General features: G+C 35.9%; 1 protein-coding gene and 1 long non-coding RNA gene across 2 annotated transcripts; one reads left to right on the top strand and one right to left on the bottom strand.

The window, feature by feature from the left end:
* Positions 1-37,391: 37,391 nt before the first annotated feature.
* On the bottom strand, positions 37,392-48,000 carry trib2 (tribbles pseudokinase 2). Its single transcript, XM_088625616.1, has 3 exons — positions 46,734-48,000; positions 44,759-45,051; positions 37,392-40,170 (listed from the first exon to the last, which is right to left on the bottom strand). Exons 1-3 carry the CDS (start codon positions 47,001-47,003, stop codon positions 39,696-39,698), a joined length of 1,038 nt encoding a protein of 345 aa, XP_088481742.1. The 5' UTR covers positions 47,004-48,000; the 3' UTR covers positions 37,392-39,695.
* A 79-nt stretch (positions 48,001-48,079) lies between these two features.
* Positions 48,080-58,467, top strand: LOC148674887 (uncharacterized). The gene is made up of 4 exons (XR_015935411.1): positions 48,080-48,214; positions 48,712-48,804; positions 49,888-50,041; positions 57,168-58,467. It is a non-coding gene; the product is annotated as an uncharacterized LOC148674887 (long non-coding RNA).
* The last annotated feature ends 13,622 nt before the right edge of the window (positions 58,468-72,089 follow it).

Genomic DNA, 72,089 nt, shown 5'->3' with positions numbered 1-72,089 from the left:
TTCCTCACCGTGTATTTTAAGCATTAACAAAGCATTCAATTCTTGTTGTCCCTAGTGAAATGGGATTAAAAAATTGTGTCATTGACAAAGTTCAAAAAGTGTAAGTTTTATGGATACTGTCAAGTAAACTATAACAGGTGTGTATTAGATTGCTCACTTAAAAAAAGCACTTTCTCTCTAAAAGATTTTAGAGAGATTTTAAATTTTAATTAACCCATTTTCTCAATGTTTCTAATGTATCTGCAGAAATGTGCTTCTAATTAATTCTAAAAAGGTTACATTAGTTGCTTAGCAACTCCCAAGGATATGTAAAAGATCAGAATTATAGATGTACTACTAGAGCTATTCACAAAATTATCCTCAACACTGAACAAATGTTTCCAATTTAAGGAGCGGAGAAAGGAAATCATAAGAACAACAATAATGCTTTTAAACTTTTGAAAAACAAATCTTTCAACATTTTTCCCATTTCTTTTCAAAATATTTGGTTACTTGAAATTTTATTGAAGAAGTATTTATTTAACCTAATAGACTAATGTTTCTCTTTCATTTGGAAGCCCAGCCATCAGCCAGTGGGACATTACTGTATTTAGCCAAGAGGATTGAGCATTTACATTAATACCGCTGATGTGCCAGTTTCACCACTGGAGTGTGACATCACATCTCCACCTTTCACCAGAGGGTTGGTATGACTCAAGGTAATGGGCCAGCATCCTTCAAGGCAAAATCTTTGCCCTGTTTGTGCACCCCAGGGATGTCTCTCTCTGTTTACATTTATCTCAGTGTCCTGGCCCTGTTCTTGCTTTTCCTCTTGCAGATGCTCAAATTAAGTCATTTTCTGTGGTTTCTCCCCACTTCTCAAATTATTTGTCATGGCACTGTCCTTGTTTATGCTCCTGCTCTATCTTTGTCACCATCACTCTCTTCAACTGGAAAACAGGTACTGCGCCAGTTGCCTTGCTTCTTGTAAGAGCTCTGCTTTACTTTGTATTCTTTCCAGTGGAGTGCTTCAAAGCTAATCCATGTTGAAGAACAGTGTAGCGGCGAGGCTTATTAATAAGAAAGAATTAAGTGTTCTGAGCCTTCCCAAATGAGGCCCCATCTCACCCTCCATCTCTGTGGTGCAGCCACAGATAAACTATTCATGCAGGCTGATTTAAGGTTTCCTTTGATAAGGGACAGCTCCCAAAGGGGGATGCACTTAGCTAAGCCTGGCTATCATGATCAATGGTCATCCATTGGCGCCTATCTGTCTAGGGAGTGCCAGATGGACATCTGGACTGCATTCCTAGGTGTCAGGAGTAAATGACTCATATCTCACCTTGATCAACCAATCAGGGACTGGTAGGGCCGAGTAACCCACGTGGGACTCTGATGCCCATGGAACTTTCAGCCAATCAACGAGCTGAAGTTCCTCCAGGTAAAAACAGGCAACACAGAGATTCAGAGGAAGATTCAGTGGAACTTTGTGGAGAATTCTGTGGACTTTTCTAAGGGAATTCAAAGGAGAATTCCAGGGCAGGACGGCCCAGGAGCAGAAGGCTCCCAGGGGCAGGACATTCTCGGAGCGCGCCTCCTGACCATCCTGAGACTCAGCCCGGACAACAACGGAACGGCCAGTGTGTCCGAGTGCCAGAACTTTCCTTGTTCTAAGAGTCTAGAGCGGAGGTTGCCAGAGAGTAACCAGAGGATCCACCCGAGGTTAGCATCAGCAGCAGGCCTCGTGAACAGGTCAGAACTGTGGACAGCTGAATCACTATTCAGAACTAGCTCTTCATCAAGAACGAACCGGTCCTCTTCCTGACTTGCTGGGACTCGCAGTCATCTTTTCTCCTGTGCACAAACTTTGCTAGTTAAAGCCAACACTAACTAGCCGGTCAGTGAGCATCAGCAGCGCACCGTCGCAAGCCGCACAGCACAGCCTGGCACGCAGCCAGAGAGCACGGATTGGACAGCAACAGCCCGTTACTGATTCTTTGAGCACGCAGGAGATCTGAATCCCCAGAGATTGGATGAGTATTCAACTTCAATGCATTACAGCTCGAGAATTCAATTTTTATCCCAACCAGTTGATATCAATTTAATTCCTAAGAGTTATGTACTTGTTTTGAGTATCTAATGTAGAAGTTATAACCAAGTGCATTTACGAAACGGTCTTAATGAATGATATACTGAACGTATGTCCTCTTGATATATGTAACACTTTGTAACTGATTGAATATATATCTTTTGTATTCTGATAACCCTCTCGATAAGATCTGTTAGGTTTATATGCATATTCTATGTATTAATAAATGTGTCCTCGTGTATTAGTACCTGTGTGTGTGCGTTGTTTGAGTTATATCGCATGGTTGGATTCTAAAGCCATCAAAAGAATCAATTTTGTGATTTACTGCTACAATTAATAATTGTCCCAGTAAATGCCCAAACCCTACAGAACTGGTGCCTTCAGAGAGCACACTACAACAGTAACTCTCTGTTTTCCCACTTATGGAGCCAGCTATTGAGATCTTGATGCTGACATTTTCTGTTCTTTGTTAGTCCTTTGTCAGTGGAGCTGAGAATTCTGTGAGACATTTAATTTGGGTTAACATATTTTGCTAAGGAGCATTTTGTATTTTCTGTTCTTATGATTCTCACAGTGCAGTCCCTTTGTGAGTAGCGAATCATCCAAATGAAATGTCCAAATGGCAGTATAAAAGAAAATACTTGCACTGGGCTAAAGTTTTTGTCCGTGAAGGAAAAAAAAGGCTGATGACCAAGCATATGTAAAATCCTTGGTTTTAAGGTTGGTCTCAGGGATTCATATGAAGGAAAACAGAGCTTTCACTGGCCAGTTATCAAACTTTATTGGGGACAAAAAGAAAAAGACAAGAAATAAAATACCAGATGCAGTGCATGAATGCACTCTTCCCTCAACCGACCACATTTAACATTGGGTCAGAGATCTACTAAAACTTCTCTCATGCTAAACAAACCACCACAGCAAAAAAAAAAAACTGAATATGAACATGAAATTCAAAATAGTGCTTATCAAAATATGTTAACTCAAAATAAATGTCTCACAAATTCTATAAGAGGCTGTCTTCCTATAATCTGAGTGTACAGCTCATGCCAGACATGATTTTCAGGCTGGTTAAGGTTTCCACCTAGACTACTGGCAGGAGCTTCATAGCCATTACAGCATGAATGTGCCAGCTTTTGCATGAGAAAATACCCCTTTTCAGATACCTATACCACTGCTTCCACTGGGATTGGCCTTGAGACATTCTTTGCCATTTGAAAAAATGTGAATGATTTAGTTGGTTGATGCTTTTATTGAAAGCAACTGAAATTTGCACCCATAGCTTGGTATATTATTGAAAACCTCAGGTGGAGTACCTTGCTCAGGGGTACAGCATCAGTCTGTCACCTAGGATTTGCACCAACAATCTTCCAGTTACAAATCCAGAACCCTGAATTGTGCTTTACACTTCTGCTCAATTGTAGGTGAACAAAGAAACTTCTCAGCAACCAAGGACGTTAATCCTGCCAGACAGGTACAATTAGTTGCGTTCAATTGTCCTACACAGGAGAATCTCAATCCCATTACTGGGGCTACAGCGATAACGGCAATAACTAATTTAGTTTCAGCTCCAGCCCCTGATGGCTTATGGCATCATCTTGGTTGTGTCCATGGCACTGAAGTTTGCCTGGATAAAGCCATTGTGGAATTTTCTCTCTGTGACCTCTCACTCAGAGGCTGAGATTCCTTGAACATTCTGACAGTCTGTTTAGCACCTGGGTATGTCCAGTCTAGCTCTGCAGTGTAACTCATCCTGGATATACAAGAACTTCTTGCCAAGCACGCTGAGAGATTTATCTTTCATATATGTCAGGGAGCTTCTACTCAAAATACTTCCTGGTGCCCAAAATGAATGGAAGACTCTCCTATATCTTAGATCTAAGGAATCTTACCAAATTTCTCAAAATGGTACAGTACATTCAGTAATGCTCATGTAGAAGCATATTCTCTAGTTTGTTTACCAGGGCCATAAGGTCATATGGTGGACTTCACATAACTGTTTGCACAAGCTATAAGAAATATTTTCAGTTTGACTTCACGGACAAGGCCTACAGATTCTCTCCTCCATTTATCTTTATCGGGTGAGAGGAGAATAGTGACAGTGATGTTGCTTCTGAACATCTTACACTTTATAGTAACTATTGTTTCAAACCTTTCGCAAGGCCTGCACCTCCTTCTGCCACTGCATACATACAGTAGGTAAACACCTTTATGTTTCATCTTGTAATAAAAGATGCTGTTGACTGGGGACTTTTGCTAAGAAACCCACAACTGGTACTGAGACATCACTAATTTCCCCTGCTGTGTTCCCTCTGCTCAGAAATTTTACAGTGAAGTCATCATGGATGTCTCCAACATAAGCTGGGATGAGGTCTTCAATGACAAAAGTGTGCATGACCTTTGGAGAGGCCAGCAGGCAGTCTATGCACAGCAGTCAGGTGTTCAGAGTAGTGTTTCTAGCCCTTCAGTACTTTCTTTCCACACATGCTGTTACAGAACGACAGCACATTGGTGGTGTCCTAAAGATATAACAATCTAGAATGCGGTCAGTAGGTAAAGCATGATTGGCACTACAGTTTCACAGAGTGCATCATATCATTATTTTTTTTTTATCAGAATAATCTGATATATGACTGCACTTAGTTCGCTAGAGTGAAAATCAACACATCAGTACTTACTGTACTGGTAAGTAAAACATTATGTCACTGCTAATGCATGTCCAAGGTCTTGATAATCATTCACATATTAAGAGAAGAAAAGAACTAAAAAGAACTAATGACACCAGAGGGCACTTTAATTTCTTGTGAACAGAGTATTTCTTGTCTACTTAAGAAATTCCAAAGCCAAATTCTATCTTAGAAACCTGGAAAATAATTTTGTTCTTTATTTTATCCAAAACTCAAGATAATGCAGTAATACAGCATCAAAGTTCTGGTGTTTTCCATTAGTAGCTTAAAAATGCTTATTAACATCTCATTAGCATTCATATGTTTTAATTTAACACCCTCTTTAATTTAAAATATTTTATTTTATGCATATTCCAGAGGTGATCAAAGTAGACTTGGTTCCACAAGTCTTTTAGTTACAGCCCAAAAAATAGCACTTTGACAAAACAAAATATATTTTTTTAATTGCTGACTTAAATTGGCATTCGTGTGGAAAGTTTAGACCAAGAATCTATTTAAAATTTACAAGAATTTAATTTGATGCATTGATTACAATATAAAATATTAATCATCACAATGTTTCAACTTAAGTGAGACATACTGTACTTCTCTGTTAATAAAGTGAAAAGGACATTTCAGGTGAAAAATTGGATTCTCAAGATCATGCTATTTAATGACCTTCTGTCTTGAATACAATCTTGATCTTTCATATAGTCAAAACTTACTGTCTGTGGTAATGTAAAATGAAGCATGTCTGTTTTAGTTATGAATTTATGAAAAAAGTTATTGCATATTATGCAGGTGAACTGAAGATAAGCTTCAGCGATGAAAGCAAAGTAAAATCAAGCACATGAAAAGGAGATCCCCTAATGGTATTCCCCCGAGATTACAGAGTGGTTTTGTGTGGGCTTGGGGGTTGTCCCTTACAAGGAAAACATTTATCATTGCATCTCTACACTAATGTTGATAACCTGTGGTGCTGTTAAGAATGTTTGTGTTAATTAAAAAATGTAAAAATGTTTTTAAAGTTTTTTAAAGGCTATGAGGGTCTGCTTGTTTTAACTACATAAATTAATTATTTAGATGCAGTATAAGTCTGAATTTACACTTCATATTGTTGGCTAATTGAAAGATGGGGGAGTTATGGAAAAAGTACAAGGATTTTAACTGAGGATGTTAAAATATTATTTAAAAAAAGTCAATGAAAAGACTTCTGCCCAAAATGGGATTAAGCATAACAAGTATGATTGTTTTTTTTTTCTTTATGGATGATGACTCAAAAGTACCAATATTAAAAATAAGTATATCTCAGAAATATGTCTTACCTGTCAGTATTTATTAATTAAATCTTTCTTTTGTTATTGAATGGCACCCAGGGATAACTCTGTTGATTTTTAAAGTTTTTCCCAGTTAAAAAAAGACATTTATTTATTAAATGTACTACCCTTAATAAAATACTCCCTGGTCACATTTTCTACTTTAATGTTTGGTTCACATTGCTCATTTTATACCGGTTAGTTAAAATGTAATATTAATTCATTTTTAATGTATCAGCTGGTTAAAAGCTTTCATTAATTATTGTGTTTAAGGGACATATACATTTGTTTTGTTATGGTATGTTAAAATATACCAGCTGCTTTAGAACTCATGAGAATGAGTGTGTTATATTGCTGGAATTTGTTTGGAACCTACTGTATGTAAATACAGATGCAGCCATTCAAAGTGCGTGGTACACACACGTACCGGAGGTAATTGGCTACGGCGTCATGCATTGTGACGCACGATGACGCGCGGTACCGCGGTACGTGATAGGTTGACCGACAGGGGCACTCGTGGTCCGTTGGTCTGTCGTAGAAAGATTTACAGTAAACGTCTTTACTGTGCCCGTTGTAGTATTGAATATTTATATGGAATTTTACCACTGAAGGGAAATCTTAGTGCCTAAGCATAAAAATAATAGGAGCATACAGCAACGCGTGTGAAGGCGATAAACGATAAACGATATTAATTTTGGAACTTAAACATACAGTATATGGCTGGTCTCGGTACTTTAAAGAAAACATACACACCAGTATTCCATTTCTCCCTAAACATTTTAAGCATCGAAGTCTTTAACTAACGTGATACCGGAGTCAACAAGCATACTTTTAGAATTTGATTAAAAGGGAATATAATATGGAATCGCGTATCTCAAGAAATTAATAACGATATAATTATATTCATGTTGCAAAAAAACTGCAACGGACATAAAAACTCCCTTGCTTTTAACAGAGCGTTCCATAATTTCTAACTACGAAAATTATTTAAACTGCGACACTTATCATTCAACCAGAGCTCGAAATATCACAAGGATCCTCTAGAGCACAGCAAAGACTGTATTAAAAGAATCGCGTATCTCAAGAAATTAATAAGATATAATTATATTCGTGTACTGCGACATAGAAAATACCTGTGAAACCGGTTTAATTCGTCACAGCCAGCACTCCCGCAGAGAGGGGGGTTGTACTCGTTAATGTCTTAGCACAAAGCAGAAACTTCTTGTATTTTCCGATGACATACAAGCGGAAAGATTACAGATTTTAATCGTCTTTTTTCTGAACCAGGGAAAATCTGATCATGTTTCTCTATAACAATAATAAAAAACTTTATTTTACATATCACCTTTAAAAGTGGCATCTCAAAACAATACAGTAGATGTAAACCACAGATTACAAAGTAAATACCCAGACAAACGCAAACGCGTTTTTAATAAGATGCTTTTATTCGTTCATAATCCGACGATCTCAGGAAGACTAATGGGGGTCTGGCTTTTTTTCTGGAAAACCATAACTCTGGTCTTGTCCAGATTGACTGTCAGCGCTCAGGTCTGACAGTGCTGCTCCAGCAGCGCCAGGTTCTGCGGCAACCTCTGTTCTGTGGGCGACAGCAGGACCAGGTCGTCTGCAAAGAGCAGGAACTCGATTTCTGTAATTAATGCAGATCAGTAAATCAAGGGACAAAACAATTATTGCGCCCGGGTCCTCAATGGGCTTTGACGTGCTAATGCGTTGGTTTAACACTCCGGGTGTGGCAAGCCTCTAATGTCTCCCGACTTCGGCAAAAGGCACCTGTGTGGAGACTTTTTGGCAGCAGCGGGAGCAGTACGACGCATTACTGGGGAGGATTGGGAGGCTAGAGACACTCCTGAAAATGCAGACTTTTGTCGATGGAAAAAACGGTGTGTGTGTCTCTCTCTGCTGGATGTCCCTCTCACTCTCTGCTGAATGAATAAAAGCATTTTATTAAAAACGCTTTTGCGTTTGTCTGGTATTTACTTTGGTCCCTTTTAACTGTTTTTCCATCTTCTTTATTGCTTTGAGATGCCACTTTTAAAGGTGATATGTAAAATAATGTCTTTTATTATTGTTATAGAGAAACATGATCAGATTTTCCCCGGTTCAGAAAAAAAGATTTAAAGTGCTACACCTAACTTTCTTAATTCGATGTATTTAAAGCAGTGAACTACTGTAGGTGTAACATAACATTCAGAAATACAATCGAGAATAGTTTTGTGGTGTTTGTATAGATGAAACGTTCCTAAAACGTATAACGTAACAAAATTAAAGACGATTAAAATCTGTAATCTTTCCACTTGTACTGTATGTCATCGGAAAATACAAGAAGTTTCTGCTTTGTGAAAGGATGGTATCAAAAAGTAATCTAAGTGGTGAGAAAGCTGTGCTCAATGTATTTAAGGGACTTAAAAGTAAAAGGGGATGCTTCATATTGCTTGACTAATTTTAAAAACTAAGTTATAAATGCAGACGCTCCCTCGGTGCCGTGCCGGGTGTAAATATCTAAATATACATTCGTCCCGGGCAGAGGCCGAAGAGCGCCCGGCTGGGGTGCGCGGGGAAGAGCAGGACAGGAGTGAAAGTGGTCAGGGCGGGGTTTAGGAAGGCATACAGTCTGGGCAGGTATAGATTACACTTTTCTAAAACGTATTTGAAAAATAAAAACGATTACAATCTAATCCTTCCACGTTTGATCCCAAAATCCCAAGAAAAATAAATCTAAACGGGTAGAAAGCTATGCTGAAAGTTTATTAAGATACTTAGAAGACAAAGATACTGTATCAATTTATTTTGCATTTGTCTGATTATGATTAAAAAAACACATATAATTAAACACGCGTTTGCGATTTAAATCAAAACACGATTTAAATCAATACAAATGTTTATATTGTAACACATACTGTCCAGCCTCCATTTCTCTATAAAAATTTACTCTATTACAAATTTACAATTTGTTGATAATAGAAATGTTAGGTTCTCTGTGATAGTTGACCCACCCAGGCAGCAAAAGATCAGCTGCACTTGTAAGATGCGACACTGAAGATATGATTAATAACCTTTTAAATCTGAAGGGAGATCTGAAGGAATCCCCCCCACACACACACACAATAGAAGCAGGAAGCGGACGCAGGGACCGTTGTCAGAAGGGAAGAAGGCGACTATTCATTGCTATAAAAAATGACTTAGAATCGATCATGTTGTGATATTTTGAAATATAAAAGTCAATTGATTGTCCATAATATTGCTATTCTATTTTTTTGAAGAAATGTTTGTTAAAAGAAAAGTCCAGCACCAGCTGGATTTGAACACACAACCCATGAGTTGGTAATTGGGCACGTAGACCAGTGGGCTACAAAGGAAGTCGCATGAAGAGAGAGGCGAAACAGCCCTACACAGCCCTGTCGCAGTACACAAATATAATCATATCGTTATTAATTTCTTGAGATACGCGATTCCATATTATATTCCCTTTTAATCAAATTCTAAAAGTATGCTTGTTGACTCCGGTATCACGTTATTTAAAGACTTCGATGCTTAAAATGTTTAGGGAGAAATGGAATACTGGTGTGTATGTTTTCTTTAAAGTACCGAGACCAGCCATATACTGTATGTTTAAGTTCCAAAATTAATATCGTTTATGGCCTTCACATGCGTTGCAGTATGCTCCTATTCTTTTTATGCTCAGGCACTAACAATTTCCCTTCAGTGGTAAAATTCCATATAAATATTCAATACTTAAACGGGCACAGTTAAGACATTAAATATACATATACATACTGTATACAGTACAGTTTGCATACGGTAATATGTTTATGTTCCTAAATCAATCTCTTTTATGAGCATGTGAAAGGCATGGTGAATCAATTCTCAAAAATTACTGTACTTTGCATGATTGGAAACAAATGCGTGATTGCGAAATGCTGTGGTGTTACTTTTACAAAGACGGTCAATGAAAAAAAGAATGTGGACCAGGGCAATACTTTGAGTTTACACTTACAGCTTGTCCAAGGTCATTCATTATTAATACTATTAGTAATATCTTCGTTAAAGACTTTGATGGAGACAGCTCAAACATGAGAGGTTGAGCTTTATTAGCTCCACCTTGCGGAAATTCCGGATACTATTATTTTGCTTGCTGTATTATAGGAGAATTTACGGTAACTAGCGGCATTTACCGGTAACTCGCGGTAGACTGTGTACAGCGCATCGGAAAATAATGCGGTATCGCCCGCGCATTTTGAATTGCTGCATCTGTATGAATTTAATGCATGAAAAGAAAATGATAAGATTGTTGAATCATAATTGATCATTTTTGCCTCCTGATATAAAACAGTAAACATTCATCCATCTATTCTTAATCACTTCAACCAGTTCAGGGTTGCAGGAGAGCCAGTCCTATCCCAGCAAGCAACAGGCACAAGTTGGCTGTTTGGAAGATTGGAATCCTGTGCTCGATGGGATGCCAGTCCAGCACAGTGTACATACAGACACAAACACAGACACGCACACACTCACACCAGGGCCAGTTCTCCCAAAATCCAACTAACCTAGGGTATACATTTTTGGACCGTCTGAGGAAACCCACATAAACACAGGGAGATCATACAAACTCTACACAAATAACAGCCCAGGTCCAGAAGTGAACTCAGGGTCCCGGGTCTCCAAAACAGCTGATACGTGCTGCTTAATAGATAGAAACCGTACCCTGTTTACAGTTGATCAGAGAACCAACAGTGCATGCTTCCTGTTGAGTGTAAGTTGTTCCTAGTATCTCCCCAGGGAGTAAATAGCTTAGTATAGTTTCACATATCATGGATAACCTTAATCTTTATTTTTTATTGTTAAAAATCATAAAAATTGAAATGTAGTAGTGTATTTTATGGAAAATCTGTTTGTTTTTTAGGTTTAAAAAATGCCATGGTCTTACAATAGGCAGCATGCATTATGAAAAATGCCGGAGCTATTGCAGAAATGTGAGCAGATTTAATTTTAAACATGTATTACTATTTTACTACATAGGTTATTGTTATGAATTGGGTCTATTTTCATTGGATTAGTCATGATGAGTTGCCAAATGTACTATAATAACCATAAATTAATCAAATGCATAAAGTCATATGGTAAAATAAAAAATGAGGCCCTGACACCATCTTGCCTTGGAAGCAACTTTATAACATTTAAATAATAAAACACCTAATGGGTCAGGAAATGTTGAGCACAGTCATGTGGTTTATTTATTCATTGCACAGTATAATTTTAAAGTAAAAGTAAAGAATTTACAAAGTTGCCCAAACTATTGTACAAAATGCTAATGATTACATTTACAATTTGGGACTGCAGGTCCAGCATTTTTTTATATTATTAAATAAAATTAATATTAAATATTATTATAGAATCAATATTTAGCCATCCATGTCATTCTGTAAAAAACAGATCTCAAAAGTGTGAAAGCGTGATATTTAGCAAAATGAAAGCTAAAGCTGTTCTTGTAAGGCCTAACTTAGGACAAAACATTTTGCAATAAATTACAGGTGACATCTGACCTAGTACCAAATAAATGCATAAATATATCCCACAGTTATTTTTTGCCTGGTGGATAGCTCCAAAAATTATTTTTCCACAAGTGTAAGAATGCAGGCTCTTTTTAAGATGCTAGAAGTCTGGTCTGTAAAAGAAGGCATCCACTTACACAGTGATAATATTTTAATTGCCAGAGGTGTAGAAAGTAGGCCTTCATGACCAAAACACTGATAAATTGAAACTTTTTCTGAACTGCCAATTTACCTCTTAGCTTTGTTTTTTATTACTATATAAGAACACGTTATACATAGGTCTCTGCCTATTTGTACTGTACCTATACTACAATAAGGGCTTAGGTTAGTGTGTGCAGTCTTCTGTACCATCACTTCACAGTTCTCCCTTTTCTGTATTGAACTAAGTGGTAATCAGAATGCTCCGTGGCTGTACAATAGAGAAAATAGATATTCCTAATGTGACCGTCATGGTTCCACGTGGTCTTGTGCTCTCCGCCGCTCCACCCTGCCCGTTTCATCCCGCAGCACCTGGGGCTCAAACCTGGGTCTCCAATGTAACGCAACAGGGAGCCAGCTGCATGAGCTGAAGGAGACCTCTCCCAGCCTAGGCAGCTCTGAGGTCCCTGCTACACACAGGGAGGGCAATGATGTCACCGTGTCTGAACTAGCTCCGCTACATTAACATCCCTGTGCTGCTTAACAATATATGCTCCTTCAAAAACTATAAGTTCAAAAACTGCTCCATATTCTGTATATATCTGTATTTCACTACGAATTACAAAACCCAAAATCAAAGCGTAATGAACTTTATTATGGAGCGGATATTTGGCTGAGGGCTGACCTCCTGACCATAGGATGAGGAGGCCAGGACCCCCATGCAGGGTAATCAAGGGGTCGCTGCAGAGGTGGAGTTGGAGTGGAGGTGGGATGCAAAAATCACACGCGAAGGAGAGAGATATTGCGTTGGTATTTATAGCATTTGGTGGAGGAAGGATGAAGGGAGTGATTGCTAATTACTGACGGCTGGGAACGATTGAGCGTGGTTGTTGTCCTCCCTCCCGAACTTTCGTTATATAAACTCCATATAATTGACACGAGAATGAGTTATAAAATGCAAAAAAGCATTCTTTGCAAGTCCACATTACACATGTGGCTACAATACAACGTTGAAAACTAAATAGATAATCAAGTGCCTAGCATATGGCACTATCTACCTGGTATATACTGTAGATACATACACAGATATACTGTATACACACAAAATATACATTTTTGTGCTTGTTTATGTGAAAGAGTGTAAACAGAGGTTGATCTCTGGATATTAGTGAGAACTGTCTGAAATTCCATAATTCCATAATTCCATGGAAGTCTCCCTGAAATCACCTAATCTAAAATGTATGAGTGAACAGTGATGCACCATCAACCTTTGACTTTTCTTTATTATCTTCAGTCTGGCTTTCATTTTATTCCCCTAACTAAATATACTCTCCTCTGTTTTCTATTGTCTTCCTTCATCTTGTGCTACCCCCACTTTTACCCCCCGTTTTGTATCTTAATCCTTCTCCGTGTTTCTATGATACTGTGAGCCATGTTATTCTCTATTAACACCTACTCACCACTGAATTTGTGGCACTGCTCTTGCATGGTTCTCCTCCAAGCACACATACCAGGTTGCCCCACAAGGCTCACTCACCAATCTTTTCTCTCCCCTCCTGTGTCTCCCAAAGTGCCATCCTGTGCCCTCCACTGTTCTCTTTCCACATCTGATCCCTGGGGTCTTAAATTTCTTCCCTTATATTTAATAACAGTTTCTATGCTTTTCCATTTCTCAATTGTTTTGATGCACATTGTATGTTATATTTTTATGAAACAGATCACTGGAAAAATCACAGAAAATGTCACTCTGTATTTTTAAAATATAGCATTCTTAAAATATAAGAAGTATGGGAAAACAGCAAGCAAATAAATAATGGCTCCTGTAGGTATTATATAAAAGCAACTGACCTACATTTTTAAATGTTTACCAAACAAGCTATACTCTAAATAAACCAATGTCACAACTTATATGGTTAATACTCAGCCTTCTGTTTGCTCATTCTTTTTGCATCAGTCACATTTTTACCTTGCTTGCTATTTTGGCTTTCCTACATCTGATATTTGTCAGTCTGAAGAAGTCTTGCTCAGAAGAAAATATCAGACCCGATAGTCAAAACTGTGACTGAATCAGTGAGTTACAGGGGGTTATTCCTTTACTAATCGGAATTTAGCCATAATACAAGCTGATGACAAATTGCCCATTAATTAAATAAAGCAAAAGTTTCAATTCATCCAGAAAACTAAATTCCAAAATAGGTTTTTACACTAACAAAATTATAATATAAATCTGTACACTTTAAATTTGATTGTAATGGAAAACCATACCGTGCTAAGTCAGTCCTAAAACACTGTCACTTCCGATAGAGAATGTTCTATGTTCAGTCCCTTATCTCTCCCATTTTAACCCATTTCTACTCCTTTTTCACCAGCAATTGTGTATCCACGCTCTCTCCCACTTCCATGGTTGTCATTTTCTACCTTTGCTTTTTAGCTGTGAAGTCAAATACCCCGATACCTATAGAAATGAGTACTGCACAGTTCCTGATGGCCTTTCAGAACTTCAAGATTGATTTGTTTAAACAGTATTTGTGATCTATCAGGTTTCAATAAACTTCTTTGGTCACTCTTAGACCATATTGGACTTCTTCTCTTAGCTTTCAGATAGCAGTGTACTGTGATTTGCTTTTGGACATATTCATGGTAAAAAGAATGCATACTGTACCAACTGACACCAGTTTTCATCAGTATGCTGTATCCACATTATCTGCAGACTGTTTTAATCTTACTATTTCAATTGAACTAATGCAGCATTGACATTGCACTTCCAGCTTGTGGAAAGGTTTATTATTTATATAATTTCAAATCGTGAAGTTGAGAGAGGTGAAGAGAGGTGTGAAGTCTCTCAACTTCACACCACCTGAGTGCCCACTCTGCCTCTCTCCTGCTCCTACCTCCTCTCCACTCCCGGCTTTTGTTTTCCCATGCTTTATTAGCTGCTGTCTTTCCTCTCTTTCTGACACCTGAAGAAGGCTCCACAGCTGAAACGTTGCTTCTTTTCTTCTTTTTTCAGCATGAAATAAACCTTATTTGTTCTCTTGCAGCCTATACAAGCTGATGCAGCTACAGTACCTACTTGAAATGTTACTATAACCCTATACAGCAGTGTACAATCTCTAATCTTCTGGAATCAGAATTTTCAGGCAAAGAGATAAAGTTTAAACTTTATTTTTATCCACCTTGAACAAAGGAGGTAACATCCTCCTATTATTTTTAGTTTTAGGTTGATTGTTACATTTATAAAAATATTTAAACTTTTACAGGGGCAATGCTAGATAAAAAAAATGATGTATGTTGGTTAGCACCTTACAGCCAAACTTCTCTGAGTTAATAGATTCTGACTTATGAAACCTTAAAGAGTGGGACTCAACCTTGATTTTAATAGATTTTAATTGTATAACCCTGTCTCAGCATTAAAGAGAAATGTTAGGTGTTTTACTCCCTTTCCCCCTCCTCCACACTCAGACATAGAAACATATCTCATCTTGCCTACTCCTACATGGCTAGCACACCCACACAATCTGGGTTAGTCAGGAAGCCATATAATTCTAGTTATTCTCTTTCTCTGTCACTCTATAATGCTGCAGTCAAAAAGTTTTGTTCAATGATTAACAACTTCAATAACTAAGATTGTTCTATCTCAATTATTTTTCACATACATAAGGTCAGGCCGGTTATACTCATTATTCTCCTGATTTTCTTAATTTCCCAAAACTTAAATTATGTTTGCAGCATTCCCTTACAGAGCTATAAAACATCCATCACAATATAATTAAAAATGTCATTTTCTTACTGTATGAGAAAGCAAAATGACATCTTTTACACGCCAGCAGCCATATCACCCTGCAACTCACAACTGGCAACCCACTGAAGCTAAGCAGGTGTGAGCCTGGTCAGTACCTGGATGGGAGACCTCCTGGGAAAAACTAAGGTTGCTGCTGGAAGAGGTGTTAGTGGGGCCAACAGGGGGCGCTCACCCTGTGGTCCACGTGGGTCCTAATGCCCCAGTATAGTGATGGGGACACTATACTGTCAACAGGTGCCGTCCTTCGGATGAGACGTAAAACCGAGGTTCTGACTCTCTGTGACACTATACTGTCAACAGGTGCCGTCCTTCGGATGAGACGTAAAACCGAGGTTCTGACTCTCTGTGGTCATTAAAAATCCTAGGGCGTTTCTCAAAAACGGGGTGTAACCCCGGCGTCCTGGCCAAATTTCCCATTGGCCCTTACCAATCATGGTCATAATAATCCCCATCTATGAATTGGCTTCATTACTCTCTACTCTCCTCCCCTGTGTGGTGAGCGTTCTGGCGCACTATGGCTGCCGTCCAGGTGGATGCTGCACATTGGTGGTGGTGGAGGGGAGACCCCATTACCTCTAAAGCACTTTGAGTGGAATGACCACAGAGAGTGGAGTGTCCAGAAAAGCGCTATATAAGTGTAAGCAATAATTATTATTATTATTATTATTATTATTATATTAGATGAGGATTCTGTAGTATTTACTTCCCTTAAATTAATTTCCTCACCAGAGAGTTACAGCTAACATCAAAGCAAATGAGCTTAAATCCTGCAATTGGCCTTTCCTCACATGGAACCTCTCTAAGTGAACTAGTTTTTTCACATTGATCCCGCAGAGCCACCAGTGCACCAACAGATATGCTCAAGGCAGTGTTACTTGTAACCACAAGTTACTGTAGGTATTGCTGTATACACACACAAAAACAAACAAACAAATTAACAGCCTAGTCCTGAAGAACCAGAAGAAGAAGAAAAAAATCCTAAGGAGCACAGTCCCTTAGTTCACAGTCCCTCTCTCGCAATTCAAACAATGACAAACAAAATGGCTTCCAATAGCACCACATTCCTGAATCAGTTCAGACCTGTAAGGGTAAGACAAAGAGAGGTCCCTGAGTCCTCCAACCTCCACTGTACAAAGCTTATATACAGTATGTTCATTCAGCATAGAACTCCAGGACCTGAAGCTGGGATGGGGGGGTGTCCATGTGAAGTCTGGTCTCAGGCTTTCTGCACCTCCATGCATCTAATGTACAGTACCACCCCTGACTGTGTGATAATCGACAGGTGTTTAGGCCATCTGTGATTATTGTTGGATGCTGTACTAAGCAGTAAGGTCAGCAGGAAGACCTTAAAAGGAGGGAGTAGCAGACAAAAAGGAGAGAAAAAGCACACCATAGCACCACAAACACTGGACATTATATTAAGAATCAAAATTATCATAGCCCCCCAGCCGCTGCCCCACTCCCATTTCTGTCACTCCATGACATTTGACATTTACTCTGTATACAGTACTGTATCTGTAAGTCCACATTCAGTATGCATGTTGCACTTGGCCCTCATGGGATTTACAGAAAAAAACAGTGGTTGGCTCTACAATAACTGAACAGAATAGACTACTAAAGTGCAAAAAAAATGTAGAATGCATTTTTTGCAATTTAAGAATATGGTTCTGAAGAAAATTATTTTTTAAGGAATTTTTTTTTAAAGAAATACAGTATTAGGTTTACATTATTGTTAGTATTTGTTACAATACAGTCATTTTAAGACACTTTTTACCTTGCAGCACAGGACTAAGATAATATTCCTTTACGTTCATTGTATGGAAAACAGAAATACACAGTCGATGATGGAAGCTATCATCATCACGAAAGTAACAAATTTTGTGAAACCTGTATAGGACGACAAATTCCAGTTTGATGAGTAACAGTTCCAGTGATGCTCCTCGTTACTGTTCATGTGTAAAAATTCTAATTGCATATAATGCTGACAGTTATTTCACAAATATCTTTACTTTTCTGAATGATATCAGCTTCTGACTCAGGTTTCATTTGATTCAACTTCACTTCCTGATTTTTTCTAAGCTCATCTATGTTTGATCCTGGTTTCTCTCAGAATTAGAGCCCTTTAACTCACATTTTAACTACAAGGCTTCTTTCTACTCCATTAATGACAATTCTTTGTAAGTCCTCATATTTTGGGGAGGTCATTTCCAAATGCTATTGTTAATTTACTGACAGAGAAGTGTCTGCCTCATTTCTGCCTATTCTGTGCTCTTCGGTATGGCATGTTGAAGTGTACTGATACATGTTGAATTTTTTTTACCTTTGCTGTTATCACTTGTTAGAAGTACAGTATGTTTTGTGGCATATAATCTAAGAGTAACCCCCCCCCCCCCCAAGCACACACACAAATGAAAAAAAATATGAGAAACACAAGAGCGGTATACTGCATAACAATTGAAAACTGGACTAGGTGAAATTTGCAATCAGTTACTTGAAATATGCATTATGAGTAATTAAAATGGATGTTACAAGGTATACTGTATTTTTCTGTTAAATATGCAAAGAGAATCTTTTTCAAACTGAGTGCTTCATAGTCAGTAAAATCCTGATTTTCTAGTAATGTTTGACTATAACAAATGGTTATCTCCATATTTCCTACTTTTTAGAAAGAAAAAATATATAAGGACTGGCATATTCCTTATTTTTTGGTGCTGTTTAATACTGTTAATTTATACCATTAGAAAATGACTAGTTGTTTTTCTGTACACTATTACCAAATCTGAAGGATATCCAAAACCCCCATTTTTACTACTTAAAAACATTTTAATACCTTACATTATAATTTTGTGTCTTTCTACTTGCCATCATTTTGTATTTCCATTGATGTTTCTGTTATATTTTAATACTTTGAAAAAGCAGAAGAAGAAACACAATGCATTCCTTGATGATAATCTTCTTTCCTCATTCGTTTTGCAAAACGCTCCAGAAAATGTAATCAGATGAGCACAGAGACAAAGAGTACAGAATCACAAGCTATGTTTCAGTGGAATAATGTGAAACAGCACTGGCACATACAGCTGATTAGAATCAATGGGGATATAACCTCTAAATGAAAATAGAAAATTGGCTTATCTGAAAGAAGTGATTTGATTGTTATCATGGGTTTCTGGACAGCTTTACACTAAGGATTTTATAACATAAATAACATTAAAGTAAAGTGATATTACACAATACCTTCAAAACGTATTCAGACCCATGTACAGTTTTTACATTTTGTTACTTTAAAGCTTGCCGTTATGACACTTTGAAGTAGCAATTAATATCTGTGATATACTGTACACAATCTACTCCACACACTCAAAGCAAAAAACAAAAATAAGTAAGTATATAATTAATAAGGAAAACAAAAACGCCATGATAGCATAATTATTCAGATTCTTTTCTGTGGTAAACCTAAATTCCTAAATTAATTTAGGAGTAGAAAATAAACTTAATGAGCCATGCAATTATTATATTGACCTCTGTGTGTGTACAATAATTGTGGTTCAAAATTAATACTCTCTAAGCCCCTCTGTGAGGTAGTGAATTACAAGCAAAGATTAAACTATATAGGACTTGCGACTGACTGGTGTCCCATTAGTGGTTTATCCTGCCTTGTGCCTGTTGTCTGCCATGATAGGTTCTGGCTCCCCTGCAACCCCGTATTTGATAAAGTGGTTAGAAAATGAACAGACTCAACCATGGAGACCAAGGAGCTTTCAGAACAACTCAGACACAAAGAAGTATAAGGGCACAGGAGGGTGTAAAAATGTTTCAAAGCTAAAACTGGGACAAAAAAACATCACCTTTTAGCAGAACAATGATTCACAGGGCTAAAACTATACTGGAGTGGCTTTAGAACAAGATAGTGAATGTCTTTGAGTGGCTCAGGCTTGAATCCTGTTGAGAATCTGTGGAAAGATTTGAAAACTACTGTCAAAAAATGGTCCCAAAGTAATTTGTGAGAGTTTGAGTAAATCTTCCAAAATGATTGAGCACACATTGCAGTTCAGAGTGCACATTTTGTGGAAATTTACAGTACCCAAAAAGTCAGTAATAGCTACCGAAGGTACTTCCACCACACGTTGACTGCATGGGTCTGAATAATTCTGCAATCACCATTTTTTTTTCTTTTTAGTTTAATTTACCATTAATATCTAACCCTTTGAGCATTTAGGTTTTGAATAATATATGTTTAAAAATCGATTTGCAAGATATTAAAAGGTCGCAAAACAGGACATCACAGAAAGGGTCTGAACACTTGTGCAAGTCCATGTAACGCATTCAAATAAACTTTACTTTGTACCGTGATAGATTTTTTATTATTATTATTATTATTATTATTATTATTATTATTATTATTATTATTATTATTAAGAGAATCTATGCATTGTCATGGAATAAGGTGTAGTGATGCATTGCATATTAAAAATCTTGTTTGAATGTAAATCCTTCATTATGAACAAACAATTAAAATCACATCTAGTGCAGGTGCAAGGTAAAACAATTTATGATTTTATTACCCAAAGATAGTGTTCATTCCTCTACTGTATTTCTGCAAATGTAAGAGTGGCAGTGCCCAGAGCATTAGCTAGTGTTTTATAGAAAGTCTTTTTATTTCATTTTATTTTATTTAAAATCTTCTAGTCTAATCCTTCTAAAGGCTTCTTGACAACTCATTAATACAGATTTGATTTTTTTAGGAAATGCATCAAATTCACATTTCTCAGAGTTTAGCTATATGTAGAGTTTAGCTATCATTTTTCAATGTTCAATGTTAGAAAGTCAGTCCTATTACTTCTGGCAATCTTCCCAAGATACAATCCTTATGACGGGGTAGGTGTCACCAATCAAAGAGGCGTAACAATCCACTTGTTTTAGAGTGATAATAATGTCTGCTGCAGCATGTACAGTACATACATATATATATATTACAGATGTTGTTTGCCACTTGTAAAGCATCTGAACTCCTCCAGAGGAAGTGGTGAGACTGCTTACTCAAGGTTTCTTTCCTCCCTCAGACATTGCACTCATAAACTGAACGTCTTGACTACGGCCTGTTTGAGGAGACAATAACGCTCCTCCACTTCCTCAGCCAGGAAGTTCTAAATTACAAGGAAAGCTAATACTGGCTATTTAAATGATAGTATGTCAGTCAATTCAAAATACCATTATACACCCACTAGCTTTTGTATTGACATTTCCATTCTGCAGTGTCAGCTATGTTATTTTTTAACTTGGCTATGTTTCTTCTAAATGGCCTTAACAACTAATTAAAAAGTATTTCTCATTTTTTGTTATTTTTTAAGGTCAACTGAATGTTTATTTGGGTTGGTTTGAGATGGGAGAGCAATTAAGATGGCATGTTTTACATTGCAAGATGTTTCATCATTTGCTCCCCATAATACAAGCTGTTTTGGTATTTTGTTTGCTGTCTTGGCCAGTTTTCACCGGACATGATTTATGTGTTAAGATGGAAGATTATTTCTGGGCCTATAACTGCTTCTGTCTAAAACAGCAGCTGTCTTCTTTCAATGGAATTCAGATGTGTGGCACATGAGGTCTGGTTCTTCGTCATTATTCAAATAGTACAAATACAGTGAAATGGAGTCCTAGAAAAAATTAAAAACACACATTTCCTCTTTTTATAATCTATCCTGGCTTCACTAAAAGATTTGATAATCAAATTTAAACTGTTGTTTCTGCAGTATCTCCATGGAGACAGCAGCATCCCGAATAAGATCATCCCCATAATTCAATTGGTAACACACATTTTAAGATGGGGCTTATCTAGCCATTCTTTTTTAATATTTTGGTTTCTAATATTGGATTGTGCAAAAGGAACATGTTCACCTATTACAGATCATCAATGTGCAAAAGGAACATGTTCACCCATTACATATCATCAATATACAGAAATGGATATGACTTTTTTCATAACTTACTGTAGCACATCTTTTTGCTTGTACTGTAACTGTATCCACGTGATTCAAGTATAGGAAAGTCTTGACTTATTGCATAATTAGATGTTTGCTTACATGGTTCAGCTGTTTAGCATTGTGAAACAGTGATAACTAACATTCATATCACCCATACATCTTACATACATTTGCTGTTAAAAACACCATGAATCTGAATAGCGTATAATTCTAAAACTTGTAAAAATATGTATATTTTATATTGTTATATAGCATGTTAACTATCTTTATATGTAATGTAATAATTTTGAAACTGCAAAAACAGCTGTTCTTGATAATACATGACAGGAAAAATGGTGTAAAATCTATATTTCACTGTATGTTTTGTTTCTTGGTTCTTTGGCTTTCCACCCTGTACTTTATACATGAAGACATTACATTATTGCCTTTATAATACTGGTTTCCTCTCTGATTAAAAATACATTCCCTATTTTAAAAATGATCAACTATTGGTAAAGAAAATGTCAACAAACAGTATGTAACAAGTACTGTAATTCAAATGTCAAAACAATGTAAAAATTGTTTCAGTTACGATTTCTGCATTTTTTTTAAATTTTCAAATTCCATTTTTTTCTAAACATGAAACCAAACCTTATAGAGTTATTGTAATTGTTCTTGGTACAGTATCCAAAAAATGTTACACTGTATGTCCTTGTCAAATTTGTTGTCATACAACCATACTAAGAATACATTTTTCATGAACTCCAAAAAAACTTCAATTTTAATGCAATTCATCTTCATACTTTTCAATCTCAACATATCTGCCATATAAAACCTCCTCATTTCTATTGCTTAAAAAACAGGTATTACAAATATGTTATTCACTTAAGAGGAACTATAAGATTTAGGTTAACTTTATCAATTCCTTTGAGTATTTTGAATATGTACGTATATCAGGTCATAATCTTTTCTGTTGAAAACTAAAAGGTTAAGCTCTGTGATATATCTGCATGGTCTTCTCTGCATTGGTTCCAGAGCAGCAATGTGTTGACAAAATTCACACAGCATTCTAATCTACAGCAGGCCTTAGTACTGGGTTATGAAATTTTAACATAATATTTGCAATAATTCCCTTTTATTTTTTGTCTTGTTAATTGCCTCCCTACACTGTCTAGAAAATATAAATGATGCCTGAACATTAAACCTAAGTCTTTTCTAAATTACCTATTCTATGCAATACTCCGTACTTGTCTCTATTAAATATAAAAAAAATGTCAGTCTTGAATTTTCAAAATATTTTTTAGTTTAATTTGCTACTGCTACAGAGTTTGGTAATCCTCTGGGTATGGCACAATCTGCACATTTTACTAGTTTATTTACTAGTTTACTATATCAGAATCAAGATAATTGATATTAATAAATAATGATATTAAGAAAGGCAGTGGTTCTAGTACAGATCCTTGTGGTAGTCCATGAAAAAGATCATCCAAATTTGAGTATTCATGTATCTGTACCACCTGCCTCCTATTTCATAACCAATTCTCAATCCACTTGTTTTCCTGAATTGTTGCCACCTGAAAATTTAGAATGAACTGTTCTGTTGCTGTTTGTTCAAAGACCTTTAACAAGGCTGTTAGGCATGATCTGACTTCTCTAAATCTAAATATTTTCTAACTATTCTTAATGTTTTACTAGACATTTTCAAGTACAATAGGTGATCCTTCAGTTTAGGTTATTATTATTAAATTATTATTTCCATAATTATTACTGTAATTTTACATTAAAAACATCTTGGTTTTCCACATTTATTAATCTTGAGTGATTATAATACCTGTAACACTTCTGCCTGAAACTTGTTGTTGTTGTTTAATATTTTATAAAACATTTTATTTTCCCTTATATTTTACTATCTATTCATTTATTAATCACTCTTCCAATTCCAGGTCGTAGGGGAGCCAGAGTTTATCCCAACAAGCAAAGGGCGCAAGGCCGGAAACACCCTGGATAAGATGCCAGTCCATCGCAGGGTAGACAAACAGACATATACTGTAGAAGTTCACGTGGGTAGCTGCGTCAGCACACGTAGGCTGCAAAGGAACAAGTAATATCTTTATCCATGCTGAAAAAAAGAAGAAAGAGAACACAACGTTTCGGCTGTGGAGCCTTCTTCAGGTGTCGAAGAACACCTGAAGAAGGCTCCACGGCTGAAACATTGTGTTCTCTTTCTTCTTTTTTCAGCATGGAATAAATCTATTACTTGTTCCTTTGCGACATATACTGTACACTCACACCAGGTCCAGCCAATTAACCTACCAGTTTGTTTTTTGACAGTGGGGGGAAACTGGAGAACTCGGAGGAAACACGCAAAAACACAGGGAGAACATACAGTACAAATAGCAGACCAGGTCTGGAATTAAACGCAGGACCACTGTGCAGTGAGGCAGCAATGCCAATCACTGCACCACTGTGCCACCACTTTATATTTTTCCTGGTCTTAAATATATTTCCTGATACTTTTCACATTTGTGTATTCACTTTTATGATAAACATGTTCTGTGCTACAGGCAGAAGCTGTTTAAACTATTGCTACCTATTTTCTACTGCTTTCACTTTTGTCCTAGCCAATTTATCTTTTCTTAAACTGTGCCTCATTCCTTCCAAATCTGTTTTCTAGATATTGTAAACTTTTGCATTTTACTCAACTTATACAGTTTCAAACTGTACTTCAAAGCACAGAGTGTTATCATGATCACAGTTCCCTAATGGTCTTTATTGAGACTAGATCAATATAAAAATTTCCTCTCGTAACCTCCCTGATAAAATGGATAAGAACGCCTTCATTAACCAGCATTTCATTTTCTCGATATTTCTAAAGGTACTTCCCAATCTATATTGGGAAGGTACAGTAGAAGTCTCTCACAAAACTGTTTTCAGTAGTTTAAGGGATAAATGAGAGTGGAGGAGGGGGTGAGATGTGTCTGAGGAAGTATGGATGTAATGGAGCTCCACAGACAGATGGTGTCAACAGAGAGTTCTGGATGAGAAGAACAGGACCGATGCCTGCAGGCTAGCTGTTTCTCTTACAGCCTGGAGAGGCAGAAATCAAAGAGCACTTTCTTGGAAGTGGAGTGGGAAAAGTAACTGCTCCTGAAGAGTTGTGTACAAACAGATTATAGTCCACACTCTGATATCTGAAGGATTTAGGTCTCGAGGAAAATGGCCATGCTAGGGGAGAGATCTGGGAAGGGGCGCAGGATGGGAGATAATTAGAGGAATAGAAGGAAGTTAATTCAAAATAGTATGAAGAACATCTGGCCCTGCGATGGAGACAGGATTTGATATAGGACTGGTGTGGTCAACTCTAAAGGAGGAGAGTGGTCTCAGATCACCAAGACTGGGACTTGGTAGGTCTGCAAGCTCTAAGGGAGGGTGAAACAGGAAAAGAGTGTGCTGTTGACAGCTATGCAAACTGCAGGATGGAAATGGAAATCAAGGACAATGAGAAAGAACCATGGCAGAGAGTAAATGAGATTCGGGAGTGGAATCCCTGAAGGAACTTTCCTGAAGGAAGTCAACATCAACTTCTGGGCATACTGTAGATCCATAATGAGCAAGAAGAGAGGAGCACAAGGTACATACAGTACAGCATCTTTGACTGCTAATGCAGATTGAGATGTGTGACAGAAATGGGCAAAAGGAAGCTCAGAAGGTGAGATAAATTCCTCCAAAATTTGTATTAAAAACATTTCCCCTCTTGAACATATATTAAAATGATTAAATTACAGTATTAAATTATAATCAACATCTGTACTGCATTTGGTGTTCTTTAAAATACTCCTTAAACTATACCTTTGGAATGTGTTTTAAATCTGACCCACATAATTTCAGAGATATCTGAGGCCTCTAGCCTTGACTCTCTAAACCCAAATACTCTTTATTAATATACAGTTCTACACCTTCCCCTCTCCTACTTTTCCTGTATCTCCGGAACAGCGTGTATATTACATTCATAATATAATAATTATATTCTAAAATTACATTCCTTTCCATCATTTTCTGTCATTCTAGTAATTTCTTTCCAATGCTGGAATGTCTATCTCGTGTAATTTATTTCTGATACATCTAGTATTTAGGTATAAACACTTAATTGTGTGATCATATCTTCACTTTGGTTCTTCATAGGTCTTCGTAGCTCCTCATGTAAGTTCCTTTTCTATTTTATTTGGTTTTGCCCCCCCCCCTTTCTTTCTAAGTAAAATGCTTCCGGATTTCTTTGCAGATTCTTTTACCAAGTCATTTGGTGCTTTTCCCACTTACATTTGGCCTTTGCCATGAAATGGTTGATACCTTCTTCTACAACGCATGTCCTCATCCATGTGTTGTGTTGGCACATTAACATTTGCTGGTTGCTTGCTGATAGGATTCCTCAGAAAATTATTGATTTAGTTCTTGTCTACAGTTTCTTGCCAAGTTGTTTGAATTTGTAATACACGATTATTGTGGTGCTATTGAAAAAAAAAAGTAAAAAAAATGAAAGAGCATTACCCACTGGCTCACTACTTGGGTGCCCCTTATCATTATGGTTTCATAATAATTAATAAAAAATACAATGTCTATTTTGGTTGTCTTTGTCTTTCTGTAATAATAACATATATATACAGTACTGTATTTATTCTGCAAATATAACTGTAAGTATTTGTTTGTTATGGGTGGGGGGATTATTTGAACCATGTTTTATTATTATTATTATAATATATGTTTTTTTATATCTTAGCTTTGATTCCAAAAAAATACCCCCCAAAATAGATTTGGGTGGTACCACCGAATGATTGGATTTTGGGGGATTTTTTTAACATATTAAAACCAGCTACGAAAATAACCAGATAATTTATATTCTTAGATGTACTGTAGTGCATGTGCATTTCCATTGGAATGCATGATGAGGCCATGAGATGATAATCAAGATAAAGGCATGACTGTGTTTTAAAAATAAACTTTATGCACAGAACACTCTCTATGATTACTGTGATTTTTGCTTTTAAATACTGCGGCACAAGGCTAACGAAAAATCAGTTTCTTGATGTGCAAATTCAAATCAGAAATGTCTTTGGTTTGAGAACAGATTTTCCTATTCCATTCTTTGAAACCCAGGGATCCTGTTTATGGATTGTTATTCCACCAGAGGGGGCAAAAATGCAGTATAGAAATGGCTTGTACAATTATTTACTAGAAATGTCTGTTTCTGTCTCTATTCTATTTTTCTAGTTCAGCCTCCATTCACATGACTCGCATTACTGAAAGACATCTCTGTTTTTTTTCCTGGCAGTACAGTGCTTTCCGATGTTTCTTGAGGGTATTTATATGCACATACTGTAGAATAATATTTATATTTCTAAACAAAATAATAATAACAAAACAAAATAAGCATTGCAATCATCTCATTCATATACTGTATATATAGTATCTGCATTAAAAAGCATGTGTTCTGTGGAATAAAAATAAGTATGTACTGAGGATATTTTTTATCATTCATGTGTTGTTGAAAGTGGCTTAAAATACACACTTTGTCTGAGCCTTTTTTTAAAATGATTTTACAAGTTTACAAGCAGTGAAGTGAGATCACCGGTAGAGCACCATACCCAGAATACTGTTCAGGTGTAGACATACAGAACACCTGTTCACACAAATTCATAATATAGTTGTCTTCGATCTAAATAATGGTAACTATTTTAATTTCTAGGCTGAAAGGCACAAGGTTTGAAACAATAAAACAATAAACATTTTAGACTTAGTAAGTGATGGCTTAGATGTAAGGAATTATAAACATTACTTGCAGCAGATCACTACAATGTCAGTATACCTAGATGCAAACAGGTTTAAATATAAATCTAGCAGAACAATAATTAACCCTGGTATGAGAAAGCAAATTATACACAAAAAGTAATCAATATATGAAACCATATTAAGGCATGAATTTGACCCAAAATATACCAGGATCCTTTATAGGTACACATATTAAAATTTCTTATATTTGGAGCATTCAAGGGAACTCCAGGTAGAATAATAGATACTGTATAACTTTGGATTCACAAAATATGTGTGTGTGTGTTCTGTGTCAGCTTTTTAACATCAATTCCAGTATAAGGCACAACTACCTTCGGTTCCATTGGCAAGAGAAAAGAGCTTTATAGATGGCATTGTTCACAGTGAAATATGAGTTAGTATGATGTTCTGTCCAGTTGTCAAACTGTATTTTCAAAATGTATTCCTTTACTGATGTGAATAATGTGAATAAGAAACTTATTCTTATAAAATAAGGTTGGACAAAATTTTCTCACACTACTGTAGAATCAACAGCTTATGGGAATCTAATTGTAGCTTTACCTGGAATATTTTAGGCCTTGTATTTTTTTTCCATTTGAAACCATGGCTTAATGGTTTTTACATTTGCTCTGGTCACATCCCTCTTGTGGATTGTGTGAACTTGACAAGTCGTTCATCACACTTTGCTCCAAGTCAACCTTTAGGAGAGTTAGCATTGATACAAGGAGTGCTGCAATTGTGAGAAAGCCACAGTTACAGTGTTACAGCAAGTCACAGCATTTCCTGCTATATAGGTAGCAGAGTAAGGTTAGCTACTGTAGGTTAGGTTAGTTACAGTAGGTCACTAATTAACTCAAGCTCACCTGACTCAAGAAGCACTCTAACATCCATCACCTTTCAGGGTACTGCAGTCATAGCCACCTATTCTAATAACATATTTTATATTCCCAGGCTACACCTCATAATCTGTATCATAGTGTCAACACATGATACCTTACTATGGATACTTCTATGATAATAGCCTGTATTGTATAAAAGCTGAAAGGGAACCATCATATCATCACATTTGTATCACAAGCTCACAGCTATAGTGTCAGTGCTGTTGTTATAAATATATAGGTTGATTTTTAAAGAAATCCTTTGTTAATATATAATATATACTAATGTAGTACTAGGTTTCTAATTAAACACAGACATATTACTATCCAAGTCATAGTACATGCACCCTTGTTACAAAATACAAACACACACTATAAAATATGGATAAAATCCAAGCCTTAATGGATTTCAAATCTGCTGGAAAAAAAATATAGAGATATTTTGAACAACATTATCTCAGCCTAGGGATTTTTTCTTAAGTGCTCAGATTGTTTAGTGAATATATATATTTTTGGTGGCATGTTGGTAAAACTGCTTTAGCTTACTGTTCTTATTCAGTCAGAAGTATCTAATTTTTAAGAAATCTAATCTGTATTATGCAGTTTTTGTTCTTTTTACCAGTGATATATTTCTTCTGAAATGTGTATTCTCATGATGTATAAAGCATCAATAATTAATCAGATTCTAATATTAAGCCTCTTATTTTTACATTGATACATTTTTCAAGACTGTACTGTAAGTCATAATTCAGTCACAGCTACAGCTGCAACTCTTTCTCATTCATACATTAGTCCAGTTGAATCCCTCTGTCTTTAAACTACAGCAACAGGCCTTTTTGTAGCCATGGAAATTACAACAATACAATTCTGATGGGTGCATACATATTTATTATATTTGTGTTTGCACTTGAAGTGCAAATACAAATATGATAGAAATGATAAAAATGTTAAAGACTATTAGATGATCTAATAGATCTTCCTTTAGAACTAATTTCAATAATTCTTTGGATTGAATTAAACATCATACAAATCATACAAAATGCAATGTTAAAATAATAAAATTATTAAGAATAATATAATTATAATAATTATTATCCTACAAACCACTCCTGGATACCCACAACATCTTCCATTTTACCTGTTTATTATGTAATTTTATTACTGATTAATAATAATAATAATAATAATAATAATAGTTTCCAAGTCTTCGGTCTTCAAGTGGTTGAGCTCCCTCTCTCCCTCTCCAGGACCAGGAGTAAGGATCACTAATTTAGACAAACTTTTGAGAATGTAAATTTCCCTGACACAATATATGCCATGATAACACCAGCTAAATTAAGGTAATCAGCCACAACGCTAAGACATCAATTATCACTTAATCAAAATAATCTGCAGCCCTTGTAAATAACCTGTTTATTCAATAAGTTCCTCTGCCTACTAACAAACTCATTTAATATAATGCACAGAACTGTAATGTGAATTAATGTGAACCCCCTTACAGCAGTCAACTCTGCAGTCAGCACATTCCATAAAAGAAATGTGAACATTTGTAGAGGGAACATGTCACATTCTCTACAAGCATTGTGTTTAGGATTGATGTGGAAAAAATCTGACTGCCAGATTTACTGTAAAATCCCAAATGAGTGTCAGGAATGTCGAGTGCAGTATGCTAACATAATCCTTACAGTGTGAGTGAAAAGTCTAAGAAAGTAATGCAGGACAAACTTAAAATTAATTTCAGGAAATAAATAATTAAAAAACATCAATGACTGGTATGGAAATAAAAGGACATCAGTGTGGTAGTACACCAATAAATCTGATATTTCAGTAAGTTTTATTGCAAAATGAGGATGAAGGCAAGTCATTTCCATGAATGCTCTTTTCCATTGTGATTTTGCGGTAGGCTTTAAAACAAAGAAAGACATCTATGAGTAAAAATAGCTGATGTTGTCTGCCTATGCTTTTTACAGTCATTCTTAACTTTTTTCTCTTGACTCTTGAATGTAATTAGTTTTACAGGATAATTTCCCAAAAGAAGAATAAAGAAAGAAAGAAAAAGAAGGAAAGGAAAAAAATCTGCAGACACAATACAAAATTAAGTAAATCCTGACATGAAGCCTGCAAAAAATATTAGAAATGTTCATCTTTAGAAGTCTTATTGGTAATAAATCCAAAAGATTAATTCATTCATTTTCTCCATTTTGAATGACCTCTAGCTTTTGTTTTACAGTCTAGATAAAATTCTTTGTTTCAATTTAGTCTGCAGTTTAGAATGTGTTTAAAAATGGCATGTTTGCTGTGAGATTGAACTGTTTTCTAAATAGCAGTTTTGAAAAAAGAGGGAAAGTGTGTTATCATGGAACATGAGACCTGATTTGAAATGTTGATTTCTTCTTTTAACCATACTTATTCTCAGTGTAAAACACTTCATGAGTTATTCAAATATAGTTAGAACTGTTACTGCATTTGATTATCCGTTTGAAAAGGGGAATATATGTTACATTTTGCTGCTAAGAAAAATCTGCCCCTAATAGTTCTCATAAAAGATCACAGTTATATTACAAGAAGTGCATACAATATACTATGATTGTAAATGTTCATTTACCCCACCTTAAGTAATTATTGTAATTATAGTAAAGCCTAGTGTAATTAAAACATTCCTAAACACAGTTACATACAGTAACATACTGTAGTTAATCTTCTACCTATATCTGTCTGATATATTGATCTCAAATCAACTGAGCAGTTCCAAATCATTAGAACGTGGATTAGCTCTGTCCTATGATACTTAATTTGCTCTGCTTTGCATATATCAACTAGTGATTAAATATTGAATAATAATTATAATTATTTTTATCTCTGCAGTCTCAAAATTATTTCTCTGGAAGTGAGATTCTATAAAATTGCTCTTTGCTGACTAAACAAAGCTGTGTAAACAAAGAAAGTTGTTGCAAACTCAGCAATCATATTTAGAAATATTAAATAATATATAACATACTGTAATATGTTGGAAAAAAGGGAAGTATGGTGGCACTTTGGACAGCATTTCTGTCTTGCAGCACTGAGACCTTGGGTTAAATTTCAGAACTTGGGTACTATCTACATGGAGTTTGTATGTTCTCCCCATGGGTTTCCTCCCACAGTCCAAAAAACATACAGGGTGTTTAATTGGCATCTGTTAAAATTAGCTTCCCATACATACAGTATACTGATGGAAAAAAGAAACGCAACATTTTCTGGAATGAAAAGACTATAGTTATAACTTATGTACTTTCACAAAAAGTTGTCAATTTGTTTTAAGCCCTCTGACCAGCAATACAGCTTTTGCAGTGAGGCATTGCAACTTGCCAATCACATGGAAGCTCATTAGGTGCACATTTACCCACTGATGTCCAGGTGGAACGATGCCTGATCAGGTCACCTTTAAAAAGGTCTTAATTCAAAGCTTAGGTCACTGCATGAAAAAGACCACACTCAGTCAGTTTTCTGTGCATTCCATTATTCCTCGAATGTCACAAGATGCAAGGGAGAGGGCCAGCGTTACCAGACACAATTGAGTAGGTTGCTTCACTGCATCTTGACTACAGAGTAGGTTTCAGAAGACCGGCAGGACAGATGACCGTCCAAGATTCGGTCGCTCTCGAGTGACCATACCAGGGGAAGACCAACACATCAGACTGGTTCATCTGGGAGATTGTTTCAGATCTGCCACCTGTACAACCATCAGAGGCCCTCTGCTCACACCTCCTAGACGTCACACTCGACTGGCTCGGGCCAGATAGAGGCTGCGATGGACTCGTCAGCAGTGGCATCAGGTCCTCTTCACGGGTGAATTAGTCTTCAGCCTGTTCCACGCAGACAGGAGGGCCAGAGTGTGGAGGAGGAGGTGTTGCATTTCTTTTTTCAATCAGAATATATTAAAGACCACAGTAGACAAAAGTGCCAAATTAAACACAAACAATAATGCATGTTTCTAAGGAAACAAAGTTCAGAGCAACATGTGGTTGAGTACAAACATAATTCTTCATTTATTCAAGCATCTTCAAATCTATTTGTCCAATGTTTTGTATAAAATTTTACCAACAACATTTAACACTCCTCTTATTTTCTGCTGTTTTGGAGCTAGCTTTAACTTTTGTGCTTGGATACACATGTTATTTCATCAAGGGAACATCATCTTCATCAGTATTACACTAAATAACTGTACAAAATGAACAGTCTACAATTCTATGAAAAATATTTTGATGGTGAACAATCATAGTATGGTGTGTTAAATCTAATAAATACAGGCAAGAGTTATAGCCTGTAATGTTATGTAAATTCTAATTATACTCCACAGTATACAGTATCACAGCAACAGGTTTTTCAGTTCTGATATTCTACTACCAGTTTAAACATTAATTTGCAATATTGTGAGGTAAAGGAAAAATGTAAAGCATAATTAGAAACAGATTACATTTTAAATCATTTTATAGGTACGCTCTTAGACACTATGTGAGCTGAGTGGATTATTCCAGAAGACAATATGCAAAGATGGAAAAAGAAACGTCAAATGCAACAAACGTCCTTTCCTTTAAATATAGAGTGGCTGTGACAACCTGAACGACTGCTGCCACCTCATCACTAGTTTTAAGAAATGCAGCATACTGCTTACAATAATTTGATTTGGTTACTTTTGATGAATTGTATATGACATGCATATGTAATTTCAGGAGTTCACAGCATAATCCATCATAAAATCCTAACAGTGCATTTAGCTTTATGGTGATACTTTATGTTGTTTTTTTTATGGGGCGATACGTAATCAGGTGGGTATTTCATTAATCATCAGAGAGTGAGCACTTTGTTTCTTTTGAATTGCAAGAGTTTAAAAACACCAGCAGGAGCATGTTTGCCACAAGTTGTTATCTTGAACAGCTGTACAAATGAGGATGTAATTAACTGAAGAAACAACTTCAGTACTGAACATCCTAACCTGGTTTATAACTATTCCAGAATCAGAAGATAGCAGATTGACATTCCAATAATATTTTATAGAGTGTAATTTGTAAATTAACATGCTTTCCAAATTGACATCAATAAAAATACCAAATATGAAAGCCAATTTAAGATGGCCAAACGTGGTGATTGAAGCATCTGACATCTAAGTCCTGGAGTGAGATAGATACTGTAGGTTCATGGCCCTGTAAATGTGGAGAAGAGTGTCCAACCTTAATAAAGATCTTAATTTTGTAAAATGGATTATATAAAGGTACATATCAAATATTAAGACTTTATTAAGGCAACAATCCCCATACTTACAGTATATGGGGAGAATTATCTTCCATAGACATGATCTACAGATCAGATCCACCCATTTTTTTATATGCTTCAAGCTCCAAAGGGGAGGTAGCAGCCTTAGAAGGAGCAGAACATCTCTCATTCACATTACTTGATGACTGCAGATGCCAGGCAAGTCCCAGTTGTTTCTTTTACTGAAAAGCTGAAAGACCCCAACCCAGTTAATGAACACATTAACTTGGCAATACTCTGTTAAATGTGTGCAGCCACTAAGGGAAGCCCAGTCACAGTCATCAGTGACTCAAAACAGTGTTGCCTGGATCATAGAGCTAAAATTGTGATCCGATTGAACATATTTTGAGCATATATTCTGCTTGAACACATACACAAATGTACACATATACATACTGTATTACACAGACATTTGCGTACATTTACATACACAAATGTACACATACACATTTATGTACATACACATATACATATGTACACATACACATTTGCATACATTCACATACACAAATGTACACATACAAATTTGTGTACATACACATAAACATATGTATACTGTATATACACATACACATTTGTGTACATACCATACACATATGTACACATACACATTTGTGTACATACACATACAGTATGTACATACAGTACACATACACAATAGTTCAAAATGTACATTTGGAGAACAGAGCAGTCCGGTGCTTTTTATCTTGAAAACTATTGAGCAATTTCTCTATTTGTTATAGAGGTATAATCAATATATTGTATAAGTTATGGATAACATGCTGGTTTCTTGTAATAAGTTTTGAAATTATCCCTAAAATCTTGTAAACAGTTTAAACATTTTAAACAAACCTTGCTACATCACTATAAAAATAACATTCCAAAGGTAAGTTTGACAGGAGATGGGCAGTCCAGGGGGTCTACACACACAAAAAAAAAAACACATGACAACTGCAGCAGTGAAGTTCAACAGGCATTTTGTGTGCCTTTTCATGCTCTAACAACATAAAATCACTCATAAATCCCAATCCATACCACCACAATACACACGTTTTAATATACCAAACTAAAGCTTAATTACACCCATGTGACAATGTGCATTTCCAGACCAATCATCAATAATCCAGTAATGAGAATATTAACACCAGTGTGGCTATTCTGGACAATTAGAGGCTGTATAGTGGTCTCTAGTGGCTGGTCAGTTCAACTGTCTGCAGCCCATTCATACGTCCTCTTACTAAATCTTCTCCCCTTTCAGTTCAAACCCATGGAGAAAGGATCAACCTGTGTCAACCTGTCTGCATAAACAATGGGGGAGGCCAGATGGAGACAGCTCATATAGCCATCTTCCCAGATCAAAAGCCTTCTCCATCAGCAAAAACTAACAGCATGTGGTACACGTTCCACCTCTTACATTAAGAAAAAGGACATCAGTTCCAGATTTTCTCTTGTTCTGTATAGGAAGTTTTTACCCTGGAGATAACCTTTCCCTTTAATGGAGAGTGTAGGGAGAGATATTGCACCATCCAGTTGTCCAGAGATTGGCAGTCGGTCCTGTTTATCATACTCTGGAGGCTTGGGCTAAAGTATGTCACCATCTGTGTCAGGTCTTTATGACAAGAATGGCACCTACCTTACCTCTAGGAACTCTGGGGTCACAGGCTGTTGCGCCTCCTTTGCTCTCATCTCTGGAGACCCTGGGGTTAGGAAAAATCTGGGGAGAGCTAAAACCGAGCATGTAGCACAAGGTTCATGCTCATTTCTAACCCCATTCTACTATATAAAAATATAAAGATTTGATTTGAAAAATACAAATAAACAATTGAATTTAAAGGTATTTGATTAACCAAATAAATGAAGTCCAAATGCACCCTGGACGGGATGCCAGTCCATTGCAATCCAGACAGACACAAACACTGACACACACATTCACACCAGGGCTAATATTCCAAGATGATTAACCTTCCAGTACTGTATATGTTTGGACTCTGGGAGGAAACTGCAGCACCCAGAGAAAAGTCAGGCAAAAACCCAGATCTAGAATTGAACACAGGGCCCCAATACACAATATTAATATCAACCCGTGCTGCTGGTCCAATAGAACCACAGGGTCTCCTGGTTGTTATTGCATCTGAGATCTTAATTATATTTATTGAGTCAATAATTGATTTAATTGTCCTTAACTACTGTACAACCGTTTCCATTCATTGGTAATTGAGGAGTAGGAGATCTGCATTAAATGTGCAGTTATCTCTTTCCAAGACCAAGCGTGAGGATTAATACTTTAAGACATAAAATCTTCATAGAAGTTTACTAATATTTTGTGTGACAGCAAAATACCATTTCACATTTACAATTTTAAAATCAACTGGGACTTTTATAGAGCTAGCCTTTAGTTCTAAGACTAGTTTCTACAGGTAAGCCCTTGAGGAATGTGGACTACATTTTAAGAATTCAAGTGCTGGATTTTTCAGGAAAAGGAAAATTAAAATGTGCATTCATAATGATTTCAAAAGTCACAGTTTATTAACTGTGTTTTTTTAACTCATATTAAAAAAAACAGCATATGAGTCAGGAATGGTGCAAACAGATCTCATTTTTAAAACCCGATTAAAATTTTACATCAATCAACTTAAAAGCTGGGGGATTTTTTCAAAAGATATGTGTAAAAGGTGCAGGCAGATTTGAATCGCAAAAAACATCTTCAGGCCATTGCATTCAATTACTAGACATCCATCTATTTTCTAACTGCTTTATCCAGTTCAGGTTCATGGGGAAACCCGGATACACCCTGGATGTGACACCAGATGCAGGGCACACAGGCAAACACACACTCATTCATCCATCCATTTACTAACCGCTTAATCCAGTTCTAGTTATTGGGGGAGTCGGATCCCTGTCCATCAAAGGGCAGAGTAGGCACACTCACACAGGGCCAATTACCCAGAAGCCAATTATCCTATCAGTATGTCTTTGGACTGTGGGAGGAAACTGAAGCCATGCGAAAACTGGGAGAACATACAAACACAACACAGACAGCACCCCAGGAACAGAACCCAGGGCCCCAGCATGCAAGGCAGCAATGCTAACCACTGTGCATTATATCCTGGTTGAAAAAAGTAAAACCAAATGATGTTTCACAGACAGGCCTAATCCATAATTTAGAAGCTCTATATTACCTTCCATGTTTCAGGCAGTTCATGGATTGCTTGTTTTTCTCTAGACTTAAGCTCCTCTTTTGTGTACAACACCTACTGCCAATAAACCAGACAGCCACTGTGAACATGTTTATAGTGAAATTGTTTAAACTGAAAGCTTTATAGATGTTATTTTTTAATCAGGTACAAAAATATCTTGAAACTGCCCATTCAGTGAAAATATTTCACCCAATATAGGAGGCTATTTATATCCTTAATCTTCTCTAGAAAACTATACAGTATACTCTATGTGGATGATGGTAACCAATACTTAGGTTATCATTGTAATACCTTTCATAATGTATAATTATTACAATTTCTATTCTATGGATTTGAAAAGGCTTAAAATTCAGCGTATACTGTATTATGGGATATGTAGATGATGAAACATTGCTTGGATTCAAAGACACCTAATGCACAGATTGGAATTTATTAGAGATGCATTACACTATTTTTGCTGACAAATTCTTAAGTATCAACACTGACTACAGCCATGTTTTTATATATACAGTATATATTTTATATATTTATATGATAACATTTAGGGGGAACATAGCTGGCCAGCATACATTTGGATAAATTCACTTACCCAAATATCCCATATTAAAACAAAGTTAGGGTTACCACTGTTTTGAGAAGTCATTTAAGACGGGAACAAAAGTACACCACAGAAATAAAAGAAACAAGTTATTTCAATATGCAGTTCACAATTTATTTACTTACTGAAGAATTTTTGGACAAAACATCAAACCAAATACATTACAATCAAAACACCAGAGGCAGTGAAATCCCGCCATGCATATCACTTTCTCGAAACATTCCCCCTTCCAAAGAAAAAGAAAAAAAAATCCTTCAACATTAGCACCAACTCAGCACCATCTTCAAAGTGAATAGCTCACTCCATAATTCTTTATTGTGAAATAAGATAAAAGCAATTTCTTAAAAAGGGGCAGGTCAGCTGCAGATTTTTTTTATTATTTCATAAATCCACTGAGAATTGAACCATCCTCTGCTTGTTTTTTTCTGAGTTAAAGCCTTCCTGCTAGGCAGGCAATAGCATCTATAGGGCAAATGCCAAGCAGCTGTACACACATGCCACATACTATAATAAAGCACAAATTCAAGTAACATTTAAATACTACAAAAGTCCACATGTACCTATCCAGAACATGACCATTTCACAGAATCTGTACAGGCAGTAATACAAAATAAAAATGAGGTACTGCAAACAGCATATTAGTTATGTCCAGAACTGTTTACATACTGTATATAGACAGTCATGTAAGAGAAGAAAAGGTTAAAAAAAAACAGGGTCAAAAATCCAGAATATGGAAGTGTTTAGTACAGTGTCCATAACTTATGTTACTTTTAATATTAAAAAATAAACATTGGCTTATTCATTTTAGTTTCTTGTTTTTTAGACAAAGTGGTGCAGATGTGCGTTTTCTTAAATCTGGAAAATAAGCAGCATATAACTTACGTAGGATAATCTTTAGAAAAGTTAATATTTAGATGCTTCCATCTACCCACTAAGTCCAATTCTGGGGGGGGGAGGGGGGAGGGTTTGTTATACTGTTTTAAAAATGTTTCAGCATCTCTTAAAACAAGCTTAATATTTTCCAGCTCTATTTGCAGTTAGCATCAAGTAGAAGTAAACATCTGAATCTCTTTTTAGGGAAACAGGGTTTCAATTCTAATGAAAAGCCATGGTTGTATCACTTGCTTTTTAATGCCTATAGAGCCTTCATTAAATAATCTGTGCCAACCGTTTAAATTATTAAGAAATAAAGTGCCTAAACTCAAATTAGGAGCTAGACAGAAAAACATTAAATACTGGCAACAGTAGCTGAATTGACTGGCATAAGCTAAGCTTCGGACAGATTTTTTTTCATTGTTGCTTTTCATTTTAATGCCTGCCCTGTGTCATGCATTGACTGTGTGCCCACACATCATCTTCATGTTTATATGACCCGAAACAAATTTTACTCAGGAAACAAATACCTGTATTTTCTTAAATATAATAGTTCAAAATAAATTGTAAATTTGCCTTCGGTGCCAACACATTAAATTACCTAATAGTTTCTCCTATTCTAAACATTGACACCTCATTTGACCAGCCCCTGTGTTTCTTATTATTCCGCCTATACAAATCAAGTGCATGATGGCAGGTCTGGAAGCTATTTCAGAACCCTGTATATTTTCAGTAAGAAAAAAAAAATTTAAGATACTACAGTAGCAGTTATACAACTGGAAGTTTGTATTGTAATAGCTTACTGCAACAAAGGCAGTTGAAATAAAAGCAGAAAAGCTTGTTAAATAAGTTACTTCCCCTTTTAGGAACAAAGCTTTAAAAATGTCACTAGCTGACAAGTATACAAAACACATGATCCAGAAATGAGCCTAGATTTATACCAGTACTGAAAGTAGCTACACAAAGATGAACTGAAAATTTGGTTAGCACCCGCATTGTGTGTCGGTCCATGTGCACCTATGTAAAATAATGAATAATTTTAGTCAATGAAAGAAAAACAAGTAAATTACCTGAATGGAAAAAAAAGCAAAATACATAACAGTACGATGCCAAATGTGTTGAGGCAAAAAGTTATTTATTGTGACTTGCAAACGATTTATAGAAAAGAAAAGGAGTGATACACTGCAGTTTGACTGGCACGTGCAGCCTGTTTTTATCTTCTCCTTGTCTCCTTGAGATGAGAAGCGATTTTCCTCATATGCCTTTTCATTTGTACTTTAATTCTGCTAGCATCAATCTAACCTGATAGCACCACTTCAAGAAATTTGCTACATTACATCTGCATTTCACAAGTCCTTCTGCTTCTCTAAGATCGATAAAGGAACTCCCACTTTGCTTCTGCTGCTAAGCTAGGTTGATCTAGAATTCCATTAAATGGGTGAAGAAAAACTCCTTCAATTTAAGTTTGTTTTGTTTTTTTTTCCTCTGTGCCAGGCATCCCTGTTTAACTGTTGTGCTGCTCAGCTGAAAAACTTGTCAAGCTCTTCTTCCATATTAACATCAGGCACCAGCTGATCGGAAGCTTCCTTCTCATTTGCACCATATCCTGAATTAGAGGCATGGATATCTGAAGAAAACCAAGGGTGGTCCAAGATTTCCCGTGAAGTAAGCCTCTCAGTGGGTTCCCGCCTAAGGATGCTGCGGATAAGGCATTTCGCCTTGGGGGTGAGTGTTTCTGGAATGCTGAACTGCCCGCGGCGGATCTTGCTGAAGAGAGAACTAGGTTCCACATCATGGAATGGATAGCGTCCAACTAGAATTGTATACAGCATCACACCGAGGCTCCAAACATCTGCTGCCTTGCCAGAGTAGCTGCCACTTGTATTAAGGATCTCTGGGCTCACATAGGCTGGACAGCCATGCTTGTCTGAGAGAGAGTCATCTTCTCCTTCTAAAATATATGCATCTTCCAGACTTTCCAATTTAACGAGACTCCTGAAAATAAAAGAAAAAAGATACATTATTATTGGCCAAAATTAGGCAGATAAACTATGACACTATGTAAACCAAAGGTCATTCAAGATTTTCTGTGGCATGAAAATGTTCCTGATTTCCTATACTTCAACTTTTACTTTATGCTTTTTTTCCTTAATCTTATGAAAATGAACTCCTTTCTCAGATCATTGAAATGAAGTCACTCAAAAGAGTTCAAATTTACCTCCAAGAACAATAAACAGACTCTCAAAGAACAAAGAAATCACGCATTAAACAGGAAATGCCTCTTTGTCCAACAAAAGAGGAAGCCATAAAGTAAATAAAACCCTCCATTGTGTCACAGGATTGCACAGATTTCCCAGCACATTTTCCTTTATTGAAAAGTAAAAGGTCTTCTGTTCCTTTCTGATGGAGTCCCATATTTAGAATTTGGACTAAAAGCTTTCTAATTGTATGGCTTGTCAGAAAAATCAAAGAACAAGGTTCACATAATGACATGAATAAAAAAAACTTTGACAAGTTTTTATCATTCAGTATTAAATGAGCCAATGTGATAAAGCCTAAGAATTTCTATAATTTATCTTTTAAAATTAAATTTACAATCAACCCAGGCCAAAAGTATTATAGCTTTTTTTTTTTTACAAAACTCCCAACTCTAAAATGGTTTAAAAAAAACTACTGATCACTGGTTGTAATGATACACAACTATGACACTGCAAAAACCAGATAGGTTTCCATGGTGAAAACGTTAACATGCCTTTCAAATATTAGTTGAATTAGATTAAAAAGCATGCCCTACCTGTTTCTGATAATGTTACAGTAGATGTAATATATGAGGTTTGTCACATTAAACATTTTTTATACCACTATTATCAGTAAGGCAATTTATGAACCCCCGAAGAAATTAATATTACCATCTTAATAGGCTTTGAGATGGCCTGAACGCTTTTACTTTAGAAAACAGCACAAATTCAAAATGTCCCTTTTTATGAGAGCATATGCAAATATGCCCTCTTAAGATGTTTTTTATCACAGACAAAACAGACCACAGATCGAGATCTAACTCTAGATAACTATTCTAGATATTTCAGCTACAAATATTTATATTGTCTTTAATCTTTCAGAGCTGATCGGGGGGGAGTTAATATTTCTCATGAATAATTAGAATAGCATATGTAGATAAGTCCATGCAAGTATGTGACATGATTTTACAACTAAAATCAATGCCATATTCTGTGTATAATCCTCAAGCAATTAGAAACAACTAGTGTCCAGAAAGATTTAAAAAAAAATACAGGTCAAGTATGAAAAGTATGACTTAAGTCAAGCTCCACTGGAAAACTGACTCTCAACTATAAGATGATTGTGTTGGATCATCCTTTAACCCTTGCTCAGTTCTTGTTTGATTTCCGGCAAAGTTAAATGCTCATGCAATTCCGAGTTCACAGAACACATCTTCAGTCCAATACATGTCATCATACTTTTATACATCATACAGACAACCTAATCTGGCTTCTTGGCTGTAAACTAGTGCAGCAGTCATTTCAATCATGTTTGGGTTGCAAATAGTTGAATGATCTTTAAGAAAATGTGTTGGGAAGTTCAGAGCTAAACACTAGTCATCTAATGGGTGCAGTATCACCAAGAAAAAGTCAAATGTAATCTGTGTTTCTCCCAACATATTTCAAATAGGCAATTACCCAGCATCCCCTCCTAAATTAGAAAGACTTTAATGTCATAAAGTCAGAATTTCTATGGGCTCAGTTCACATCAGATTATACTCATTTCTACCTTTACTGGCATTTTGAAATCAGAAAAAAACCTAGCATGGGGACATCAAAACTACAAAAATCCTCTTGTTACAATGCATCAAAGCACAGTTTAGAATTATGCTCTTGTCCATCTAGGCATATGAAAAATACTGTAGATTCTTACATAACTCATGGCTGGTAGAGAAAATGATTTTATACCACATTAGGGCTCTTGAAATATTTTTGGCACAGCAAATTGCATGACAGAATTTCTAAGAAGTTGTAGGGTATTTTCTTTGAAATGTTAAAAACACATTCCTTTCTTTTGCAAAACGTTAAACAAATATACATTAAAATGAGATAGCATTGAGTAAAACACATCATAAAGAGTAATCAATACAACAGTCAAGTTTAAGAATTCTTTTTCATTCACAAATAGTAGACTGTTTTTAAAAGCACTATAAATATGAGCAATGTGTACTTAAATATAACTCACTCTCAACAATTAGACTGAAAAATACAGTGCAAATTGTATTTATGAAATGGTTTATCTCAGCTGTTTTTCTTTTTTAGAAATCCTAAGATTTTCTACAAATAAAAAATCTGACATTGATCAACATTTAGCTAAGACTTTAATGTGATAAGATATTTTAGTCTGCTGCATATTATTAAACCCCAAACATACAACTAATCCTGAAATTACCTACATGCACATTTTTGTATTCTTTTTTTACACTTTTTTCTACTCTCAATTTTCTAAATTGAAATTTGTAAAATGACCACTTTCAATTTGTGTACTATTTTCATAGCATTCAAAGTTCCTACAATGTAGCCTATTTATAGTCCAGATGTTTACTATTAGAAATGTGTGTTCATAAATATTTAAATGTTTTAAACCATTATCAAATCCGTTTTTAAAATGCATTTCCATGTATTAAGATCAGAATTGCTTATGACCAATAGTACAGTGTTAAAGGAAGTAAAAATACCAATTCAAATGACAAAAACATAATTTTAATTGATTTTAGTACTATTCTTTAAAGCTTTATTTTTAAATTGTCAAAAGTTTCTTGTTTCAATTTTAAATGCGTTTAAGTGTTTAAAGAAAAAAAACTCAGTAGTCAGTTCTCAAATTAATACAAGAGATACACTTCAACGTCAGCACACACTCTGTCCTCAGATAACATGCAGAACATTAGCCCTTTAATCCAGCCTCTTACTTTAGCTTTTACAGATCAAACACTGGTACTGCATTTGACTTTGAAGGAAAAGTATTCAGAACACCACAATGAGGACTCAAAATCTAGATTATTTCATGTCAATTTGTTTTGTGCTTCATTTTACAATGCATTAATGCTCTCCTCCAGGTCCTTGAATGTAGCACTTCAGGAGTTTCAGAAACCTCTATCTGAAATATTGGTTTGGCCTTGACCTGCCTAACTGGGGAAACAACAGCTTGGCAATGGAAATTAGACTGCTGGATTCCTACTTGAATTAAGGAGCTTCTAATGGAGGAGGAGAGAGGGAATGAATGAACGTCTCCAGAAAAGGTGCCCGTTAACTGGATTTACATTTGATCAACCATAATCAAAGGGCTTGTCCTCTCTGCAAACTTTCAGTTTTACAATGACAATTCTTTGTTAGGCTGGCCCAGGAAGAATTTTTTATACTTTTTGTTTAGGGGGTCTAATGGGTAGTTATATTCCCTACTAAAACATTAAACCTAAATATAAAGAAATACAGTGTTTTTTTTAAACCGATTTATTTATACATTTCAAAAGTTAATTTAAATCTGGGATTTGTGTCAGATTGCTACAATACCACTGCATTTGACATGTTACTCCAAGCAGAGATCTTGCTGTGTAAACAAAGATGAATTTTCACAAAACACATGAACTGAATTAGAGCTCTAAACAAATGCAAGCAAATAATATTGAGTATCTAACACAATATCTTACTCGAAGTATTTTGAAATAATGCCTAATGAAACTTCAGGTAAACTATACTCAGATCTCAAAAGATCATGTGATGTTACAAATTGCTGCAAAAGGCTTGAGAATAAGAAAAACAAACTGTCAATATTTCTATAGTGATGGAAAATGGGACTGCAATCAATTGATTAAATGTCAAAGTGTTTTAAACCTTTTCGTGTGTCTGAAAATGTTCCAACACCAAGCTATACAAGATAAAGAGCCAAATGTAGTAATACTTAAATATAAAATAACATGCAGAGTAAATAAAATCATACAAACAGTACACTGCTAAAGATACTGATAGACACCTATTAATTTTAAAAAATAAAAAGATCTCATCAAAAAATATCCAATTACTGTAACAAGTCCTCTATGCATTTAATTTAAAAACATGTTGACATGTAACTCCTAGGCCTTAAGGTTGATACTGGCCGATAAAAACGATTTTTATCCACAACATGCACTCCATTTAAAGAAAAAACTTGGATGTACTGTATAAGAATCTCTTTTGAACCAATTGAAAAATGACTGATAGATATTCCAGGACTGTTATAGCTTGAAATAGCAAGGGCTATATCATATTGAGAGGAAAATAGAATCTACATCCTTCCATTCATTTTCAATAAATGTAGGGTCACAGTGAGCCCAAGACTAACACAGCAGACAATGGCCACATGGCAGTACAATGAATTTACAGGCATTTTAAAACAGATTATCCAATAATACTTGTTTTATACCTCAGTGTACAGTACAAGAAGATCAACTTTAACATGTTGCACAATATCAAAGGATTCAAATAATTATTTTCTTTAAAAATCGCCATCTTAGACTTGGTATAGCAAGCTTTTGACAAAACAATCTTACCTGTCTTCATTTTTAAAAACAAATTTCCTCAGCTTCAGATCTCTCAAAACCAGTCCATTGTCATGACAGTGAGCGACGGCTGATGCTATCTGATGGAACAGTCTGGCAGCTTCATCCTCTCTGAGTTTTTTGCAGGTACGAACAAATGAGTGCATATCCCCATGGCTCTTCTCAAAGAATACATAGGCTCTGGTTTCCCCAAGAAGAATTTCAACAATTTGGTTGATATTTTCATGTCCAGACAAACAAAAATAGGCTGCTAAGGATTCCTGATATCGGGCGATATCAAAAACCTAGGCAAGAAAAAAAAAAGTTAGATCTTGGAAACATACCTGAAAATGCAATCAGAAAAGGTAGACTTGCATAAATATGCTGCCTTTTAAAGGCTTTCGATTCTTAAGCTTCTTTATTAAATTAGTTGCTAGACAGATATAAACTAGGCATCAGTATGAATAATGTAGGAGAAATTCAATCTTATTCATGAAAATTGTGGTGCATGACTCACACCTTATCACATGCTAGTGCAGAACAAGTAGGTTCTTGTCTTCTATGCTGCAAATGTGCCCCCTTCATTAAGACATGCTGGAGCAAAAGGAAGGCTGCATTTCAGTGATGAATTTAATGCAGTCCAAACGTAATTATATTTAATTCCAACTAAACTGTACCTAACTGATGGGGGGAAATAATACTGTAAACCTAAAAATATGTCCTATTGTACCATTACGCCAGAACAATGGAAAGTCAGGAGCGCCAGCCAGAAACCCAGATACTTTATGGCACATTAATTTTCAAGCTAAAACAAGCAATAATGGCGAAGTACAGTAAACATTTTTTTCTCTCACAATATGCATACTGATGTGGAAAGCCTTTACAGACCTAACACTTTCACATTATGCTTCGATGCTTAGGGGGCATTTCCGATGCACAAGGACTATTGTCGATTGAATAGGTTTGGTATAGGGGACCTCCTTTTACAACTGTGTGCACTCTGACAATCTATCAAAACACAAAGGTCTTGCATTTTGTCCACATACCATACTGTAGTAAGGATGGTGCTTTTATTTACAGTGAGCATCTGCATAAATGCACCTCATAAGGTTAAGTAACTGAAATAAAAGCACTAGTGTCTTGGTTCTGATACACTGAAAACTTAAGCGAGCTCAAAGGCTTTGATGCTTTCGCCTTGGGTACAGAGCGTACACTTACGCCTTCATGTAGGGCTGCTCCTGCAGCTACCAATTAAAACCCTTTTATAGAAAAAAAAACGAATGTATATATATATAACCATCTTAAGAAAGACATAAGATGTATGCATAAAACTATCAGCGGCTGTAATCGTAAACAATGAAGAACAATACCACGGACACCGGAGCCTCAGAGTACAACAATTTAGGAAGGGCGCGTGGTTATAGCACTTGCTCCATTGTTCTTCTGTTATCAATGGATCTCCTCCATCTCATTACACCATTACAGATTATCCATTGTAAAAAGAGTGATCGGTTAATATTTTCTACTGCTCTTAAATTTCGGAAAATAAACAGCACACTTGTAAATTAATAATTACTTTCAAGCGCACTACATAGATATTGGGTGCAGTTTTATTATTTTTTTTATACTACAGGTTTAAACACGACATCCTACCGATACGAGGTCTGACTTATTTCCACGGCATAACGATTGGTAGTAGAACAGCACTATACTGTCAGCCTCTACCAATGCATGCTTTAACAATGGGACTAAAACATCAAGATGTGACTAACATATCCAAGTTGTTCTTGTATCATTTTACAATCATTTGGAATGCCTCATGTACTGTAGGTACCGGTCGCAATTTCAGGAACAAGTTTGTTTTAAGTAACTGTTTAACTGGTTACAGGTATATGGGCATGTTTTAGTCTTCTAATTTGATAACAATACTGTATATGCAGTAACATGCATGCATTACTTCACCAAGGTGTTGAACTGTAGCGCCTACCTTACAGACGAGCTCCTCTCCACTATGCAAGTGAACAGCCCGGAAAACGTGGTCTCCCTCAAGCGGCTCCAACAATAGGTATTTCCCAATGCAAGAAATGCAATGTGAAGAATTAGGCGTCTCTGGGGGACTTGGAGAACCTAAATTTGGACTGAAACTCTGAATCGATTCGGTAGTCCTCAAACAAGATAAATCCTCAAAGTCGTGATTTTTGTGTCTTGATCTCCCATAACGCGTTATGTTAATGGGGCTTGACCTCTGTATGTTCATGAGTATACGATACCAAGGTGCTTCCTACGAAATTTGTCTTCGAGTAATAGGATTCCAGTAGGGTGAACCTTGTTCAGTATAAATTCACTGCGCTTGAATCACAGATCGTAACCGTTTCTCACAGTTAAAGGTCCAGCGTCTGAGTGTATACAGTAAACGGTATTCCCTGTTACTGTTTTAATAGTCACAAAGTAGAACGTTGCAACTTTCAAATAAAAATGCTAGTGTTTATACATAAATAAAATGTGGAATGCACAAAAGAAAAAATCCGGATTTACACTTAATGATCTTGAGAGTCTTTAGATTAATCAAAGAGTTAGAATATCTCCTTTGGTTAACATAGCTCAAATCAAATAAAATGGGATTGAAACTAATTTGATTCAGATACAGAAACAATAAATGTCAGTACTGTACTATAGCACCAAGTTATCAGCCCTAGATGGCGTCAGGATCTTTTTTTTCTTGAATTGCTCTAACTATTCTAAATTTAAACGAATTTACAAAAGCAACTCAGTGCAAGCTTCAATGCTGCAAAACGCTATCCGTTGTTCAAAAAAAGTAAAATTCGCACGTTATGCACGAAGATTTGAGTATCCACATATAATGCAACCCAAAGAAAGTGCAAACAAGCATAACGCTAGACCAGTGGTTTCAGATTTCCCTGTGCTCCGGTAGCGTTCACGGGCCTCCCAGGATTATCTCCATGCAGAACAGAAAATGATGCTAGATTGCAAGTCCTCCTCTTGATTTGAAACCGATGTCTTATACTGAAAACTCGTTTTTATCCAAAATACTGCTGGGAAAAATCGAATTTTATTTAGCTGCTAAGAAGGGATGGCCAATCTTTCCCAGGCCTATCCCTTTTTTCAGCAAGACATCATCTCCCGCTGTGTATTAATAGTACTTACGTGGCCGGGAATCTCTATTCACTTATGTCAGCAGCACATTCACACCGAAGCCCAGTGCAGCGCTGACTACACTGAGGTTTCTCCGCACACCAACCTGATGGGTTTAAATCCCGCCTTCTAGACGTCATCACATAATAGACGCTTTATTGGCGAGTGCGAAACGTCAATACAAATACGTATTTAGAAACCTGTAGTTCGCAATAGGGTTGGTTGTACTCCTAGGGTTTCCATTACATTTTGCTTGGATAAGTAGGTGATATCCTTCCGCGCAAGCAGGAATGGCAAATACGGTGACAGTTTCATGTAAGCAGGGATTCTCCGTTTATTTTAGCATCCCAGAGAATTACTATTTTGGAGTTTTTAAAAGAAGTAGCATCAAATGTATACTTAGGAATATCACAAGCCTCTGTAATTTTAAAGCTCCAAGCTTAATTTGATCATTTTATTATCAAATTAAAAAAACAAACATGCAGGCTTAAAACTAAATCGCATTCTGTTTGTTCAAGATTTCACATTTAGCTTAAAGTACGCTCTTAGACGTTTGTGTTTGTAATTGAAAATATTTATTATTTTAGAAGCGATATGCACAATAACGTAACCTGAATATGCTTTGAGAAACGAGCCCGAAGTGGCATTGATTCCTGTTGTTATTCCGAACACTGTTCTGTTTTGATGTGGTGCAGCACATACGAGTAATTCCGATCTTCCCTTAAACAATTTTCCAATCAGCTGAATATTTTATCGTGTTGCTTAAAAACTACCATATTGCCCCGGTAAAGCTACATTTGTTTTGTTTTTAGAAATGCTTCCAGAAGATATTGTGTAGTTGTAACGTTATTGTGTCGATCGGCGCCTGGAAACACAAGAAAAGACCAAGAAGTACAGTAGATCAGGTAAAAAAAAATACTGTTAACTTCATAAGAAAATAAAAACTGATTTAGTAGAATACAAGTTTCCTCGCATCTCCCAAAAACACGCTATGTACCCCCTTGGGTTAGTTGGGTTAATTGGTGTTTTTAAATTGTGGGTTTCCACAACTGGGGGGCCAGGATGTCTGTAGGGTTTCAGTGGAACTTAGTCCTTATCAAACGTGGCATAATTGTACAAATTTAGTAATTTCTACAACAGGTGCAACAACTTAAGGAGAACTGGAAAACCTGTAACAGAACAGTACTCCCAACAGGACTAGGATCTAAATTGTCCTTGTGTGCTTGTGTGTGTATCCTGACATGGACTGGTGTCCTACCTTACATTTATTTTATGCTTCTTGAATACGTTCCAGGCTCCTGTGGTCCTTACCAAGAGTATGTGGCTTTCCTATAATGAATAGCTGGCATGATCTAATTTTTGTCTGTGTTCAGTTTTAATCTTTGCTACCTGGAATCTAGCTTTGGTTTCTCTCAAATTACCCCAGTATTGTACGTACAATAGCCTGCTTTTCCTATTTAATAATGCTGAGCCAGCTAACAGAAAAACCTGAGACCTTCTTTCAGTTTGCTCCCACTTACAAGTTTTGCCATTCAAAATTATGGGACTTATATAATGCATATTAAGTGGTTTCCAAAAAAACATCCAGAATGGAAAACTAATGGTGTTAACTTGTATAACTTGCTAGAGTGTTCTGATACTGAAATTGAATAATAAATAATTAAATAGATCTAAAAGATTAATGAACAATATTACACACAAATGGTTATGTTTGTAAAATGTCATGATCAAACCTTTATGTCCATATATACCATAGTGCCTTGTGCTGCTATTTCTTAAAAAAATACTTCTACTGTTTTAAATTTTAGTTTTTGTCATGTTGCAGTCACTCTTAACCAGCATAACTAGCACAGTCCAGCTTAGTTTTTTGTGTTTTCGTCTTTCTCTTTCTTGCTGTGTTTTTCACTATCTCCACAGCTGTAAGCAAGTGATGTCAGGATGTTTACTTTCAGGAACAAGATGTGTCCAATTTATTTTGGATTTCTCAGGTGTTGTCTTGCAGGTGGGGAAGACAAAATAACACCACCCCGCACAAAGCACCATAGTTGTGGACTGAAATACCATGTTTTTGAGTGAAGTGGCCTACAGACTGCCAGACAGCCTTTCTTTATTCATAGCTCACACTACAGGAGGTGGGAGGAGGTACATACTGTATAGAACACTAGAGCACTGGATTGAGCAATGTGTTGAGGAATGTAGTCCAACAGAACAAGAATGCAGGCTGCCTGGCTGGGCACACTGGCAATACTGTTGATTATTATGAGAGAACACATTGCATGGGAGTGCATAACATTCTAAAACTACAGAGCATCATGTTTTAATCATGCCTAACTCAACCTACACATAATGTGTATTCAGATTTTACTAGCACATTCATTTCTCTTCTTATTTCCCTTTACCTTCAACATGAATAGCACACTAGCAGTCCTGTTTGAAGGTCTCTTTCTCGTTATCCTCAGTGAGACTTCACCACAAATGACGTCAAATTTTTTAAAAATCCAAATTTAGCTACAGTACGCTGGTCAAGATCTCTTGGTAAATCCTTCTTCTAAAAAATAGTTTTGGGCCTCTACAGAGTATTTTACTCTTTAATTTTGTCTTTATCATTAATGTTTTAACGCACCATCAGTTACACACTTTGCAGAATTTTGTAAGGGTTCACTGCCATTAACCAAAACAGGATTTCCCCTTTCGAATAGAGTTTCCATGCTGCATATCCATACTTTTTTGAGTGCATTAAGTCATAGCAATTTTCAAAGATAAATACAAAATACTGTATATATGATTAGAGAAATGGTTAACACAATTGTATACTTAGTATTTTTACTAATGTCTTTATCTAAGGTAACTTTAAATATTAAAGATAAAAAAATGTGGTAAAAAATAGAATAAACAAATCAATACAAGATTAGCATATAAGTCAAGTCTTAAAATGTTCAAATGTAAGACATTATATTTAATATTATATAATTTGAATAATTAAAATGCTTTTGCTCATTAGGATTGTTTTTGAAACTGGGCTATACAGTAAGGCAAAAACATTGTTCTTGTAACCACTGCAGTTAAAAGTTTGGTATACCTTTCTGCGTGTTTGTGACCTATTGATGTTAGAAACATCAATACATAGAAATATAGAAATTCTAACAAGGAGAACCTGCTGACCAGGTAAATGCATTAAAATCTGTCCTAGAACACCATGCACTGTGAAAGTTCACAGTAACTGTAACTAGGGTCCTACAGCAGTATTATTCATTCTTCTGAGTTATGTGGACCACTTGGGAAGCTGAGTTAAGGCAAAGGTCTGCTACTCCTATAGCAAGGCATCGTAAAGATACCACACATGAGATGATACTGAAGTGAGGTAGGAGGTCAGATGATTGTGACATGCTTCATAGAGAAAAAAACCCTTCCTGGACGGGACGCAAGTCCAACGCAGTACATTGGTGTTCTCTCAGAACATAGCAACAGTGTCATCAGGATTACCAGGTTAAAAGTAGATACATCCTTCCATGATGTCTTCAGCCCCATTACACACATCTTGTAAGATATTAGTTATAATACACTACCACATTACATTAAGCTTTGGAAGTGAGTTCACTTGCAAGCATGGCAAGTTAAATCATTGTGACACTTCTGAGGGTGAAGAATTGTTTTGTCTCAAAGAGGCAATTGTATCATTCCTAGTCTGACCTACAGTATAGAGCCAGAGTCCAGGCTTCAGACTTTACAGGGCACTTGTAGTATTAGTAAGTAATCACATCAGCTGGCTTCCCTAGTAAAGACTAATGTGGTATTTTTTAAGAATAGGATGAAATCCCCCCTCCCCTCCAGAACCACATCAGGTAAAGAGCACAATGGCAATAACTCATAGGGCAAATGTATCTTCCACAGTCTATTAGATTTATCCTTACTAGGATGTTGCAAAGTGATTGATATCTAGCTATTTCTGTTTGGGTTGAATCTAGTGTTATTGACTTACATTGTGCCAGTTGTTTATGTCAGTATTTTATTTTTTTAAAAAACACATGCTTAAAGTATGTAAACATATTATAAAAACAGTACAGAAATGTCGATTGAACTGCAGTTGATAGCAGATGTGATATCAGCAAAGGAACAAGTAAAGGTTTATTCCATGCTGAGATATCGGTGCTGGTCATAGTGAAAAATATTTGCTCCTTGATACCAAATGTATTTGACGGATACCATTTCACTCCTTTGAGATATTTTAATAATCATATAATAATAACACAGAAAGTAAAATGTGTAATTCATTTAAGTTCATTTAAATTATGCATCTAAAATTCAGGCTGATGACAAAAGCTTGTATATCATGTGTTATTTTTGTTATCATTGAATCGTTTTGTATAGGGGTGGGTACAGTACATAAAATTTATTTCACTTGTATTATTTTATCTTCTTGCTTTATGTTAATAATGCAAAAAGACACAATTCAAACAAAATGAATTATTAACAAAATGCAAGATGTCAATTTTCAATCTCATTTTTCTCAGCTATACAGAAAATGTACTCATGACCTACTCAATTTGAATGAACTGCCAGGAGCCTTTTTTAGTAAAGTGATATAAATTATTCACAAATAATTTCAGGCAGTGTGCAGTGGGTACAAGGAAACAACAAATTTAATGAATTAAGTATAAATGCATGCTACTTTCTGGCACAGTCAGATCACTAAATATCCAATAATGTCTTCAGGTAAATTTTATGTGTAACTAATGTGGTATTTTTAAAGTTTTATTTTAATATTACCCTAGGATGGAATTATATTTTTCATCATTAAGATATATATATATAACTATCTAAAAATAATAGTGTTATATTTATAAAAAAAACATCAGAACTCATTAAGTACACCCAGAAATTGTTCTTTGTGTTTCTCCTTCATCTTAGCTTTTAAAGGCAAGGAAAATAATGAACAGATATTCATGACACAAAATTATATATTTAAAATATATTTATCAAGGTTTGATTCTCTGATAATTATTGTTCACTGCTATCCCAATTTTTGTTTCCTTTTTAGAATGACGTGGAATATTTAAAGCATTTTTTTAGAAATTATCTAAATACTCCAATACTCAATTTTACTCAATACCATATTGTCAAGGGAACAAAACAAACTGCAGTAGAATTGATTTTTTAGAAAGGCAGGTGATTCACAATTTCACTACATTGTTTAACACAAAGCCACATGAGGCGCAGGTGGGAAATAGTTTCCTCATTAATAATCAATGTATCACAAGCGGTTATCACCTGGTAACAGCTGACAGGAGACTGCACCATAACAGAACGGTGAATGACTTGATTGGAAAGGCAGCCAACATCATTTGGCAGTTTAAAAGATTTGAACGCTTCATCTCCTTTTTTAATTAAAACTGGTTAGACTAAAACTCCATAGATGTTTAGCACTCTTAGAACTGCTTAAAGGAAAACATTAAGAAATTGGATCAAGCAGAAAAGGAGAAAATATGGAGCACATATATTTAGTGCTCAGTAAATCAATCTCGATTTCAGTCCTTATGAGAAATCAGCTATAATATTGATCCTATTGATTCACGAAAAGTGGCTTATGTACATATAATTACATCAGAAAAAAAGTTTTGTTGGCCATGTGAATTTATTACAACAAATTATGATTTTGGAATCAGATAGTGACACCCAAAAACCTTAAAAACAATGCTTTTAAGTTCTTAATCAGTCTCTACTGAATAGTATACTTCTGAGTCAACATAATCAACATACAGTGTAGGTGACTGAGGAAACTAAATGCTTGTTTTTTTGTTGTTAGAAATATCTTTGCTTCAAATAACATGCCATACATTGTTATGTTACATCTTCGAATAAAATAATCAAAGTATTCTAAAATATAATACAAGGAGAAAGGAAAACCCTTCTATTGTTTGGGCAATCATTGCTGTCATTTGGTATTGTTATCACCTCCATTACTGGTGACAACGTATAATTGTAGTATTTTTCTGAATATGGCAAATATAATTATAAATCATTTTTAAATTAATGTTGTCAGTGTTCTTGTGTGTCGTTTATGTTTGAATGTACTGCAACAAAGATAGAAGCAAATTTAACAAGGCTCTCACAGGGGATTCTGCTCATTCTGTCTCGTATACAAAAAGATTCTCAGTTCTATTTTTGTGGAATCCAAAGAATTTTCAGCTGCACTAATTAATTGTGTAAGATATATGGTATTTTCTTCATTTAGTGTATGCTTATATGTAAACACATGGAAAAAGCTACAGAGTTTACAGAACCAAAACCTTTCTCCTCCAGTCAAACGTTTTTATGGGGCTTTCCTAAATGACTCATATAGTGCTTATCAAATGTCACCCTGAAGCAGCAAATACGGCAAAATCTGTTGTAGCATGTTTCTGATTAACTAGGTACAGTAGTACCATACAATGTATGGAGAAAAAGCACGATGTTAGCTTGGTGTAGCCACAAAGCAGTCAGCCTGCTTTTCATTTATTGTAGTAAAGAGGTCTATGGTGTAAAACAAAGAAAAGGACTTGTAAATATGTCCGCGTTGCTGAAAATATGTCTCTTAAACATAAATATAAATGTTAATGTTCATTACCTGGTGCTACTTATTTACAGTATAAGATTAAATTACTTTTATTCAGCATTTGTTGTATACAGTATGTTGAATGTTGTTGTTTTGTTGTTATTCACTTGCCTAGCAGACATTCTTGTTACTAGGGCAACATCCAATGGATAGAAAGTTTATGTTAAATGTACTGTAAGTACAATAGATATGATAACTTGTAAGTACAGCAAAACCCAAAAATAAATGAACAAAAAAGAAAAAGAAAGTCTAACACAATAAAACTGATACACTAGAAAATTCAGGATCTAATGATACCAGGGAAGGGAATAAGGAGGCTCTAAACAAATCACCAACAACTTTTTCATTGCAGTCATCATTTAACAAGAGTTCTAGGCACAAACAAGGCATACTGTCATCTAGAATGATTGACACAGAAGAAGAAACTTGTCTCCAAAACCTAGCCACATCCAGATACTCCCAAAATGTGTAACAATGTGACAATAGTGCCCTAGGACAAGTAACTGGGGACAAGTTTCTAATGCTAACATACTGTACAGTATATGAAAGGTCATGTACACTCTGAAAAAAGCTGAATCATTCAACAATTTGAATTTTTGAACACAGAGCGTATATTGTTCCAGGCTTTATCCTAGGACATGTATGTGTCTGGAATATTCAAAAACTATCTTCCAAAAAATATATTAACAAGTATTAAAGGATTGGTTGAAACCTTTAATAAATACATACAGTAGAAGATGCCTATATTTTTGTTTTGCCCGCAGAAATCTATGCATTGTTCGAGCCTCTTGATCACAGTACTAAACACACTTCCCTATAGTTTCCACTTGTTTTTTTTATTCTGTTTCACTTTTAATCTTTGTGTCTGACTGTCCCTTAAATTGTGTCACATTGCATCTATCTTCTTTCACCTTATTCTGCTGTTTCCTTAGGTTGGATGTTGAGATCTCTTATTTTCTCTTTCTATGCTTTTTTAAAACTAATGTCTTCTCATGGCTTTTCTGTCTATGCCGACAATGCACATAACTCCTTCTCTTTTCCCTCCTGTATCCCTGTTTGTATGTGAACATCTTACTGCTTCTCAACCTTCTCCTCCTACATAAACATGTACCACTTTTAGCTCATCCTTTCTCATATCTGATTTACTTTGTATTACCTTCTTCCTTTATTTCCTCCCTCTCTGTTGCCATGTCCATTCCTATTTTTATTATCTCCTCTGCCAAGAACTCTAACTCTTACTCTCTCCTTCCCTTTCCTATTGTATACTCTACCACTCTTCTGTTGCTGTTGTTTTAGCTAACACCTACATGATCTGCATTTTCTCTACAGCTTATGATACTCATTCTCATGCCAAGGTCAATTTTCTTTCTACATTGTTCTGTTTCGTTTCACATTTTCCTTGCATCATATTTATTTCATGCATTTATTGACTTTTTGAACTCTTGAAGTTATATCTCTACTTCCAGTTTCATTTTGCTCTTGAATATTACTCTCTCCATCATTCTACTGTTATGCCGTGGTTTTGTGTTGAAAAGCTCCCAGCCAAGGGATGGAAAGGATGGCTGGCAATGGAGATAAACAAAGAGCTAAAAGTTAAAACCAAGACTTGTGTAGGTGAGGGGTGATGGACAAAGGTTGATGGACAAATCAGAGAATTGAACAGACCCACAGGACTGCCACTGTCCCGGTGCCGATTCAGATAACAGGGCTGGTGGCTCAGGAATAGTCGTGGACTGGAACGGGCTCTAGTTAATACAGACAATAGAATGAGCTTGTTTTGTACGCAAACCAGAAGTTCTGGTGTGCGAGAACTAACCGGACCAGAGTAGTTCAATAACAGAGCACCGGGGCAGTGGTAAAGGGGATGAAACACTTGGTTGATTGTTCATCAGTTGGTGGCAGGTGGCTGAGAGAACCTGCTTTACTAGGTCTGGGTCGAGGTTTCCATGAAAACTGAAGACTGGGAGCTCTGACCCACCCAGGCATAACATCTGCCTCCTCTGATCTCCAGTCCCATTTCAACTTGTTTTTTCAATTTCTAATGTCCAGCTAGTTATGTTTTTTCTCACTCTTCTAAATGCTAAATACATTTATTCTCTAGTACTCTATCCTCTGGCTACATGTACTTGGGGACAGAGTGGTGGCACTGTGGCTAAGGATCTGCGCCTTTGGCTGGAAGGTTGCTGGTTAAAATCCCGTGGCCAGCAAAGGAATCCTACTCTGTTGGGCTCCTGAGCAAGGCCCTTAACCCTAGCTGCTCCAGGGGCGCTGTACAATGGCTGACCCTGCGCTCTGACACCAAGCTTCTCTCACTATCTATGTGTCTGTGTGTCTCATGGAGAGCAAGCTTGGGTATGCAAAAAAGACAAATTCCTAATGCAAGAAATTGTATATGGCTAATAAAGTGATCTTATCTTATGTGACAATTGAAAGATCCAAGCTCCACCTTCTGGTGCTTCTGTAGAACTTGCCTATTCACTGAGCACCTGTAAACACTACAAACTCATTGCTTTGTAACCCATATACAGTGCTGTGCTGTTTGATATTGAACTAAAGTTCAGGCTACAATCACATTTTGTTATACTTAAATGTATTTTTTGTTGTTGTTTTAGGAAGTATAGGCACATCCCTCCAACTCAGCAACCTTCAAACCATTCATCTTTTGATGTGTTACAGGCACCACAGGCGATCAGAGGTTCAGCACCAATTGGAGAAGAAGGACACCCCACATAGATAGCACAGCATGCCTGCAAGAGAATCCTTGCCAAATAATCATACCCTACCTTGATTTGCACCAATTGTATGCAGCCACTTAGAAACATCCAGGATGCTATACATCTTACTTGCAGATCCAAACTGCACTTTTTCAGTCTGAAGAGGCCATTTTAATTCGTAATGCTTTTTTGTTCAACTTTATAATTTACTGCATTAGATAGGTGTTGTACTCTGCAATTTGTTAGAGCATTGAACTACTGAATATAACTTTCTTTTCTTGTTATCATTTAAATTTGTTTTCACATAAACATTATTTTAATATGTTTACCTTTAGGTTACTTGGAATAAATTAATATAAAAGAAGTATAATTATCATTTTTATTTCAATATATGTTTCTTATAAAAAACATTAACATTTTAGATATATGCTAGATATTGGAAGGTGGATATTGGATATTGGAGATGGTGTTCTTCTCATATGTTGGCCATAAGTGGTAGTATGTTTTCTTCCACAGTGAGTCATTAGGGGAAGCAGCTGGAGTAAAGCTCTGTGCCTTCAGGTCAGCAGAAGAGATTTGTGGACAAAAGTAATTTAGTACATTTTTGTCTTTCTTTCCTAAGGGAAGATAAATGTCATAACTACCAACACGGTAAACTTGCTTTGTCTGAACAGCTGTCCTTTCACATTTGCAAAAACAAATACATCTACTATATACAATATCATGCTTGTATACTGTATATATGCATATATAAAGCTTTGGATTGATTAGAATTTACCAAAATATTTCAGATTGTCAAATGATATGATATAAATCCATAGAGTATTCAGTACATCTGTTGGAAACAATATTTGTGCTCCAAGTGCTCTTCATAGCTTCTGTTCACATTAGACGACATGGACATTGTGTCCCAAATTATAGTGTGAATAGCTGTACTTTTACATCATTCTTTGCAAGTGTGATAAATAATAATATACAATTATATTTATTTTTTAGGTTGATTCCCCTGTGTGACAGTGCTAAACACTAGATATTAATCAAATTGGAAGAGCTCAGATACAATGTCTATCTTCCCTGGGGATCTCCCAGTTTTCAGCTGGAAAATAGATTAATTTCTTTAGATGCACAGTGCACAAAATGCCAAAAATGGTTTAAAGGGACTAAATCTCATTCTTGTCAGCACCACTTGTCATTAGCTGTTGATTGTTAAAATGCATAAAACACACCATTTTGCTTTAATAAAATTCAATTTTTTAGTTTTCTATTTCATTACTTTATTGTCCATTTCTAGCAAATCAGTGCCCGTCACTGTTTCCTCCCACTCTGCTTTTAGATTTTATAAGTAATACATACAAAGCCCTAAAAAGTGACAGCCAGACTATATATTTTGTGTTAGATTTTGCTCTTTCTTGATGAAGTTGGATTTTATACATACTTGAAAATCCTGTACCAGATATCATGCAAATTTCTGTAACTGAAGGAGAACAGTGGTATTTAGGAACTTAAGAAGTACTGTAGGATCAACGAGAACCACACTAGTTTCTTACAAGATATTAGCACTCAACATCCCATTTGTCTGACATAAGCCCATGTCACTAGACAGAACATCTATTCCACTTGACCCAAAAATAAATATAAATGTAAAAGATATAAAAATAACTAAAATAGTTTTAAGGTGTGTTTATGCATATACTGTACGTAATTCTACATATACAGATTTTGAATGGAATGGTGGCACAGTGGTTAGCATTGCTGCCTCACAGTGCTGGGGCTCTGAATTTTGGACTTGGGGTGCTAGCTTTGTAGAGCTTTTATGTTCTCCCCGTGTTCACATGGGTTTCCTCCGAGTGCTTTGGTTTCCTCCCACAGTCCACACACAAACTGGCAGGTTAATTGGCTTCTGGTAAAATTGGCTGTAGGTGTACGTGTGTTTGTGCTGTGTCAAGTGTGTAAATGTGTCTACCCTGTGATGAACCGTAGCCGAATTCAGGGTGTACCTGCCTTTTACCCATTCCTTATAATAACAATGAAAAAGACATTGTTTATGACCCAAATGGTATCTCCATTTAAATCTAGAGGTGCAAAAATATTTTTAGTTTCAAGGTCCACTTCACCCTGTGAAGTTTCATTTCAGTCAAGTATACAGCAGAATAGTAAATTAAAATAAGCATAGACGTCAATGGAAAATCCCCCCCAAAATATTAATAAAATGTATGTTGATACCATATTTTTAGAAATGTTATCTAGTGTGAACTTGTTACGAAGCGTTTTTCGGGACCCTGTGCTGACAGCACAATCTGGAAGGGAGTGAACAGACACAGGAAAGAGACAAGGAACTGGGCTGGTAGACGAACAAGGGGCATGACGAAGGTGCTCGGTGCTTGGTGCTCGGGGGGGCGTGGCCCAAGGCAAACAGTCCAAAGAGAGTCCGAAGGGAAATCCAGTACAGGCAAAAGTCCAGAGCCAGGTGATCCAATCCGAGACAGACAAGACAAAGTTAAAAGCCGGAGCGGGATCCAATCCCCAAAAAGGGGGAACGGGACCAGGTGCTCCAAGTCCCGGACTCAGCTGGTTCTGGACACCGATAGGAGGCCTATGCCCTCGGGCCACGGACATAGGGCGACTCAGTGGTAGGTGGGCCTTCGGGCATCTGTGTTCCAATGCAGAGCCCGGATGAGCATCTGGCTTTTGTTGGGAGGCTGGAACAGGGAGCAGGTGCACAAAATAAACTAAAATGTGAACGAGCCGGAGCGCCCTTAAGGAGGAGGGATTACAATCGTGACAGAACTGGAGTCTACACACTCCCTCCTCTTCCTCCTTTAGATTCAGGGTTATGTTGGACTCTTTATATGGAGCTCTCTACTACTCAGGTCTGTGGTGCAGATGGGGGGATGGTGGTGATCTTTGGTTTTGCTGCTGTTGTGGTCAGGACCTTTTTGCAGAGGGCTTCTGTTGTGGATGTCTGATTTTGTTTTTGAGTAGCAAGAGGACATCGTATCCTACTTTGTCCTGCGGGAATGTTGTTTCTGCAGGATGAGCACAGAAGAAGAGTAGCAAGTGAAGTCCCTGGACTTGATTAATGTATCACCTTTAATCATCTCAAAGGCAATCATCTCAAAGTGCTTTACAATACATTAAAAGCACATTACAGAGAATAAAATTAAGAAGATCACAAAGCCAAGAGAAAAAAGAAGATACAAAAGATAAAACAATCACAAAAAAGCTTTCTGAAAAAGTACATTTATAGATTCCCAGGCTTCTTTTGGGATTTATTTTTTGAGGCGTTGCTCTAAAAAGTTCCATAACCAACTGAGTGTAGATGAGCAGCAGGGACACATACACATAGTAAACAAGAATAATCAGAGTAACACTAGATAATGGGAAGGCATTCTAGGTACAACGTTGTAGGTAAACAGAAACATTTTTAAATCCACTTGAAACTAGACAGAAGTTAAGTGATCACTTGCAAGAGACCGAATAGGGATGTCAGCTGTCAAAGTTTAGTATTCTAACCTGTTAAGTGTTTTAGAATCTCTTACAAGTAGAGAATTAAAAGAATCAATTCTTGACAAAGCAGACACATGAAATCCACACATCCACACTGAAATCCAGACACATTTTTTTCACCTTGCCACACAACCTGGCAATGTTTCTCAGAAGGAGAAATCAAGCACTTAAAATATTCTGCACATGAGGCTTATAGTCATTCCAGGATCAAAGATCACTCTCGCCCACATACTCCTTTTTTTGTATTGAAACTCAAGTATGGTGCTTCACTTGACAAGGTTACAGCATTGATTTTCTTTACAGTGAGAAGACTTCTTGTACTACAGCAGCACATTCTAATTTATTTGCGAGAAAAGCTAGATATTTGTCAAAATTAATTTGACTATCCAAGGCCATATTAGTTGTTTTAGGCATAACTGTAATAGTTTTAAAGGCTAACAGTACAATGCTAAGAGTTTGTGTTTTTCTCTTGATAAGTTGATGAGGCATATTTCCTTCTCTGTGTTCCTTGATATTCTATCTGGCTTAGTATTCAACAGGTTAAATTATTTTGTCACCTGTCCCCAACCAACTCTCTCACTAATGCTTAAAACATTTAATCAATATTCAAAATTATGCTTAGTAAATCAGTTTAATGTAATAATTCACATTAGTGCTTACAGTATCTCTTCTTAAATAGAGACAAATAGCTAAAGATTTTCTTGAAACAGACAAGCTAAACAATGAGAGAAAGCAAATCATATAAAGGCCATGTAAAGCCCCCATTTGTTTTGTATATAATCTTTTCAGCTGCATAGAAACAATATTAACATCAAATACAAAAAATGCAGCTTTCAGAATGGGACTTGTATGCAATAATATAATAGCTATTTGTTTCTCTCTATGTACCTTCTAAAATATTTTTTTTTTCCTGAATGCATGACTGATTCTACTTTTTTGAGACAAAGCTTATATTTCATACAGCTTTGAAAGGATCTTTAGAAATCACTTTCAGTTTGTGTGTCTTGCCTGGTAGATATTGTTTTCAATTTTATTAAAGAAAAACTAAAAAGTAAAGCATTGTCTCAATGCAGAGGTGTTTTTTTAGAATTAAAAAATGCCATAAAGTAAATATTATCCCAAAACTATTACTATGATATTGGTATATACTGACGAATAAAAAGAAATGTATCTCTATTGCATTGCATCCTATTTATTTACTCTTGGATTCTCCATCCTGTTAGTAAGACGTGGCTTCCTCCATTAATTTACCTCATTGCAAAAATAGGTTATAAAGCTAAATCAACCAAATTTTTAGTTTTATAGAAATGGGTACCTCCTAACTGAAAATATTGAGGTGCAGTCATTGAGGGTGGCTTTCCAAGGTCCCACTCATAAAGTTCTGTGAAGCCTTGCATGGAATTAACCATCCCAAAAAAATTTGAATGGTGGTAGTGGCAGCAGTTTTGGGTCAGACAGTGCCTTGTGTTGATCTTGGCTGCTGTGGTCTATATGTGTCCTCAGAAGGTCAGCATCCTATATACGGTCACTCCAAGGTATATTGGAGTAGGATAATGCTGCAATTTCTGATTTCTGTTCAGCTCTTTTATAGATTTTGCGTTGTGGCTGTGAATTTGACTGAATACTGTTTTTGTGGGGCATATATAACACCCACCAAGCAGGAAAGGCTGTCTTCAATGGAGGTATTTTTACTAAGAAAATCAATTTCTCTAAAAAACAGAACAGCAAGCTCTCTTTTGCAAGGTTCAAATACTTTACTCCAATCAGGTCTTTTCTGATTATCTCAATCAAAGAACTCTTGCTTGGCACAAGCTTCAAGTTCTGTCTCCCCTTCTCTCCACTCTTGCGTGGTCTCTTCTTCTTACTTTCCTCCTTTTTTTCTGACTTGACCTGATCTTATATGGTGTCTTTCTGTATTATTAATTGCCACTTAATCATTTACCCAGAATTTAATTAACTAAGGCAAACCAAGGTAAACTGTATGATTGCTTTGGTCACAGGCTCTAGAACCCCTTTATCTCGGCAAACATTCCCTTTGCTTTGAAACTGGAAATGTTTACAGTGGCAGGTGTTATCACTTTATCTAGAATCTCAGGAGTGCTTCCTAGTCACCTACAACAGTAACACTGGCATATTAGACTCCAGCACATCCTGCTGGAATGTGTGAACTTAAGCTCTGAGATGGTCTCCTCTCAATTAGCCTGATGCTCTGCTTTTAGGGACTTGATAAAATAATCTGCTTTCTCTCTTCATTCAGGAATGAGATGGAAACCATTTGCTAGCTGCAGAACAGGCAGTGTTGTAGATAGCACCACAGAGCATTCTGTATGCTACATACACAGTGATATTTTGTAGTATAATTGTTGAAATGCTACATTCCAGAGTTTCACTGTATTTGTTCCTCTCTCCCCTTCTTAGGATCCACCACACCTTTTTAAGGCTGTTGACTGTTTGGATATGAAGACTTGTGTGAATGTGTAGAGGGGAATGCTGACTGTGTGGGAAATTATCTAGCATGAGACTCTGTGAAGGGAGGGGTGTTCTATTTAGAAAGCACATCCAGCACACACCTAGAACTCTATTTTATATGGAAAGCAGAGTGCTGGGTGAAAAATATGGAATATGGAAAAATATAATGACAGCTTATTGATGATTATTTGTTTTGAGTGAGTGAGTCATACAGTACAAATGCAGAAAAGGCCAAGTTAATAACAATGGGAAAACAGTTAAAAAAGTACAGACACTGCCAAAACTTGAGTGAATCTGCCACAGGCTTTATTCAGCATGTAGAAAACATTTAAAATGCATCCTTTGCCTTTTCAATTACAATCCATTATAGTATTTAATGAATGAAAGTGGCCAGCTCAAAATGGTACAGTCATCTGTGTTATTATTATTAAACTCTAAGAATGATAAGAACTTTGTTTCTATTTAATTATACCAAAATTGACATATGCTTTACAAATAATTCCTGAATATATTTTAAAATGAAACTCTTTATGTGTTAGATGTTTTTTCCTTGGTGGTCCATTGTAAATATTTATATTAATACATAAAACATGAATGATCAATACCCTGGAATCACATGCTAATCTGACAAACATCCACTTATTTACACTTTAAAATCTTAACAAACATCACAGAAGCCAGAGTAGGCTTTGAATTCCTATCATTCTATCCCTCTGGAACTAATTATAATTTCTGATTTATTGGGGAAGGGAGTGTGCAGTTGTTCACTTCACAGGAAAGTTACAGTCAACTGTTATGACTAATTCTCTTAATTTACTGCTGTAACACCCATTTCTGTATACGGTGGTTGTGATGGAAGTTTGGCATGCTAAGAAACTGTCTATTAAGAAAGATTTTTTATATTTACAGATCAATTTACATGGTACTTCACTATATTCTTTCTCCTTAAGGTAGAGGTTGCTATTACAATCAAGCACATACATAACATACAACATACCACATTTCTTATACTATAATACATGTATCAGTGTTTAGTGTGATTTTAATGTATATATTCTGTACAGCAGCTATACAATGGATGGGAAAAGCAATGTGAGACCCACATGAAATGACCAAAAGTCATTTGATGACCGCAGTAATTATTGATTAGAGTTCATTTCTGCAATTAAAGTATCTATCTATTATTGGCCTTCTGGAGAGAATGCAAAGAGGAATGACAACTGATGATTTTCTTTTAATTCAGTATATTCATTTATTTTAATATAGCATGCATTTTGATTTCACAAATTGTGGAACTACAACTGCTGGCTAGAAATACAAGCTAAAATAGTACCCATTCAAAAGTTTACTTGATTCATGAAATGGCTGGGACTTTTTGTCAATTATTTACTTTCAGTTACAACCTGATACAACCAGAGACTATGTGAACACTGAAAAATAGAATAATATAAAACTTATTAAATATAACATGGGATTTAGAAGAAAATAGTATTTTTTTATATTTATGTCCTAAAGAACAAGAGTAAAACTGACATCTACAACTTCGTTTTCATTTTATACTCAAAAAGGCAAACTAAATGCTAGGACATATAGTTAAACATGTAGAATTTAAATCAAGGAATGGTGTGCTTATTTTGTATAAACACTCTAGTAAGCTTAGAACATCAGTGTTGCCTTTGTCACTGTTGACCATGACATCTTACTTTCTCGTCTTGAGACTGTGTTTGGAGTTTCTGACACTGCTCTCAAAAAGTCTTACCTCACTGATCGCTGTCACTTTGTCTCTCTTAATGGTCTTGTTATGTCTGGTGTTCCCCAGGGCTCATTACTAGACCCCTTGCTTTTCAGCATTTACATGTTTCCATTTGGTCAGTTTTTAAGATCACATGGCCTCAGCTATCATTTCTATGCTGATGATACTCAAATATACATCCATACCGAACCTCACACTGATGTGGCTGTCTCTATTCTATCTAATTGAATCTCTGACATAAAAAAATTGGATGACTCAAAATTTCCTTAATCTTAATTGTGACAAGACTGAAGTCATGCTTATTGGCACCCCCCATCAACTTTGGAAAGCCATTCCTGCAACCCTATCTGTAGATGGTTCTGTACTTGAGTTTCAGTCTAAATTGAAAAACCTTGGGGTGATATTCGATTCTGGCCTAACATCTGACCCACATATTGTCAAAACACATTTTTTTCACTACAGAAATATTGTTAGACTACGCCTTATTTTATCACTAACTGTGGCTGAAAAGCTGATCAACACATTTGTGTTCTCCCAAATTGATTACTGTAATGCTCTACTCGCTGGGGTATCTAAATCTACATTGAACAAACTGCAGTATATACAAAATTCAGCAGCCAGAATCCTGACCAGGTCTAGTGCAAGTGATCACATTACTCCTATCCTGGAGTCCTTGCACTGTCAAATTCCTTGTGGACTTCAAAATCCTCATGCTAACCTATAAGACTCTGTATGGCTTGGCACCTCAGTACCTGTCTGAACTATTATCGCCCTACTCCCCACCTCGCAACCTTCGCTCTTCTAATTCTGCTCTCCTTACTGTCCCCCAAGACCGTCTACATTCTATGGGTGATAGGGCCTTCTCCTGTTATGCCCCCAAGCCGAGGATATCAGAGAGTCACCTTCTCTAAACTCTTTCAAATCCAGACTCAAAACCTTCTTCTTTAGAAGAGCCTTTACTTAACTGGTTCCATTCTTTACCCCTCTGCTCCTACTATACTAAGTACCACCATCCATGGTCTCCTCTGTGTATTGTAATTGTGTTTTATCTTGTGTATTCTTTTTATTTTTTGTTCTTGTCATTCTTTAAAGCGCTTTGAGAAGCCAGCTTTAAAGGCGCTATATAAAGTAACGTTTATTATTATGATAATATTGTGTATAACTTTGGTCACCATGTAAAAAAATATATTTCTACTCTGAAATCTGTTCAGAGAAGACTGACCAGATACATTCCAGGGTTTAAGGGAATATCCTACACAGCCAAGTTGAAGGAACTGAATTCTCTGGGCCATGTAATTGAAGCCATTTCCCTGGTATCTTTCAAGAAACAGCTGGAGGAGATACTTACAGTACAGTAGATTAATGAACTACTAAGTACAAAAAGGTTTCATGGGCCAAATGGGCTTCTCATTTGTAACCTTTCTTGTGTTTTTTACTGTTTTTTTTATAATGAGGCCAAGTAGAGTTGTTAAACGTTCTGAATGTTTTATAAAATTAAAAGCTTATGAAACTAAAACATACAATATTCTACAATACATACTGTACTTGGGGTTTTCCTATTTAATTCAATAATACCTAAAACACCAAGCAAATTAAGAACATTCTATGAAACATAGTGCTTTAATGTTACTAAAAATAAATGGAACACGAACTTGCCAATGACATCTACGCGGATTTTCTTAATGTAAAATGTGAAACAGAATTGCATCCTTATGTGTAAATTATTAGTGAGCCCTAGTCTTTGTAGTTGGCATTCGATTTCATGGCACTCTGTTTTTCAATAGCATTACAAGTAGAACAGGAAATGTAAGGATGATAAAATTTACCACAAGTGAACTGATCTAAATTGAGTTATAATTCTGCATTTTGACATATACATGAAAAGCATGTTTTTTTCACCATCTCTTTCACTCCTCTCCATCCAAATATCTTACATGTCTCACAGTTTATTACATTCCTTTCTTTAAAGCTACAGAAGTTTAGAATGGTGTTCATGACTATTCTTAATTGTATGTCAAATTTCATTAATATTTTCTGATGCTGAAACAGAAAATTGTTACCTGATTGCGTAATTTCCTTTTGGCAAGCTGACAATATCTGCTTGAGAGCAGGGATTTTCCAAATATTCTGTAGTGTGGTTGCAGTTAATCTATACTGTAGGCCTTTTTCCTTAAATTTTACAGGTGAAACAAACATGTCATACCACCAGTTGTATGTGTGTGAAAAGCATTTGATATGAAATTTATAGAAAGATTTACTTTTTATTTCCCATTAAACAATCATCACTTTCCCAAAATAATAATCAGTTAGTCTTTATTAATTAGTCTTTTTTTGACTCTTTTATAATTGGAGAAGGCCTTTCTAGGGTCAAAGTCACAATGTACATTAAAACAAAATAAAGACAATCTGATTAAATATGTACATGCGAACATGAAAACATACACCTGTAATTGTTTCATTACATTTTTTACATCAGTCTTTTTGGTTGAAACTTCAGCCCAGCAGTGTAATAAACCATGAAAGTTCAATTTGTGTATAACTGCTGATAACAGACTACTCAAAGTTGATGACATTGCAATTATTTAATTGACTGATAAACAAAATGCTGTTATAATTCTTCTCAAACACTGCTTGAAAGTGAGCCAAAGAAATACAATTTTATGCTTTGCTAAGCAGAAAAAGACAGATTTAGTGTCTGAATTCCAGAGAAATAGAGCCCATTGTCAATGGCAAATTATGATTGTCTACTAATGGGAAATTGGCAGAAAGTAAGACCATTTATTTTTTTGTGTGGAAGATGTATATTATACTAAATTTGCAAACATTCAATAAAATGGAATGGAATTAGACTTTTTAAAAGCAGGACGTAAAGGTGGTCAGCTAAAAATGTTATTCATAAAAAGTATGACAACCTAAAATAAAGCAATTGCAAGTTAAGTCAATTTGTTATCTCATTACGTGTAAGATTATTAAAATAATAAGAAGAACTAAATTAGAGGATCATCTATATCGTAATTGGATTAAAAGAGATGTGCATTAATTTTGAAAAGTTAGGTTTTGTTTAACTACCTTTTTAACCACCTTGTTAGAGTTCATTAAGCAAGCAACATAAGTAATTGATACAAAGTAAGCATATTATAGGCTACATTTAGATTTCATAAAAGATTTATTCTCCAATTAGGAATGTAGGTGGTAGGTGTTCAAAAGTAACCGTGTATTTGGAAAAATTAAAAATACTTTGGGAAAAGTATGGAAAAGAAATGAAAAAAACACTTTTTGTTAAAATTTTACAATTCATCAGTCCCTGTGAGCTACTGTTGTCTTTAGATACTGTTTGAAGAGTTGTGTCAGTAATTTCTGAATCACACCTCGTTTCTTTGAATACAATTAGTATTCTGCCATCAGGACCTGTAAATGTATTAATCTTGAGTGCTTCTAGTATCCAAAATACTGTACTTCTACCTCTTCCATGACAATACTGTCCATTACAGACCATTGACCTACTGCTCCTTCAGGCATGTTATTGACTACTTCCTTAGTGAATACTTAGAATGCCATAGGGAAAGCATGGCTTGTCATTACAAATAATATCAAGTTAACAACTAAACTAATACAGCTACATGCTGTGCTAATAAAAGGAAGATATGGTTTTACACACTAATCAATTTATTTGCCTCCTTATATAAAACTCACCTGCTATTTTATACAAAATCTAAAGTAATCATCACATTTAAGGGTGATTACACAGAATACAGTATAATAGGCTTGACTGTATCCAAAGTTATAAAGACTGATATTGAATTATTCATTTATATATTTTAGGGCTCAGATTAGTTGAAAACTTCAAACCTTTTGAACGTCACACACACCAAACTTAGTACTTGATGGCAGCCTTTCAGTTTCACTAGTTAGAAGAATCCCTTCCCAATCTAAAGTTACTTATAGTCTGTGGTGGTTGACACTTAACACGGGTTCAAGTTCCAACTGCAGATACTGCTGTTGTACCCCTGAGTGAGGTGCTTTACCCCAGTTACTCCAGTTCATCCAGCTATATAACTGGGGACAATGATTATTGGGAGTGGTAATCCCTTTAATGAACCAGCATCTCATCCTTTTAACAGTACTGAAACCAGGGCAAACGCTGGCCCATTGAGCTGATGTGGATCTAGGTAGACTTTTTACCTCACCTGTGAAAAATACATAAGAGTTGCTGTCTAGTTTATCGTTTGTCCTTTCTTCTTCTTGTCCTTTTTTCTTTCTTTGTCCACCTTCTTCAAATGGTGGTTTGCATCCTAATTACAATGCCATCTTTCACTTAAAGAGTTAGTATAAAATTGTGCCTGTGGCTGCAAGGTTGCCGGTTTTATCCCGCAGCTGGCAGAGGAATCCTACTCCGTTGGGCCCCTGAGCAAGACCCTTAACCCCAACTGCTCCAGGGGCGCTGTACAATGGCAGACCCTGCGCTCTGACCCCAAGCTTCTCTCCCTCTCTCTGTGTCTGTCTCATGGAGAGCAAGCTGGGGTATGTGAAAAGACGAATTCCTAATACAAGAAATTGTATACGGCCAATAAAGTGATCTTATCTTATCTAAAAGAGCCCTTGTTAAGGTAGTGACTTGTTGGGTGTTTTTGACTTTGGCTCACTTAGTAATTCTTCCAGATGTAAACACAGTTTTTGATACTGTTAATAATGATATTTGTAGATGTTTTGTGGAAAATAATTTGGGGTTTAATGGTAATTCTCTTTGTTGATATTGTTCTTAGTTAGCTGATATGTGCCATTTCATACTGTATGTCTTGGCTTTTACAAATCTGATGTTAGTCCAGTCAGTGTGTTCCGCAACATCTTTGCTATACATCTTATGCTACAGATCTCCTTAATTTTATCAAGATTAGACTACTGTAATTCCTTACTAATGTATTTGTTGATGTATTATATAGGCTTTGATATGACCAGAAATATGTATTTTGGATTCTTACTAAATCTTCTCTGCCTCAGCACATAACACATTTTGTTCAAATTGCATTGCCCCTGTGAAATATAGAGCTCCAAACACTAGCACCAAAAATGTGTAAATCATTGCTCTTAGTGACTCTGCAGCTGTGGACGTTTCACAATTGTCTCAAAGATAGATATATATATATATTTTTTTCTTTTGCATTTGTGTTTTTTCTGTTCCATTTCCTGTGTGATTTTGTTGTTGTTTGTGTCAAATGTCTCACTTTCTAAAGAGCTTGCATGTTTTTGGTAATTGCCCTTAAATGAAAGAAGTATATTACTGGGGAATAAACAAATGACTTCAGAAGGAAAATATTATTTAGTAGATTTATAGTGATACATTTTGTACAGGAAAATTATTCTAGCTACTAGTGATTCATATCCAAGGCAGGGTACCGCTGTTTTACCATTGAGGTAGGTACATCACAGAGTTTACTTCAGAAACGTGCTATGGATAGAGGCATAAGCCAAGTAATTGTAATGAAAGGGTGATGTAATACGCACAATCCCTTACTACATTCAATGTTTTCTAATGAATCACACATACTATTTTAAAACATTTTTTTCAGTGAGGAATAGATACTGTAATTGACTCAGGCAGCATTAGAGATGCTAGTTTCATGGCTTTGAGACAGTACTGTATATATATATTGTACGGTATATGTTTATTGTAATGAAAAAAAATGTCTGTCCTATGATGAATAAGTACAGGTTATTGTTCTAAGTATGTTTTAACTTGCGTTGTGAAAGAATGCTGAGTAATAAAATAAACATTCTGTTTAGGCAGGTACTGTATGTTTTAGAAAAATGAAGTGTGCATATTTCTTATAGTAATTAAATATTTTGGAGTCATTTCAATGAATGGACTATTCATTACCGACTGTTTCACACTCTAGTGACTTTGTTTCGTATGCACTTAATCTTCTCATTACTGAAAGGCTTCACTGGGCAGAGGTAATGTGCTTAGTCCTGTTAAAAGTCAAGTCTAGTGAAAATCAAGGAAGGAACAAATATATCTCACTTATCAAGAAAACACCTTCAGTAAGTGGGCTCTAGAGTAAATCAGAGCATATCGAGACTACAAGTAACTGCATCTCATGAAGATCAATACATCATTCTTCAAATTCATGATTATTTTCTCAGTGACAGAAGATCCATTACCTCAGAAATGTCCAGTTACATCAGATATTCAGCATTTGAATTCACAGTAAAATGTTGAACAGTGAAACAAAGTGGCCAGATGTGAATGCAGGGACACAGTGGTCATGAACTTTCATTTATGCAACAGAGTGAGCATAGTGCTAAATGATTTATATTTTTAAGCTGTCCATTTAAAAGAAAATTAAACAAATCATTACTAAAAGCACAATCACACCATATTTTAGTCATGACCATTAAATGCAGACTTAACAATAACATTTTACATTGTTAAAGTCAAGCCTGTCTTTCATTACTTGTTAAAACCCACACTAAGATTTCAAAGATGATCATTATGATAACCTATTTTTCACAGTAGCGGGTAATAGCTTCCATGAATTAGATGCAAATTATTTTTTTCACTCTGTGTTCAGATTTATGTGGTTTGCTGTCACAAGTAAATGCAATAACATTGTGCTCATAAAAAACACCCAGGAGTATTCTTTGTGAATTACATACAGCAGGGAACACAATACCTATTAGACATATTGAGAATCATTTCTGTTATTCCATGGTGTAAAGTTTTAAAAAAGAGTGAATTAGTGAAAAACTGTTAAATTAGTAATTTGAAAATCATAGTAGTAACTCTGTAACATTAAATTAATTTAAATATGAAAAATATCAGTAAAAATTAGTCCAAATTGCAGAGTAACAGCCTCTCTGATGATCAACTAAATGTTGTATTGGCAGTGATTATGGGGATGGTGGAGGGGTGTTAACATGAACACTGGACTACAATGTTTTAAAGGTCTGTATTTACACCCCAAAGAGCTGGATTATTTGGAACTGGTGTTCATATTCCTACAGATCTTCTGTGATAAACTCACTCAGAAGATACAGCCAAAATGCTGCAGTGTGATTCCAATAAAGACAGAGTTGCTTGTTGATAGCAAGTGACAACAGTCTAACTACATGAATGAGGTTGGCAATTAGACCTTAAATAGTGAATGACGGAAGTTG

The sequence above is a fragment of the Lepisosteus platostomus genome, chromosome 3 (genome assembly GCF_059453375.1).
Source record: "Lepisosteus platostomus isolate fLepPlt1 chromosome 3, fLepPlt1.hap1, whole genome shotgun sequence".
Classification (NCBI taxonomy): Eukaryota; Metazoa; Chordata; class Actinopteri; order Semionotiformes; family Lepisosteidae; genus Lepisosteus; species Lepisosteus platostomus.
This window is presented reverse-complemented; position numbering and strand designations above follow the sequence as displayed.

Excerpts from the sequence above, each read along its gene's own strand:
- trib2 (XM_088625616.1), bottom strand. The coding sequence starts at position 47,003 with ATGAACATACAGAGGTCAAGCCCCATTAACATAACGCGTTATGGGAGA. Across the intron at positions 45,052-46,733 it reads GAGAGGAGCTCGTCTGTAAG|GTTTTTGATATCGCCCGATA; the intron begins GTAGGCGCTACA and ends TTTCTTGCCTAG. Across the intron at positions 40,171-44,758 it reads GTTTTTAAAAATGAAGACAG|GAGTCTCGTTAAATTGGAAA; the intron begins GTAAGATTGTTT and ends TTTTATTTTCAG.